The sequence below is a fragment of the Dama dama genome, chromosome 21 (genome assembly GCF_033118175.1).
Source record: "Dama dama isolate Ldn47 chromosome 21, ASM3311817v1, whole genome shotgun sequence".
Classification (NCBI taxonomy): Eukaryota; Metazoa; Chordata; class Mammalia; order Artiodactyla; family Cervidae; genus Dama; species Dama dama.
Window position 1 is genome coordinate 59,779,083 of NC_083701.1, and position 71,163 is coordinate 59,850,245.

General features: G+C 43.7%; 1 protein-coding gene, 1 long non-coding RNA gene and 1 pseudogene across 5 annotated transcripts in view; 2 read left to right on the forward strand and 1 right to left on the reverse strand.

Annotated features, from left to right (window-relative positions):
* Positions 1–1,952: 1,952 nt before the first annotated feature.
* LOC133042222 (large ribosomal subunit protein eL8-like) lies at positions 1,953–2,673 on the reverse strand (annotated as a pseudogene).
* A 15,023-nt stretch (positions 2,674–17,696) lies between these two features.
* AZIN1 (antizyme inhibitor 1) lies at positions 17,697–48,552 on the forward strand. Of its 4 annotated transcripts, XM_061123633.1 has the most exons (15): positions 17,697–18,079; positions 23,294–23,431; positions 27,967–28,205; positions 28,288–28,454; positions 31,200–31,345; positions 36,641–36,838; positions 38,182–38,355; positions 39,389–39,561; positions 41,079–41,213; positions 42,785–42,866; positions 43,224–43,298; positions 43,886–44,048; positions 45,153–45,268; positions 45,789–46,003; positions 46,230–48,552. In XM_061123633.1, exons 6-15 carry the CDS (start codon positions 36,737–36,739, stop codon positions 46,339–46,341), a joined length of 1,347 nt encoding a protein of 448 aa, XP_060979616.1. In that variant the 5' UTR covers positions 17,697–18,079; positions 23,294–23,431; positions 27,967–28,205; positions 28,288–28,454; positions 31,200–31,345; positions 36,641–36,736; the 3' UTR covers positions 46,342–48,552. The 4 variants fall into 4 exon arrangements, with proteins under 4 accessions (XP_060979616.1, XP_060979617.1, XP_060979618.1 ...); XM_061123634.1 differs by lacking the exons at positions 27,967–28,205; positions 28,288–28,454; XM_061123635.1 differs by lacking the exons at positions 27,967–28,205; positions 28,288–28,454; positions 31,200–31,345 and having other exon boundaries at positions 45,156–45,268.
* A 17,214-nt stretch (positions 48,553–65,766) lies between these two features.
* Positions 65,767–71,163, forward strand: part of LOC133042735 (uncharacterized) — a 17,028-nt gene continuing 11,631 nt past the window's right edge. The window contains exons 1-2 of the long non-coding RNA XR_009689565.1: positions 65,767–66,204; positions 66,858–67,095. This is a non-coding gene — a long non-coding RNA (uncharacterized LOC133042735). The remainder of the gene's footprint in view (positions 66,205–66,857; positions 67,096–71,163) is intronic.

The following is a 71,163-nucleotide window of genomic DNA, read 5'->3' on the forward strand; positions in this document are numbered from 1 at the left end:
CCTCATTCTATGTTTCTGTCTCAACCTTTCCTGGAGGTGGGGTTTCCACATGTACAAGTTAAGATATTATTTTCTCTTGTTCTCCTGTCTTACATCAGTCTCATTCTTAGACCAGCCAGAAGAACCTAGAAGGGTAGAGTTAAGCTTTTCCTCCTCCCTGACAGTTTTATAACTCCCAGGGGAGCCAGGGACTTCCCAGGTAAAGAATCTTCCTAGTGGTAAGGAATCTACCTGCCAGTGCAGGAGATGCAAGAGATATGGATTCAGTTCTGGGCCCGGGAAGATCCCCTCGAGGAGGAAATGGCAACCCACTCCAGTATTCTTGCCTGGGAAATCCCATGGACAGAGGAACCTGGTGGGCTTCACTCCATGGAGTCGCAAAGAGCAGGACACAATTGAGCAAGAACATGCACAGGGGAGGCAGAAAACTTTCCCTGAGTAAGCACTGTTTAAAATATGTCTTGAAGTGCTCATTACATTTTTACAGAGTGAGGTGGCAGAGGTCAGGAGGACACATGTGAAGCAGTGGGAAAGGATAATTGGAGGAGTGAAACTACATGTGTGTTCTGAGAGGGTAAAAGCTTTCATGCGGCTGAAGAGCAGGGTGTAGGAGGGAGAAAAAGAAGCCAGCATGAGTTGACAGGTCTTAAGTACATGCCAGACATTTTCAGATATCACCTCATTTAGTCCTTTCAGCAGTCCTTGAGGTGGCGTCTATTGCTGCTATTTTACCAAGGGTACCGAGGCCAAAGACCTTCCCTCCATCTTCATGCAGTGCTGAGGGCGAGGTGGAGAGGATGGCAGAGAGTAGATGAGGAGAGGTTGCCCACCAGGTAACCAGTCCACACTCAACTCGGGAAGCACTGGGATTGAAGTCATGCAAGAATTCTGAGCAAGGAATGGCATGATCGCCTCTGACTTTTAGAAAAACAACACTACTGGTAATGGAAGAATTAGAGTATTTTTTCTCTCCTTCATTCAATTAAAAATAATTAATATATTGAAATTTTCCTGTGGGACAAGACTATATACCAAACCCATGGGAAAAAATGTTTAGGACTAGCCAAATCTCAAGAAATTTACAGTCTCTCTATGTGTGCATATAATATAGCTTATCTATGCCTTTCTCTACATACATATGTAATTAATTTAGTTAGCTAATTGATTTTTGGTTGTGCCATGAGGCTTGCTGGATCTTGGTTCTCCGACCAAGGATTGAAGCAGAGATCTGACAGTGAAAATCCCAAGTTCCAACTGTCAGACCACCAGGGAATTCCCTCTATATATTTTATAACATACACACACACACACATACAGAAAAGTATATAACAGGCGAGTTAAACATTTATATTTTAGTTATCTTTTAGCTCACAAAAACAGTATGATAACATTTTTCTTTTAAAATATTATCTATAAATTCTGGACATGAATCCTTTATTAGATATATAATTTGCAAATATTTCCTACCATTTTGTGAGTTAATTTTTATTCTGTTGATAGTGTCTTTTGATGCTCAAAAGTTTTTAATTTTCAATAAGTCCAGTTTGTCTGGTTTCTTTTTTTTTTTTTTGCTTGTTTCTTTGGTGTCTTATCCAAGAAACCACTGCCAAATCCACTGCCATGAAGATTTTTCCTAATTTTTCAAGTTTTTTTTGTTTGTTTTACATTCAGTTTTTGATCCATTTGACTAATTTTTGTTTGTTTGTTTTGACTGAATGAGAAATTTTATTACTTTTATGTAGCCTTTTCCAGCTTGGCAATGGGCTTTCCTGGTGGCTCAGCGGTAAAGAATCCTCCCGCAATACAGGAGAGGAGGGCTCGATCCCTGGGTTGGGAAGATCCCCTGGAGAAAAAAATGGCAACCCACTCCAGTATCTTTGCCTGGAGAATCCCATGGACAGAGAAGCCTGGTGGGCTACAGTTCCTGGGGTTGCAAAAGAGTTGGATGTGACTTAGTGACAAAACAACACAAAGTCCACTGACTTTGGACCCAGGAAGTTGCCTCCCCAGTAATGGCAGATCTTGTCATATCTGTCATTATAATTGGTCCTGATGGCTTCCACCAGCTTAGCCAGAGTGCCCTTGTCTTCTGAGTTGACTTGTGTGAAGGCAACAGTGCAGGTCTTCCTGTGGAACACACACGCCACCCAGCCTGTCCTTCCCCTCGATGACACAGTAGGGAACCCCCATCTTACAACACAGGGCAGGCAGGAGACCCACCAGTTCAATGGGATCCACGTCACGGGCAAACACCACCAGCTGAGCCTCCTTGCTCTCCTCCAAGGTGGGGACAGAATCAACGCCTGCTCAAAAGACAGGTGGTTCTTAGTGGGGACGTCCCCTTGGCCTGCAGCTTTTGTCTCAGCTCAGGCCATCAACTTCTGCTGCCTCTCTTACTTCATCTCGGGTCTGCACTTGTGGGTCAGCTTAAGGAGATGAGTAGCTGTCTGGCAGTCCAAGACCTGGCTGAATAGGTTAATCACGGGAGGCACTCTCAGCCGCTTATATAAGGTACTGCATGCCACTGCAGGGGAATGTAGCTGGGCCACTTTATGAAGCGGGTGAGGTCCTTTTAGGGCTGGATGTCCAGTCCACTTTCTCAGCCTCCTGATTCTTCATGACAGCAGGGGCCTGGTCTATCTTTTGCACCTCAGCCTTCTTACCCCTCGGCATCTTGAATGGCCAGTGGAGAGCCCTTGAGCTAATTTTTGTCTATGGGGTAAAGTAAGGTCCAACTGCATTCTTTTGCATGTAGATATACAGTTTTCTTAGCACCATGTGTTAAAAAGACTGTCCTTTTCTCATTGAATGGTCTTGGCACCTTTGTTAAAAATCATTCTTTCTGGGCTCTCTATTCTCTTCCACTGGTCTATATGTCTGTCCTATGCCAGTACCACATTGATTACTGCAACTTTGTAGTTAAGTTTTGAAATCCAGAAATGTGAGTCCTTCAATTTTGTTCTTTTTCAAGGCTTTTTTTGGCTATTCTCTTGAGATTCCATATGAATTTTAGGATGGATTTTTCTATTTCTGTCAAAAAAAAAAAGTCATTGAGACTGATAGCAATTCCATTTGAATCTGCAGATTGCTTTGGGTAGTATTTACACAGCATTTTGAATGCACTAAATGTCACGGAATTTATACTTTAAAATGGTTAATTGTATCTTATGTGAATTTGAGCTCAATTTTAAAAAAAGGATTGGGCAATTATGCCTGAAGAGCAGGTATGTGCATGGCATGAAGCATCTGGAAGGTAAAGGAGGTTATGATCAGAGGGAGGAATGTTGGGATTAAAGACCGTAATACTGTATAGTTTAGGGCTGGTGAGGGCCCCTGGAGTTGAGCAGTAAAAATGGCTAAGGTGATCCAAAGCTTATCTGCAAAGACACTGACTTCACAAGGTGATTCAAGATGGCAACTTCAGGAGCTTTCCTGGTGGCTCAGTGGTAAAGAACCCAGCTGCCAATACAGGAGACATGGGTTCCATCCCTGATCTGGAACAATTCCACATGCTGCAGAGCAACTTGAGCCCGTGCACCACAACTATTGAGCCTGTGCTCTAGAGCCCACAGCTACTGTGCCCATGGGCCACAACTACTGAAGCCCTCATTTCCTGGAGCCTGTGCTCCACAAGAGAAGCCATCGCAACAAGAAGCTAAAGAGTAGCCCCCATTCACCACAACTAGAGGAAGCCCACGCAGCAACAAAGATCCAGCACAGCCAAAAAAAAAAAAAAAAGACTGCAACTTACAAGGATACACACCCAGCTAGGGTGGTCATCACGGGAGTGGGGTGGGGACAGCTGGGATTATAGGGGAATTTTATTATGTCAATGGTATCTTTTTAAAGAGAAAGAATACTGAAGGCTTTTTGAAAAGCCATGATACAGGAACTTTAATTCAGGAAAAGAGGACAATGACCTAAGCCCCTTTAAAAAAAAAATCATCGTGGGAGTGGAAGGAAGGTGTTATGTGATAGGGTGTGGGCGGGCCAGCTGGCTTCATCTCTTCTTTATTTTCAGAGTAATGGTCTGGCGAGCCGGGAAATCCCACCTCCCAACCCAGAAGTATGTGAGGCTTGGTAAACCCCTCTCCATTCAAGACTGCGGCAGGGGAGGCGATGTTCTTCTAAGTTCTTATAAGGGTTCAGTCAAGGCAGGAATGGGAGGCAGACTGGGGATGTGGAAGGACCTGTTCACCATGAGGTGGGAGTTCCAGAGAAAACAGAAAAGTGTGAGAAGGAAAGGAGCAGCTGGGGAATGAGTGTGGGAAGGCACCAGGCAGGATGGGAACCAGTGCACAGGATAAGATGGGTGATGGGAGTCATTAACATTTTGGCACTTATGTGGTATGGGAATAGCACAGTGCAATGAAGAATAGTGGCCTTCAAGGCCCAGCAAGACCTGTAATGTTAAGTTTAGTAACAGTGAAAGAGGTCTCCTGGATCCAAACAGGATATTGGACTTCAGCTGGGACAGTAGAATTTGGGTAGACAATAAAACAACAGTACAAAGTCCTAGAGGGAGACACCAGCATAGATAACTCCTGAGGGCCCATAAGCAAACCAGACAGGCTGAAGCTGCAGGTTTGCGTGGGGGATTAGACGCTAGCTCTCAAGGGTGGGGCTAGATTCTGGAGAGCTTTGTAAGCCAGCAGAGGAGTTAAGACATGATTGGTAAGAAACAAAGCTTTGTTATGAGTTTTTACCAGTGGAAGGACATGAAAATAGCATCTAAGGAAGATTAGTACATAAATGGGCTTCCCAGATGGCACAGAGGTGAAGAATCCTCCTGCCAATGCAAGAGACTTGGGTTCAATCCTTGGGTTGGAAAGATTCCCTGGTGTAAGAAATGGCAACCCACTCTAGTATTCTTGCCTGGAAAATCCCATGAACAGAGGATCCTGGTGGGCTACAGTCCATGGGGTCACAAAGAGTCAGACACGACTGAGCACTCACTCACTCAGTATAAGAAATATCTGCACTAAATGGATTGGGGCAGGAAAAACTAGATTTGCCACAGATTTTGCAGCTATCTAAATATGTGGTATAGAACTGGACTAGGGAAGAGAAAAAAAATGATAATTTCAAAATAAAGATGAACAGAACTTGTTTTATGTATGGGAGACATAAAGAAAAGAAGGAACTGAAAGTTTTCAAGCATGGGCAGGGGAGACATGAAAGGAGGATCAGTTTAGTGGGATGGAATGGATGTGATGAATTTAGTTTGGGACCTACATTCATTTGAATCTTACAGCTAAGTGAGACTTTGTAGTTAGCCACGTGGAACAACTAACTTTCATGTTTTACAGATAAGGAAATCTTGAGTTTGAGATAACAGAGGACACCCTAGAAAAGGAGTCCTAGAGGCAGTTGACCATTTATAGCTGCATTTTTAATGACACATCAAAACTAGTGACAACAATGTTGGAGTCATAAGCATAGACCTGTCAAATAATTCTGTAGGAATGAATAAATTATCCAAGGTAGAGGACAGAAAGTGGGAAGAGAAGAGGAGACTAAAGACATAGGGAAGACAGCAGAGAATTGAATCAAGAGGTAGAAGAGAGACAGGAATTTTGGCTTTGCTATTTGTTAGCTATAGGAACTTGACAATTTATTGACCTCTGGGTCTCAGCCTGCAGTCATATCAAGGCTTGACAGAAGGGGGTTGGGAGAGGTGGGGAATCTTCTTCCAAGATCACTCAGGTGGCCTCTTGTCCCTAGCTGTCCTTTGGACAGCAAGGAGATCAAACCAGCCAATCCTAAACGAAATCAACCCTGAATATTCATTGAAAGGACCGTGGCTGAAGCGATACTCACCAACTAAAAAACTTGCCTGCAGTAGTTCAGAAATTTTCTTAAGGTTACAAGTAGTATGCTCTTAGGAAAAACACAAAGGCTATCCTCCCATTTTCAATGCTATTACTCTATTACAAGAAAGCTGAAATTCTAGTTTTGTTTTTCATTGTTGACTTTACTAATTCTGTGAGCTTTGGAGGCCCTCAAGGTTGACACATTCTAGTACCTTCTTGCTTTCCTCACCTACACTTTCAGTATTCTGTATGTGTGGCTGAATGTCAAGTAAGCTGGCTTGGCAGTTTCCCAAAGTGGCAAAAATGACAGAACACTGAGGAGCTTTTCCAAGGGCTTCTTTCCTCATGACTAGAGCTGTCACTGTAGAATACGTAGTCCTGGTTCTTCCTGCAAGTCTGGAGTACTCTCTGGGGCTGTCGGATCACCCAGGCTTTGGTCCAATCCAATCTGACTCCTCAGACCTAAGCAACCAGAGGGCAGAGCAAGCAGTGATCAGAGGCCCTAAGTAATGCCAGCTCATCATATTTGAAGAATACTGATTTTGCTTTTTATGACCATTGTTCTCTAACAACTAAAAGCTTGGTTCATTATTTCACTGTGGTATTAGCCACCAAATGCTGGATCCCAGTGTTTGACAGTCATGTAGCTCTGCTGCCAGTGTGGACAGTGCCTGGGAAGTGAGAGGCATGCCGCCACACAGACCGTCTGTGTTAAGTCATCTCCCACTCAAGGGTTGGCAGCTGGAAATTTGATTTAGGAATCAATGGTGCTGTTAAGCACCATTGTTTTTGTGCACAAAGAACAATGACTGACTTTTTTTTTAAGCATTCTTGATGTTATACTATTATAGTAACCCTCATTTTCCATTCTTTCACTTTCCTTGAAAAGCAAACACTCTTTTCTTGGTAATTAGGCACACAAGTGAAAAAACACACCCCAGTTTTTCTTGGACAGCTTATGTCTACCATTTAACCATTTACCAGCTTATAACTACCATTTAAAATTAAACAAAATAAAACAAACAAAAACGCTCACTATTCAGTTCTCTCAAATTAGACAGGCATTTTCTTTTCTTCCTCCTCTATTGTAGACTACTGATTTTCTTGGAAAAGAGAAGGAATCAATAATGGCTAATTACAGATAAAACACATCCTAATTTTAGTACGAATAAATAAAGCATTATAAAGAAATAGAACTTCTTTATATGTTAATATGTAACCATCATATTTAAAGTTAAAGTAATGCTAAATTTTGCTAGTTTTTAAAAAATACTATTTAATGAGTAGTAATGAATATGTTCACTGTTACTTTGTGATTAAGTAAAGAAAGTGTCTAAGAGGTCCCTCTTCTCCAATATCCTCCCAGGGCAGAATCCTATCTATATCTCTGAGCTAGTCCAGTCACAAGACAGCCTTTTGCTCCATGAGACAACCTAGGGCACTGCCAGTTACTGCGTTGTTAGAAAGTAATCAGAGGTCTATGTTCAAGGCACTGTGCTGAGTGTTCCATCAGATTAAAGGAAAAAGAAAAAAATGCTTGCCATAAAGAAGCTTAATACGCTGTTGGCAAAGTTCAGAAAATAATTACAATAACATAAGACAAGAATCTAAAGGGGCCATCAGTCAGTCAGTCAGTTCAGTTGCTCAGTTGTGTCTGACTCTTTGCGACCCCATGAACCACAGCACACCAGGCCTCCCTGTCCATCACAAACTCCCGGAGTTTACTCAAACTCATGCCCATCGAGTCGGTGATACCATCCAGCCATCTCATCCTCTGTTGTCCCCTTCTCCTCCTGCCCCCAATCCCTCCCAGCATCAGGGTCTTTTCCAATGAGTCAACTCTTCGCACGAGGTGGCCAAAGTATTGGAGTTTCAGCTTCAGCATCAGTCCTTCCAATGAACACCCAGGACTGATCTCCTTTAGGATGGACTGGTTGCATCTCCTTGCAGTCCAAGGGATTTTAGAAAGGCACGAACCAAACCTCTTGGAAACTCAAGGCTAGGAAGGAGGTAGAGCATAACCAAGGGAACCCACTGGACCTAGTTCTGCTGTCTGGACTGACACTGTGGTTTCTCTTGTCCACGTGTAGAGTTGACATATTTATAGACGAGTCAAAGAAGCAATGTGTAGTTGAGCAGCCTGAAGCTGGGCCTTGGGCATTAGACATCTTTGGATATGAAGCTGAACCTTTTCTTTTTTAGCTGGGTCACCTTGAGCAAGTTACATAACCTCACTGTACTTCCGGTGTTTGTTATTTTTTCAATATTTAGTTATTTATTTAGTCTGTGTTGGGTCTCAGTTGCAGCACGTGGGACTTTTGCTGCGGCCTGTTCTCTCTAGTTGCGGCCTGGGGGCTCGATTGCCCCTCGGAATGTGGGACCTTAGTTCCCTGACCAGGGATGGAACCTGCATTCCCTCATTGCAAGGTGTATTCTTAACCACTGGCCCACCAGAGAGGTCCCTCTACTTCTGTTTTTAATTTGTAAAATGGGCATAGTAAGACCTACCTGACAAACATATTGAAGAATTAAATGATAATATAAGGGACTTTAGAATAGTGCCTGGCACCCGGTGTATAAAAAATCATAGCTTTCTGCTTTTATGTTTTTCCAATTTCCCTCTGATTTTCCCCCCATTTTTAAACTATATGTGAATATTAAATCTAATGCTTATACAATGCCTGGCTCAGAACAGATTTATAGAGAACATTAGGTTAATTCCATGGGGACTGTTAAAAACAGAATACCATAAAATGGACAAGAAATAGAACTTTATTTTTCACAGTGCTGAAGGTTGGAAGTCTCAGATCAGGGTGCCAACATGGCTGGCTGATGGCTCTGTTTCAAGGGGCAGACTTCTTGCATCCTCACTTGGCACAAAAGACTTGGGGTCTCTCTGGAGTTCCCCCAAATTATGTCTAACATTTTTATCACTCCTATGAGTATGTTGTTTTCTAGACCTCCTCATCTTTATGGCTGTGCTGTGCTGTATCACTTCAGTCCGACTCTGCAACCCCATGGACTGCAGCCCACCAGGCTCCTCTGTCCATGGGGTTCTCCAGGCAAGAATACTGGAGTGGGTAGCCATGCCCTCCTCCAGGGGATCTTCCTGACCCAGGGATTGAACCGGCATCTCTGATGTCTCCTGCATCGGCAGGTGGGTTTTTTACCACTAGCGACACCTGGGAAGCCTCCATCTTTTTGGTTATCCTCCAAACTATCTAGTTTTCATTCTCCTGTATAATGTGCTAACTAGAACTTTACAACAGTAAAAGTTTCCCTTCCCAAATTTACTGTTTTCTGACCAAAACAGTAAACCAAACTGTTACCTTTCTTTGACCTGTAATTTGTCAATGCATTAATTTATTGAATGTCGCAAATTACCATATTCAAGTGTTTTTAGTTTGGGATTTGTTTTTAGCAATTCCACACATGCCTTATTGGTTCATGGCCAGCTGTGGTCAACTATCTTTTCTAGGTAGTATTTCTTTTTCTTTTTTTAGGTAGTATTTAGATCATCAACAATCAGGTCTCTCCTGTCTTGTACTTATGCAATTGATTTTTGGACTCTAAATGAAGATCTTTTCTTTTCATTCTTTTGTGTAGGCCAGGATTCTTGGTTGCAAGTAAGAGAAAACTAGTTGGAACTAACTTAAGTAAGAAAAACAAATTTTTCTGTTGGTATAGCTGAAGAACGAGAAAAATGGGACAACTAGATTGTTGACTATTCCTTTTTCAAAATGAGCAGTGGCTTCATTTTCTCCTAGGACCTTTGTGCCAGCAGCTCCTGGTTCATATTGTCATGAGATGACAACAGAAGAAATGATTCCCCATCCACTCCTCCTCCTTCCAACCAAGGTCTGAATTAAATATGTACCAATCGTTACTGAGCTGCCTCTACAACCAAGATAGGGTGAGAAGCTATCAACCTGTAAACCAGTTACTGCGTCCCAGGAAGTCAGAGGGTTGAAAAGATAGCAGTGCCCAGTGGAGCTCAGGGTATGGCAAGGAAGACGTTCTCCCAAAGGAATGAGGAATACATTTTCTATAAGCAGTGGAGGTGGTGTAACAGGAGGGAAGAGGGCAGGGCACAACTTTCGAAAGAATGACACAGCCCAAGGACACAGCATAAACTGATTAGAAGCTAATGGGACTAAGATGGCAGACAAGACTAGACCTTGATCTTCAATCAGCAAGTGAAATGACACACCCAGAGGCGCCATGACAGTTCCAAGGCACTGTTAAAAGACCAAGGAGTGGGTGGTGGCCAAAATCCTGGAAATCTCCACCCCTCCCCAAAAATAGTTGGAATAATCCTCCCAGTCATTAGCATATGAAATTACCCAGCCTATAAAAACTAACCACACCACATTTCACGGCCGCACTTGCCCTCTGCAATGGCCCACACTGTCTGGAGTGTGCCTCTCTCTGAATCTAAATAAATCCACTTCTTACCTATCACTTTGTCTCTCACTAAATTCTTTCTGTGATGAGACATCAAGAACCTGAGCTTCAATAGGTCCTGAAACCAGGTACTGTGGATTTTGCCTGAGTTTGAGTGCCAGCCACGTGGGTTCAAGTCCCAGCACAGGGGTTCAAGTCCCAGTCTATGGTAAATGGTTTCAGCAGGGCTTCCCTGGTGGCCCAGTGGTTAGGACACAAGAGCATGGCTTCTAACCCTGATCAGGGAACTAAGATCCTGCAAGCCATTCAGTGCAGCTGAAAGACAAAAAAAATAAAAGCAGTGGCTTAAAATTAAATGACTTAGCTAAGAAGGACCAAGATGAAAGAAGATTTTCAAATTACTACTACCAACAATGAAGGTTGTTACAGATGGTTGAATGACAAAAAAAATTAGTGATTTTTGTGAAATCAAACCATTTATGTTCCCTCTCCCTATTTTAGTAAAGAAGCAACTAATCTCTTTTTGTCTTTATGGCATGAGTTTTTCTCCTTTTCATTAATATTAGGTACAGTGAATTTAAATAGCTATAGATGTTTATCACAGAACTTGCAAAACTGCAAATTAAATGACAAAGGAACAAAATGTAGCCGGCAGTTACCACTATTAACAATCATTTAGGTGCTTATGTGGCAGCACCTAGGCTATTTATTTTTAAAAAAAATAGAGCATATCATAATTCAAATTGGACAAAAATAGATTTCAGAGCTCCTATTTTCTATGACCTGAACCAAAAAGTTTAGGAGATCTGCCAGGCAGTTGTTTTGAGACAGAGAGATAGATACAAGCCTATCTTGCTATGTATTACCCAACAAACAAAACACTTATCAGATAACAAAGTGAAAATGAGATTAATTTTCCAAGGATTTCCTAACTCCCAAAGATTAGAGGAAGATATGAGGGAGCAAACTTATGTGTCAGCCCATTGATTATTTTAGTCATGTGTGTTACATTTAATTTGTAAAACTGGATTACTGCTTTGCCCTTTAATATGGGTTTCAAAACAGTCCTCTTAAATTAACAGTGAATAGTTTGTTATTTCTCAAAATAATAAAAGATGTTAGTGTACAGTTTATGACTTGTTTATCTTAGAAACCACCCAGGATCACCTGGGAGATACACTGACCTGTACCTAATAACATACATAGCCACTGACATGAAAATAGAAAGAAACTCTTTTCTCTTAAACTAGGTTTGTGTCTGGACTCTGTCATCTTTTGCTTTCCAGGCTTACCACTGTATAGTTCAAATTATCCTGTGGACAAAGATACGCATGTGTGTGCTAAGTCGCTTCAGTCCCGTCCAACTCTTTGCGACTCTCTGAACCGTAGCCCGCCAGGCTCCTGTGTCCACGGAATTCTCCAGGCAAGAATACTGGGGTGGGTTGCCATGTCCTCCTCCAGGGGATCCTCCTGACCCAGGGATGGAATCTGTGGCTCCTGCACTGCAGGTGAATTCTTTACTTCTGAGCCACTGGAGAAACTCAAAGGACAAAGACATGGGTGATGTGAAAGACACCAGTGCCGGAGTGCAGGATGCCTGTTTTGATGCCACAAAACCCTACTGACCTGACCCCTACATTTTGTGAGAAAACAAAAACACGACAATAAAGTCTCCTTCCAAAATAAGTGATGCCATATTTGAGGTGAAAATCAACCTAGGTAAAGGAATTACAACTCTTAAGAGATTATAACAACAGATCCTTAGCAAATAAAGGATAGCATATATCAATTCTATTTGAAGAGAGAATGGTATGTAATCTGAACTCTGTCTTCCCAAAGTAATTTACAAAGCAAGTAAATGATTAATTACTCATTTTCCAGTTTAGTTCACTCAGTTCAGTCGCTCAGACATGTCCAACTCTTTGAGACACCATGGTCTGCAGCACACGAGGCTTCCCTGCCCATCACCAACTCCCAGAGCTTGCTCAAACTCATGTCCATTGAGTTGGTGATGCCATCCAACCATCTCATCCTCTGTCATCCCCTTCTCCTCCCACCTTCAATCTTTCCCAGCATCAGGGCCTTTTCCAATGAGTCAGTTCTTTGCATCAGGTGGCCAAAGTATTGGAGTTTCAGCTTCAGCATCAGTCCTTTCAGTGAATATTCAGGACTGATTTCCTTTAGGATTGACTGGTTTGATCTCCTTGCAGTCCAAGGGACTCTCAAGAGTCTTCTCCAACACCACAGTTCAAAAGTATCAATTCTTCGGTGCTCAGCTTTCTTTATAGTCCAACTCTCACATCCATACATGACTACTGGAAAAACCATAGCTTTGACTATTGAATCTTTGTTGGCAGAGTAATGCCTCTGCTTTTTAATATGCTGTCTAGGTTGGTCATAGCTTTTCTTCCAAGGAGCAAGTGTCTTTTAATTTTATGGCTGCAGTCACCATCTGCCATGATTTTGGATTTGTACTAGTCTATAAAAGACACAGTGCCAGATTCTTGATAAGCAAGTTGCTTTTATGGAAGATCATCAGTGTACAAAAAGATGTGGTAATATACATGCTGTTCTTTCGCAACATCCCACCCTCACCTTCTCCCACAGAGTTCAAAAGTCTGTTCTGTATTTCTGTGTCTCTTTTTCTGTTTTGCATATAGGGTTGTCGTTACCATCTTTCTAAATTCCATATATATGTGTTAGTATGCTGTAATGTTCTTTATCTTTCTGGCTTACTTCACTCTGTATAATGGGCTCCAGTTTCATCCATATGGTGAAACAGGTCACCAGCCCAGGTGGGATGCATGAGACAAGTGCTCGGGCCTGGTGCACTGGGAAGACCCAGAGGAATCGGGTGGAGAGGGAGGTGGGAGGGGGATCGGGATGGGGAATACGTGTAAATCTATTGCTGATTCATGTCAATGTATGACAAAACCCACTGAAAAAATAAATAAATTAATTAATTAATTAAAAAAACAAACAAACAAACAAACAAAAAGATGTGGTAGACAACTGAAATACGATGTCTCAAAATGTGAATGTTTTAACTATTCTAAACCTATATATTTTGGTTTTCTATAAAATAAAGTGTACTCATAAGAATGTATCTTAGCAGTTGGTGACAAAAGCTCAGCCTCTCTGTACACTGATGCTGAATCAAATCTCAGAGACAGAGTTTTGGGTGAAGCAGAAAAGTTAGCTTTATTGCTTTGCCAGGTAAAGAGGCACAGTGGGCTCATGCCCTCCAAACTAGGTGTCCCAATTTGGGGAAAATAGTGATGAGTTTTATAGTAATTGTTCAAAAAGGGCATGATCAGCTTGTGGACATTCTTCTGATGGGTTGGTAGTGAGCTAACTAGGAGTCGGCATCATCCACCTTCAAGTCCAACAGGTCTGGGCTGGGGTTTACAGCATATCATCACTGATCCGTAACTTCTGCCTCCTGGAAGGGGTTTCAGTATCTACAAACCAGCTTGAAGAAATTGCTGTGTATATCCATTGATGGGTTTCCCTTGTGGCTCAGCTGGCAAACAACCCACTTGCAATGTGAGGGACCTGGGTTGATCCCTGTGAGATCCCCTGGAGGAGGGAAATGCTACCCACTCCAGTATTCTGGCCTGGAGAATTCCATGGACTGTATAGTCCCTGGGGTTTCGAAGAGTCGGACACCACAGTGACTTTCACTCACTCACTCACTCACTCACTCACTCACTCACATCCATTGATGGGAAAACAGGACCTTGTCCCAAGGCTATTCTTGACTATTTCACCCTGGTCTTGCATCCCCTCCCTTCCTTAATTAACAACAGCTTGAATCTTCCCACTGCACACTAAGGCAAGGTCATGGAGGCTAAATGAAGGCTGTTTTCCATAATCAAAGAAATGAGGGACCCAGAAAGGCTCTGTGCCCAGGTGCTCCACAGGGACCTGCATGGTATCACAATAAAAATTCTTACTAAGCTCTTTTCAAACATTCCCATTAAATTATGATTTCCATGCTCAATTACCATTGGACTGTTTGTCACATTTATATATGTGACTACAAGATATTTCTATTACAGGCTGGTAATTTTAGGGTTACCCATTGTTTTTTGAGTGACTTGTCTTTATCAACGATCTAATTCATTCAGTCTTTTACATCTATTGGCACAAAAGCAAACAAGTTTGAATCAATAAACCAGGATGATCTAAGTGTGAATGGTATTATTTTATCTTAAGGCTCTCTATTTAAAAATAATACTCTCTCTGGCACTACCTGTGATTTGTGTATGAGTAACCTGACTTGGCAAAAAACCCCAAACCTCAAACCCGAAACACAATTAAACATGCTGTTCTCGTTAGGCAGCTATCATTCTGTTAAAGTTACCTACTATGCTGTCTAGTTCATTGCAGGACTGTTTTTAAGGCTCTGTTGTATGCAATAAAAGCTAGTATGATTTAGATTTGAATACACAAATACTAATTGAGCAAGTACATAGTTTGAATAATAAATTGATGAGCTGCTTCACTGTATAAACAATGATGGAGTAGGGTCTAGTCCAGTTGAAAGAGTGGACATTCGCTGACTTCATCTCAGCTTCTCTTGACTCGAACCTCTGCCATGTTCTGTGTCTCTCACTCCACTGAAATTATTCAGTTAAGGTCACGCATAACTTCTTTTCAGGCCCTTATCATTCTCCTTATAATAGCTTTCCAAGTGTTCTCCCTGCCACAAATATACAGTCCCTTTTCTCACCCTCACACTCTCCCCTTTTCTAAAATTCAACTCACCTTTATGATTGAAGTATTTTTGGCTAAGAATCCAAACTTCTTAACATGAGTTTGGAGTTTACCGATGACATGCCATTTTCCCAAATCAGAAGAATCCCTTTCAGGAATATGACATTCCGATCATTCATTCCATCTTGGAACACCCTCCATGAATGGCTTGTCCTCGCACTATTGATTCTTCTCCTACTCCTTGGGCTGGTCCTCTTTCTCTCCTCTCTGGCATTTCTTTAAGTCCTGTGCTTAGATCCCTTTTCCTTTAGACCTTAACATTTCCTTAATTACCATGTCTATAGGAGAGGGTCCCAAATTTACAGCCAAAAGGGCTCCAGATCTATGTTTTCAGGGGCCTTTGGACCATTTTTACATTTTACATTTTTACATTTTACATTTTACAGCTTGGACTATGCTCAAGGAAGGCTCAGTCTTCCCCCAAACTGGGACATTCTCTCTCCATTTGTGATTTCCTAATTCTCCCTGTTGATTAGTTTCATATCCCCAAATCAGATTTCCCTGGTGGCTCAGACAGTAAAGCGTCTGCCTACAATGCGGGAGACCGGGGTTCGGTCCCTGGGTTGGGGAGATCCTCTGGAGAAGGGAATGGCAACCCACTCCAGTATGCTTGCCTGGAAAATCCCATGGATGGAGTAGCCTGGTAGGCTACAGCCCCTGGGGTCTCGACTGAGGAATGTCACTTTCTTTCTTTCCTTTCCTCTCCCTTAACATTCAAAATTATCCCTACTCTTTCTATGCCTTCATCTATGCCTTCCTCTCCTCTATTCCAAATTTCCTGCTTCCCTTAACTATGTAACAGTCGCCTTCATGGTTTCCTCTTTTCCAAATTTTCTATTTTCAATCCCATTGATGCTAGAGAAATCTTTTAAAAATATCATGTCCCCGATTAATGGTTCCCAAATGAAGTTCAAGCTATGATCCCTACGTTTCACCTCACCCTCCTTTTCAATCTCATTTGCAGCGGTACCTATGTTGGAGCCAGAAAGCTAGTTCACAGTGCTTTGAACTGGCCCATTTCTGTGCCTTCTCATGCAGTTCCGTTGCCTGAAATATCTGCTCTCAAATGCACTAATTTCCCTTGTCTGGAGTGTCCGCTCTCAAAATCTGTCTCTACCTTTCCCCAGTAGCCTTTCTCTCACTGAGCTGCGGTTATTTCCCCCTTCCACTAGATTCCACACAGCATTTTATCTGTTTACAATAACTTAGTTATTTGGTGTAGTTGTCTTATTTCCCCTGCTAGACTGTTATCAAGATTTCAAGTGTATTCATTTCTAGCCTTCCTCCCTCCAGCAGGGGGTCTGGTAAACTGCTGTGCTTGTAAATGTTCTGAAACGAAAAGAATTTTTAAGGAATGAAAGAAAAAACCAAGAGACAGCACAGTGAAATATGGAAATATGAAATCAGGAATAGAATCCACAACCCCTGGTTTTTACCTAATACTTTCACCTCAGAGCCTACATTGAGCATTGCTACCTTCTTACCCAAGAAAGCTCTCTTTTCCTTTCATATCTGATTTGTAGCAACCACAGTGCTACAAAGTAAACATATGGTCGGGAAATGCCAGTGGAAAAAAGTCTCAGTCTTTATTGCAAAGATTTTGGAGTGTGTGTCAATATACATTTCATTCGTGCCGTTGCGTCTGAGCTGCAAGGCGTTAGCACGGGAGGAACTCAGGGTTTCTGATGGCGAGCGCGAAGACATTTTAAAAACATGAGAATAAATTAAAAGCCATGTAGGTCGTCCTAGGTTCCCCAGTAAAAATAAGTTTGCTCTGTAGTAGTAAAATTAAAATGACCGCGCAATGAGACGTAGGGAATTAAAGTACTGTGCCCGTCTAACGTCGGTAATGCCCTCTCCAATACAGGTCCTTCATGAATAAAGCCCGGGTCAGCCGGCCTCAATCCTTGTAAAAAATAAAGACGTAAAAGCCACACTCCTTAAAAAAAAAAAAAAAAAATCCTACTGCACCACACTGCAACGTGCGAACACTGGGGACATGCCCACGCGGTCACAAGCCCCTGCAACCACCCGAACACTGGGCCGAGCCGTTCTGGCCCTTAGAAACTCGCTTCCCAAAAAAAAGGAGCGCCGCATCCAGCGGGGGCTGACGCTTCACCCCGGGAGGGCAGTCCCCAGGCGTAGCCTACAGAGCCCGCACAAAGCGGAGAGCTCTCGAGGAGGGGGCGGGGGCGGGAAGCTCCGGGGGTGGCCGCCCTCTTTCACCCTCTTCCAGGCAGAGCAGGTTCCAGGCAATGCAGGCGTCGCGCCAGCTTCGGGCCCGAACAGCGTTCGGCGCCGCGGCCGCCGGGCCCAGCTCCCAAAGCGCCCCGGTCCGCCTCCGGCGTGAGCGCAGGCGCCCGGGCGTCGGGGGCGCGGGCGACGCCGCGCTCTGTCCCGGCCACCTCCTTTCTCCCCCGCCCGCCCAAGTCCGCGCAGCTGGCCCTTCACCGGCCCGGGAAGCGGCGGAGGGCTGGAAGAGGCCAGGGCCGGGGGACTGGGTGCGGAGGAGGACAGGCACCTGCACCGCGAGTCGCCCCGCCCCGCCCCCTTCGGCTAGCCCCACGCCGGCCCTCACTCTCTTCCGCCCGCTTCCCTCCTCTCCGCGCCGCGGTCCCGCGCCGTCCGGCAGGAGCGGCGGCCCGGCCGGCTGTGACGTCACCAAACCCCGCCCCTCGGTATAAAGCCTGGCGTCGCCGGCGCCGCCTTCCCACACTCGCTGGCTCTTCCCTGGGTTGCCGTGTGTTTCGTTTTTTTCTTTTTTTTTCTCCGCCTTCTCTGCCTCTTCTCATCCTTTCTCGCTCTCCAGCTCTGCGGTGTGACGAGGCCGAATCCTCTCTGCACCCAGCCCTCTCGCCTTCCTTCTTCCTCTGCCCGCGCCGTTGTTCCATTTCTCTCCCTCGGCCGCCGCCGCCGCTGTTGCACAGCTGGTGTCGGTGCCGCGCTTTTCCCCCCACGTCGTCCCTGCAGCCTATGGCCCAGGCCGCCTTGGGTATTTCTGCTCAAGGTAACCACATCCCTCTTTAAAAATTCCGCCGAAAAAGAGAAGACGCTTTACCCGACTCTTTGGGCCGTTATCTCACGTGAGTAGCGACCCGAGGGGCGCGGGCGGGGCCGGGGCCGGGGCGCGGGGCGCCGGGGGGTGGGTCGGCCTCGGGCAGCTGTCGGCCGCCTCACGCTGGGCCCCGCCGACCGGCCGGCGTTCCCCCGCAGCGTCCCCGCGGCCGGCCACCTCGAACATGGCGGCTGGCGGCGTGTGTGGCGGCGGCGGCCGGTGGCTCGGCGGCGGCGCGGCGGGCTGGGGCGGCTGGCGCGCCTCCGGTGGCCGCCGAGCCGAGACCCGATCGGCCGCGGTTGGGGCGAGGGGGCGTGTGTGTGTGTGGCTCTGTGTGGACTGGGGGGCGCGCTCGGGGGTCTAGCCGCCGCGGGGCTCGGCGTCGCCTCCCGGCGGCAGGCGGCCCCCACCCCGCTCCCGTGGTGCATTGCTGTTTCCGGGGAGGGGGCCGGGCTGCAGCCCCGAGGGGCCCTGGTGCCGCCGCCCGGCTCAGAGCGGCGCCGCGCCGCGCCTTCGTCTCGGTATCCCGGGCGGGCGGCGCGACCGTCTGCAACCGCCGCGGCCTTAGGCTATGAATGGAGCGGGGCGGGCCCGGCGCCGGCCTCCTGTGACAGCTGCCGGGGGAGGACGGGTGCCTGAGGGTGCGGAGAACGCGGCCCTCCCCTCTCTGCCGGAGGAAAGTTGACGCCGCCAAGGGGCCCGGCGGCGGGGAAGCCCCGGTGTCAGGTAGCGAGCTAGAGGCCTTTGGCCCCTTCTGGAAGCCTCGGGGCTGCCGCCCCGCCCCCTGCGGCGCTGGCGATTGGGCCGAGTCGCCTTCACTCACCCCGGGCCGCCTCCTGGAGCCCAAGGATTAGTCACCATGGCTTCGTTTTCCAGTCCGCGCCACGATTCCTGGGCCGAGAGAGGGAGAGCAGTAGGCTTGGGTGGCTTATCAAGTACTATATTGGCAGTTAACGGTGGTGTTTCAGTACTTCCCTGGTGGCTCAGACGGGTAAAGAATGTGCCTTGCAATGCAGGGAACCCAGGTTCGATCCCTGAGTCGGGAAAATCGCCTGGAAAAGGGTAATGGCAACCCACTCCAGTATTCTTGCCTGGAGAATCCCTATGGACAGAGGAGCCTGCCGGGCTACAGTCCATGGGGTCGCAAAGAGTCGGACACGACTGAGCGGCTAACAATTTCCACCAACGGTGGTGTTTTAACAGCCTTTTACAGTGTGTATCTGGAAAACGTGTGTTTCTTAGGCTAAGCTACTGATTCGGCAACCTGAATAGGTCTGGCGCACTGTTAACGGCCCCATGATATTTCAGCAGATTTAAGTGGATTTTGTGGTTGCATCGTGGACACATTAAGATATTTTGTGTTCTGTCCTGTTTCCATCCTTGAGCCTCTCTTACTTGGATGGGAACATGAAGGCTCAAGGGGGAGAGTCCATATGTGATGAGGAAAGGTTGTTATAGATAAGCCTGGCAGAAATACAGCGAATGATGATAGGGCAGAGCCCTACCAACCTTTTGATTTCTTTTACAAATATAAGAGAGTGCAGATGCTGGTTATGAAGGCAAATAAGCCCTGAAGAGTTAGTGGGAAAGATATAGGCTCCTGATGGTCATAGGTGATAATGGAAGGTACCATAATCAAGTAATCAGTGCCGTCCCTCTTGCCACTCAGGTTTAACATTTTCAAACATACAGAGGCAGTGAAAGAATTGTACCCTCACTTGGATTCAGTAACCGATTAACATTTTGCTTTACTTGTAATTGCTCTATTCATTCATCAATCTTTATTCTGTGTATTTCAAAGTAAGTTGGAGACACCAGAACACTTTACCCCTCCAACTTCAGTATGCACATATCATTAGTTTAACACTGTTTAAATATTTCTTAAAAATTGGGTAAAATTTACATAACAGCAAAATGCACATCTTGAATATACCATTTGACGAGTTTTAACAAAAATACAGCTGTGTAATACAAACCTTTATCAGAGATGAGAAGAGTGTCATCAAACCCAGAAACTTCTCTTTTGCCCCTTCAAGCTCCATCCCTCACTACCCACAAAGGCAGTCACTGTTCTTTTTATTAACCATAGATTAGTTATTATGGGTGGAGAAGGAAATGGCAACCCACTCCAGTACTCTTGCCTGGAGAATCCCAGGGACAGAGGAGCCTAGCGGGCTGCCATCTATGGGGTCGCACAGAGTTGGACACGACTGAAGCGACTTAGCAGCAGCAGTTATTATGGAAGTCTATTCTACAACTTCCATATAAATGAAACTGTATATATTGTGTGAAAGGTTTCTTAAATTCAGATTGTTTTTGATACTCATCCACAGTGCACTCACCAGTAAATGGTTCCTTTTAACTGCTGAATAGTAGTCCATCATATGAATACTTTGCTTGATTTTTTTTCTTTAAACAACTTTATTTTGGAATAATTATAGATTTGCGGAAAAGTTCCAAAGATAATACAGTTATTACTTTATACTTCTCACCTAGTTTACCTTATAAGAGGTGGTACATTTGTCAAAATTAAGAAACTGACTTTGATACATTCAGTTCAGTTCAGTAGCTCAGTTGTGTGCAACACTTTGCAACCCCATGGACTGCAGCACGCCAGGCCTCCGTGTCCATCACCAACTCCTGGAGTTTACTCAAACTCATGTCCATTGAGTCGGTGGTGCCATCCACCGTCTCATCCTCTGTCGTCCCCTTCTCCTCCTGCCCTCAATCTTTCCCAGGATCAGGGTCTTTTCCAATGAGTCAGCTCTTTGCATCAGGTGGCCAAAGTATTGGTGTTTCAGCTTCAACATCAGTCCTTCCAATGAACACTCAGGACTGATCTCCTTTAGGATGGACTGGTTGGATCTCTTTGCAGTCCAAGGGACTCCCAAGAGTCTTCTCCACCACCACAGTTCAAAAGCATCACTCCTTTGGTGCTCAGCTTTCTTTATAGTCCAACTCTCACATCCATACATGACTACTGGAAAAATCATAGCCTTGACTAGATGGACCTTTGTTGGCAAAGTAATGCCTCTGCTTTTTAATACGCTGTCTAGGTTGGTCAAAGCTTTCCTTCCAAGGAGTAAGCATTTTTAATTTCATGGCTGCAGTCACCATCTGCAGTGATTTTGGAGCCCAAAAGAATAAAGTCTGACACAGTTTCCACTGTTTCCCCATCTATTTGCCATGAAGTGATGGGACCGGATGCCTACCACCTAAACTCCAGATTTTCTTTGGATTTCACCAGTTTTTAATGTCCTTTTTGTCTAGGGTCCAGTCTCAGGTGCCACACTGCATTTAGTTGTTGTGTCTTTGACAGTCTAGAGAATTACCAGCCAAATATCCAATAAAATGTCCCCCATTTGGATTTGTTTGATAATTTTTCTCATGATTAGGCTGGGGTTTTGGAGTTTTGGAAAGAATACCAAAGTCATTGATAAAGGCAGTGTGAGGTGAGACATACTGATAACTTGGGATACTAAGTTTCTGGGTAGTTACTGTCAAAGTGATGGGAGGTTTTTGGTGCATTTTATTGGTCAGCTGCTGACTCAGTTAACTCTAGTTCTCTCTGTGCTATTTGCCAAGATAGTAGGGACATAGTAGCAAGGGACATTCTCTTCAATCAACTGAGAGATTTGATTACAGTGGTGTACATGATCCAACTGATATAAACACCACTCTAAATGAGACAAATTTAGTGTTACCTGTATCTTCTTCACCGCCCCCGCCCCCCCCGCATTTTTATTTAACCTCCTCTTAATGGTTAATCTTGACTGTACAAATGAACATTCTGTTTATCATTTAAGTAAATGACCCTGTACCCCCTTTATTTATATTAAAATGTGCCTTTTGAAGTTCAGAACTTTCATTTCCTACTAGTATCTTTTCTGTTAGGTGGAAGTGTTTTAGAGATACTACTGAAGAACATTCATGAATTCCTAAAGTTTAATGTCATTAACATTTCACAGCACTGCTCTTTGCACTGAGCAACAAAATAGCTACTGATACATGGGGGAGGGGATATCTCAGCTAGGATAATTATCCTATTCCGAAGAATAGTTGAAAATAAACTCTTTCTCTGTTTCCAGTGGGGATGGCTTTTAATTTACTTAAATTATGTTGGTTTGGGGAGAATTGGAACCAGAGTATTTCGTTGGAATCTAATGTGATGTTAATAGTCACTGTTGCATGTTGATATGGATTCTTTCCTAATTATCCATAAGTATCATTGAGTATGTGATCAGGATACCCCTAATAGATTGAAAGAACATTTTACTTCCCCTAAGGGTGCCTCTATCCTGGTTGAGATATGAGATATGCTGAAGATGTGTCTAGAGTGCTTCTGAAATCTCAGATTCTTATGATTCCTACATTTCATCATTATTCTGGTTTCATTCTTACCCCCTATCTTCTAGAAATACTGTCAGGTTGTATTACTTTAAAATAGCAATCACTGAAGTACAAATAGAAGTGTAGGTTTAGTTGTTTAGGTTAGAGGTGATAAGTCTGTTCAGTCAAATCTTAATAGGTAAAAACCATTTCTAAAACTTATCATTTTGTAGAGTGTCAAGCATGTTTACATTCATATGTTGTTCCTAGTGATAGTAGAGTGACTTAGATGTAGATAGGTTAGGAATAAGAAGGAGGTAAACCTCTGTTACTTGTCAGATATGTTAGGCAGGTCTCAAAAGTTATTTCACATGTATACATAGTGTATTAGCTAAGTCACAAAATATGCTTTTATTTTTAATATGTAGTAGGATTTTATACTTAAGCAAAGAAAAAATTGGAATTTGGAGAGTAAAAGAAAGGTTCTGGTTAGTTTCAGATTATTAGATACACATATAAAATCTTGCATACATGTTAGGTTAGTGAGAGCACTTGTACATTTAAAAATTTTAGGCCACTTAGAAATTTGGGTTTTAGAGTAAGTAAAAGCAAAAATGGAATTGGGTGAAGCCTAGAAACTGATTGAGGTAGATAGAGCAACTTGGTAAGGTGACCATGACCTCAAATTCTGTCAGTTATGTATTCTTGCAGCTTGGAAATGCTTACTGTATAAAAACAGTATTTGATACCATGATAAACCCTTTGAAAACATCATTTTGTGTAATGTGCTTTAATGAAACACTTCAAACTGAAACTTCTTCCTGAACTTAACCTTTGCATCAACTTAACCTTCTTGAAGCACAACCTAGCATTTTTTAGCATATGACTTATATATTTTTATTTTCTTCTTTAGGGCGAACTTTCTGACCAAGTATACAACTACCCAGAGGGCCTAGGAGAAGTGCTGTATAGAGAACAGTTCGACTTCAACGCTGAGCCACCTTGGGAACCTAGCTGATGATAGGGGGGTTCCATCTCCTAACTTGTCCATGTAAGTATTTTCACATCTGTGCAGAGGGTGAGGAAGGGTCTTGTAAAATAGAAGTAAAGGAGAGTTCTTGCTCAGTCTTTTCAAAACTCTAAATTGTATTTACTACTTACTCCTTCCCCCACTATTTTTGGGCCATACATTGCAGCTTGCGCCATATCTGTTCCCCTGACAAGGGGTTGAACCCAGGCCATGCCAGTGAGAAAGCCTGGAATCATAACCACTAGGCCACCAAGGAATTTCCCTACTTACCCATTTAGTTGATTCAGTTGTGCACATTATTACTATATTTAAGTATATACTGCAGGCTAAATTTCAGGAAATCTTATTAGTCCAGATTTTAATGTAAGTTGGAGAGATGGTTTTTTATTTTTTTAATTAAATGTGGGTGGTAACCTATCACACTATTCAACCATTTAACTTGGTAGATTCAAGTATTTGGGCTTAAGTCAGAAAAGAAAGTTTATTTTTAAATATAGTAAAAGAGTCTACTCTCCATTCCACTCACCAGAGCACTATCCTAGAGCATCCCATTTAAAAGGTGAATCTTAATTCTTGTTTTCTGGTTATGAGCATCTTGCCAGATACAAGGTGATTTCTAGAGTTTATGTTTTTCACAAAATGACTGTATAATACTCATCTGGTGGAAAAACTGGATGTTTCAAAGATAATGCATGCTTAGCTCCCAACATACTGCCTTCCCAAGAGATTTTTAAGGATAGTTTTTGACTTTGCTAACTTGATTTTCTGTATATGGATTTAACTTTGAATTAAACCTCTGTGCAGAATGCAGTTTTATAGTAAAGTGTTTGAATTTGTGCTGCTAAATTTGTGTGGGTCATTAATTAAAATTGTTTTATTATTTGTAGATTTTTTTAGCTGTTGAAATTTGGGTTTAGGTGTTGAGATTTGGGTGTTTTTAAGTGGGCTAGAGAACCTGGAGGGAGTAACATAAGAAAATTTCAAGAAAGAGATCTAATTGGATAGAGTATGTTAAAGGAAACCTTTTCAACCCATTTACTGTTAACCTCAAGTTATACAATTTTAGAATTTTTTATTTCAGTCTTAAAGAGATAGAAAAATGATTTCTTTGAAGTTCTACTGACTTAAAATCCAGATTGGGGGGTTTCCCATACCGGTCTTCTCCTAGCTGTGTGAATTTGAGCAGATTGCTTATTTTTTCAATCACAGCTGAGAAAATTGAACTGGAACAGTTCCTTTAACCCTAAATAGGTTGATTTCTCTTTTTTTGAGTATTTTAATCATGTTTTGTTAATGCAGTGTCGTCTTTGGAACATTCAGTCAGTTCAGTTCAGTCGCTCAGTTGTGTCTGACTCTTTGCGACCCCATGAATCGGAACACGCCAGGCCTTCCTGTCTATCACCAGCTCCCGGAGTTTACCCAAACTCATGTCCATCGAATCGGGGATGCCATCCAGCCATCTCATCCTCTGTCGTCCCCTTCTCCTCCTGCCCCCAATCCCTCCCAGCATCAGGGTCTTTTCCAGTGAGTCAACTCTTCGCGTGAGGTGGCCAAGGTATTGGAGTTTCAGCTTCAGCATCAGTCCTTCCAATGAACACCCAGGACTGATCTCCTTTAGGATGGACTGGTTGAATCTCCTTGCAGTCCAAGGGACTCTCAAGATTAGCATAACCTAGAATAGAATTGCAGACACTGGATTCCACCCAGACCTGAATCAGAAATAGGCATTTTAATCAAGTGGCTTGTATGCTTATTAAAGAGAAGTATGCTGCTGCTGCTACTGATAAGTCGCTTCGGTCGTGTCGGACTCTGTGCGACCCCATAGAAGGCAGCCCACCAGGCTCCACCATCCCTGGGATTCTCCAGGCAAGAACACTGGAGTGGGTTGCCATTTCCTTCTCCAAAAGAGAAGTATAGTTGTCATCAATTCAGTGCCAAGCCAGTTAGTTCTTACATTTTATTAGTCATCTATTCTACTTCCAGCGTATCTGATGTTTTCTCCTAAATTGGCTTGGAGATTTAAAACTTTTCTGGGTGCGGTGTACTTGATTCCATAGTCAGAAGTAGATTCTAAGATGGAAATTTCATAGCAGGCTTCTTGTTTTAAGAAAGACCATATTAAAGGATGACTTCTTTTGTTGCAGGTCTCTTTTAATGAAAACTTAACTTTGCATTATATGTCATATTTCTAGTGGTATTTCCTCTTAGACTTGAGAAACCAATATCAGAGAGCTCATACATTGATAAATGATTCTGCCAGCTTAAGGAAGAGTCTGTAGGGTAATTAATACTGTAGAATTCAGAAAGTCTATAATTTTCTCCTCTTTTGTGTGTGGAGGTGTTGTGTTTATAGGCACAGATAGAAAATGCTAACATTATTCATTCTGCAGGTTATGGCAGCCAGAGTGACTGGCTGATTTATTCTGCCCAGGTACAGTATATATTATGTTAAGTGAAACTTTTAGTTCATGGTACTTTGCTACAGCCACAATCTCTTAATCATACAATTTTAAAATCAAAAGGTTTAAAAAAAATTTTATAGCTTCCTTGGTATGACCTAACCTGATTTGGGAACAAAAAGTTGACCTGAATCTGAGCTGAATCTGAAGCTATTTTTATTTTGACTTACCCCATTTAGTGCTAATATTCCTGAATTTTGCATTCCATAAACATCCTTAGATATCAATAGCAGTTTTGCGATACTAGACATTGAAATCCTGAGATTTTTTCCTGTGGAGCAACAGTACTATTTGAAAAATTTTAAGTCATTCAAAAGACTAACACACTGGCCTTCATGGAGAACAGTTGGTACATAGCACTGCAAAATGTATAGTTAAATAAGCTCTATTTGAACCACATTATACTCCCAATTGGAGAAGGAAATGGCAACCCACTCCAGTACTCTTGCGTGGAAAATCCCATGGACGGAGGAGCCTGGTAGACTACAGTCCATGGGGTCTCGAAGAATCGGACACGACTGAGCGACTTAACTTTCACTTCACTTTCATGCATTGGAGAAGGAAATGGCAACCCACTCCAGTATTCTTGCCTGGAGAATCCCAGGGACAGAGGAGCCTGGTGGGCTGCTGTCTATGGGGTTGCACAGAGTTGGACACAACTGATGCGACTTAGCAGCAGCAAACTCCCAATATTCCGGTAGGATTTCTGTGCAGGTGGTCTGAGCTCTCGGATTGACTTTTAGAGTTAGGTTTTCAAATCAGGTAATCATCTGAATTTTTAGATAGTAATTAAGTATCTAGAAACTTTATAAATTGCTTACATAGTAAAGTTTTTTCTTTTGAATACGTGTGTGGTGTTATGTGTGAGCACTGTAAAGATATCTTAATGCTTATCTAATATCTGATTAATGAAAGGTTCAAATTGTAGAAAAACTTTTGAGCACCTTTTAAATTTCTTAGACTCTATGCTGCAGTGGTTTTTCAGTGGGCTAGATTTTTTAAGTTATTTTAGCTAGAGCTCTGATTATGATTAATAGATCAGCCCAGTGCAAAAATTCTAAAGATTATTTCAGAAAACCAAATTCTCCTAACCAGCTGCTTCTATTAGCAGATCTAATGATGAAGTCAGATTAATTATTAGTGTATTCCTTTTAATGTTTTGTTCCTATTGATAAGAATGGAAAAGGGATTCAATTAATTGATTTATCTAAATGGAGCCTTAAAATTTTAAATATTCATGTTCTCTCTCCTGTTTGTTAATATCTACATGCTTTAAAAGGGGCTGCTTTACTAAGTTGAAATTATTTTAATTGGGGACATAAAATGCTCTTAATGAATTTACTGTGTGTTTTACTGTTGTCAGTAGGAAGGGCAGATTTTTGGCTGTCTATGGAGAATAGTTAGGGTAATTCAAAGATTCTGTGATGCAAGTCGATTGAGAATTTTTATTAATGATTGTTGATAGTCATCAAGAATCACAGTGATGAATAAAGCTATCATTGAAACACACTAGTTTAGGGACTAGTTTTTAAAGTATGTGTATCCCCTTGGCATGCAAAGAGCAGTATCAGTGGTGCCTTTTTGCCTGTGTAAAGTAGCGCCAAAAAAAAAAAGCATTCTGTATAAGCCCAATGGGAATAATAGCCTGTTACTGGATAAAATAGAGTTTGGGGGACATGGTACTCTTATTTTAGGCAAATTTAGACTTTCTTGGGAGGGCCAGATAGAGTAGCAGGCAGTGTAGACCATTCTTGAAGGGGAATAAAATGGTTCTTGGATTTATTACAGAAGATAGTTGAGCTGAGAAAATTAAAGTCACTGCCAACCTGTGTATTCCATTACATTCTCTTTCGTCTTCAGAGTTTTTGAGTTTGGGGTTCTTTGCCCTGAAAAAAAGCATTTTTAAATACTTAATTCTTCTGATTAGGAGTAAATAAGATATTGTGTGAACTGTGTCTTATAAACTATAAAATCTAGGTAAATTGTAGCTGCTTTTAGGCTGGCCAATTGTTCAGACCAGCATAAGGAGCTGTTGCAAGTGAAATGCTCTCACCTACTAGAAAACACAGATTCTTTTGTCCTTCACCTCCATTCCAGGGTCATCTCTGCACACTTAATTAAGCAATTTGTCACAAGCTAACTGAAACAGCGATTTGGCCACCCTTTTTTTCTGATCCAGTGAGTAATGTGAAGAGCACTGTGGCATGAACAGAAAGTGCTTGTACAGCGCGCTGAGTAGCGAAGGGTCAGGCTGGTGAAGTTCAGTCTGCCCAAACCACACCCAGCGCCACGAGGTCCGCACTGCCTGTGTCTAGTGACTTGTAGCAGGAGCCAAGGTGATAAACTCTTTTGGAATGCTCTGCTCTAAAGTTTTCCCACCTTTATTATCTTATGTAAGCATGCATTTCATTTCTCTAGGATTTACTTGGTATGGAGTTTTGACTTTTGTTTGACTTGTTTGACTTACAAGTTTTGTAAACTTGTGAATTGAATTCAGTTGTTCAGATGCTCGATGCAATTGAGTGCACAATCATCACAGAAAATTCTGTTGGACAACATCACTCTAGGATAATTTTACCATGAATGTGAGTAGTATTGTATTAATCTTAAAATATCTATTAATAAGAATCATAGGAATTATACACATCTTTCTCCTTAGATTTGTCTAGTAAAAAGCTGTTCCTCAACTGTAGAGTCTTTTCGGTCTTAAATTCTTGTTGAAGAATTCTCCTGTTGCCCAACATGTTCTTAAAATCACACTCCCTGCTGTCTTCATGTGCTCATCAGACTGAAATTAATATTAGGCTTACATTAAATATATGACTATGGGTTATTTTTTGGCTATATTTCTCTTGCGTGACCTTCATTCCCTAATCAGGGATTGAACCCATGGCCTCTGCAGTAGAAACAGAGTCTTAAACACTGGAAAGCCAGGAAATTCCCTATCTCTTGTTTTTTATTGCAAAGATCCTTCAATGCCCAGTTTGTAAAGAGCTGCTAAATTAGTATAGTCTCTTCTTAGCTCATCATCTGGGTTCAATATGATTGCCATGTAATAATTGACATGACCAAAAGCAGGATGGGATGTCCTAGTATGTTCAGCATGGCTACTAATAGCAAACTAAAACTCAAAGTGAGATTTGCTATCCTGAGTCCTGGAAGGGTTCCTATAGGTCAATAAGAAAAAGTGAAGGAAAACAAAGACCACTGCCCACACACACACAATAGGAAAACAAAAGGTTTAAATACAGTTTTTCTCTAGCAGACTAGCAGTTTCACTCCCAGGTATGTGGCCCTAGACTGATGCTCCCTAAACTGCCAGTCAGTAAGATGGGCTCTTGCGGCAGAATGTCAGGTAGCACGCCACTTGGCTGTTAATTTGTGGACCAGCTAGTTTGCAGATTACAGGGTTTTTTTTTTTTTAATATTTATTTATTTTGTTGTGCCGAGTCTTAGTTGTGGCAGGCCGGATCTTTCAGTTGCAGCGTGTGTCTAGTTCCCTGACCAAGGATTGAACTTGAACGCCCTGCATTGGGAGCACAGTCTTAACCGCTGGATCACCAGAGAAGTCCTGTGGACCATAATTTGAGTAATGCTCCTGTTGGGCACATAAATAATAGCAAGAGATTATATGGTGTTTGTAAACAATATGGCCCACAGGTCCTGTTGTACATCTATAAAGAATAGTGCACAGCAGTGAAAATTAATGGACTTCAGTCCTGTCTGTCTGTGAAGGAATTGAAAGTTGAGCAAAAGAAGTTATAGTAGGAAAACAACAGTGATTCCATTCATGGTTCAAAACCAATAAAGCCAATGTTTTAAGGGCATATAGGGGAATAAAAAGATTAAATAATGGGAATGATGAAATCGAGTCTGAACATGTTTATTCTTGAGGGGATGCAACCACAACTACCCAGTAACCATGTGCAGGGGCTTCTAAGGTATTCAGTCCTCTTTACCTGGTGTGTAATGCAGTAATTATAAATGTACACATGCTTTGTATAATAAAAGTAAGTTTTTCTCTTGGTGAGGTGGCAGTGAGATCTGCCCTTGGGTACTCAAAACAATAGTTCAGTGCATTTGTTTAAAGGGAATTTCCCTGTCCTGCACCAGGAAAACTAGAAAGCTTGGAATTAACATGATTATGTGTTTGGTGCTGTTCATGTTGCATTACAATAGTTATCTGCAGTGTTACTACATTTTAATTACCATAAGGATTTACATAGTTTACTTCCACGCAGGTACACACTTGAAGAAATTTAGTCTTCACATCAAATAGTCAAGACACTTTTTTTTGTTAAGGGAGCCTAATCTTGTCAATTAATCACTTGGAATAGTATATTGCTGTGAAATTCCTTTCTCCTTAAGATGTATTTTAGAACTTACTGTGCAGCATTTTGCATTGAGCAGCCTTTACCTGAACACTTCAAACTTAGCCTGTTGGGCTCATTTCCTTTAGGATTTGTGTATCACCTCCCCCTTTATATATTTCCTGTCCATTCTTGTCTTGTGTTGTGTTTTTTTTTTTTAAGTAATTCTTCAACAGTTACCTTAGTGTTCTTACTCTGAAGTTTTTTTCAACCTTATCACCCGAAAAAGAAACTAAAGGGTATTTATTGCCATTATTGGCTCTCTTCTTACTGTCAGTGAAAGCAACCCCTGTCTTGATTATCCTAAGTACTCAAAATAGGCTGTTACTATCCATCACTTTTTTTTTTAATCCATCACTTATTTTTGATCCAGCATGGAAAATTTTTATATGATCTTAATGATAACACAGATTTATTGGCACTTCTTACCTACCAGTTCTGGTATGTGGCTTCCTGGAGGCCTGCTCCAGACCTCATGTTTTTAGTGCCATTGTCATCTTTCTGCTCTTGTGACCAGTTATTTCTGAAGGTATGCTGTGTGGTAAGTAACATTTTTATGTGGGATGTAGAAGGCAAAGGTGATTTTTGACAGCATTTTTTCTTTTTTTTTTTTTTTGGCACGAGAGATCTTAGTTTCCTGACTAGGGTTGGAACCTATACTCCCTGCAGTCTCAACCAGTGGACCACCAGGAAAGTCCTGCATTGTGTCTAGTTTTAAAGCTGTGAACTGAGTGCTAAGCATCAAATGTCTATGCAAAAATAATAAAAAAAAAGTAGAAATAGCCTTAGGTTTCTCCAGGGTAATAGTAGTAGTGTAAGTTTCAAAATATCTTACGTTCTCATTTTTAAATGAGTAAAATTCCTTTTAGAAAACTGGTGATGTGTTACAGTTGGGTTTCCTGCTTAGATGTCTCTGAAACAGTACTCTCAACTTTTCAGCTCTCCCTGTTCTACTTCCAGGGAGGTCTTCACTTCAGAAATCCGAGACTCATATTCATCCAGCTTGGTGTCAAGTGGGCTGTTGCTGCCAGAATTATCTTGTGATTATTTGAGAGATGTGTCAGTTTCTTCTGAAGTACAATCAACTGTAGAAGCCTTTGTAGCAGGTGTGTAACGAAGCACGTGCCCGGCTGCTGCAGCCACTCCTCTTGGAGCTTCCCTCTCGATGACATGAGGACTCACGGCCTCATGAAGGCTCCAGGGAGCAGTGTGGTTCTTGGGAACCTTTTCTTTCCTTGGCAGCTCTTCCTAAAAAAATGTATTATCAAAAAACACCAATATGAGGGTGTAAATAAGGACTGTTAAATACTTTTTTCTTCCTAGCTATGATATCCAAGAGGAAATTACTTATTATAAATGTAGTATTGTGATTGCAGCAATTGTATTAGTGTAAAATAAGCTGAGCTTTCTTTCACCATATGTTAAGATGTTTATTTGTGAAAATAGCTTACAGGCTCTTGTGAGTAGAGAACATATTTTAGGGTCTGTTGATAACAGTAAATTTGGGAGCTTCTATTAAAATGAATTTGCTCTTAAGTTATAAAGCATTTTAAGGAGAGCCTAAGATTTAAATGGAGTAGATTTCCTTAAGTTTAATGTGAAGATAAATCAATGTCCAGCAACACTTAGACTGTAGTATATAGTGGTCTGTAACTTGCTGAAACGAGTAAATCACCCTATTTCTGATTTATACACCATTTTTGAAAATGGCACAGTGTGTTGGGTTGGATCAAGGTGAGGGAGTTTGGGATCACTTGGGCTTGAGTCTGCTGCTTTTTTTTTCGGCCTTGCACCTGGCTTGCAGGATCAAACCTAGGCATCCTGCAGTGGAAGCACAGAGTCCTAACCACTGGATCACCAGGAAAGTCCTTAAGTCTTCATTCTTAACAGAGATTCCTGGAAACTACCTGTTTTCTGGATTGACTTGGCAGATCTGGCATAGAGTATAAACTCTGCTCACCCCCAACACATAAACACTTATTTTCATTCTAACTCCTTAGAACATGCTGTGTGTCAGATTTTTGGTTTAATGTTATCACCAAGTAACTCTTTGCTTCTTGAAAATATTTCAGTCAAATATTTCTTTACTTCAGTGCCTTGTAAAGCAGAAATGTAACATAAGCCTTTTTGCAGCAGTGAACTTGAAACTGTTTTTGCTTACATGTGAAGAAATTCAAGCGTAGACTTCTGAGGGTATGATTATGAACTGCTTTTTGGGACTGCTTCCGTGAGATTGGGCGTAGGAAAGACTCAAGATCAGCCTACGCTTATCCCCCTACTTAAGCCTTTTCAGTTGTTGGAAATCCTGGGCTTCCAAGTGAATGTTTCATTTGAGCACAGGGTTTGTTGGCTTAAAATTTGTTAGAAACTAGCTTTCCTGAAGGTTTTTGTGTTTTGTGGATTCATTTGAGGAAACAGGGTTTTTTTTGCACTTAGCTTTTAGTTTTTAACTGAGTTTTACATGTGGGTCACTTGTGTATATCAAGGTTTTGGCTCCTTTTAAGGTGTGAAAGAAAGAGGAACCTTTTTTTCCCAACACACTGTAGGGCATTCCTTGCTGTTGCCACCAGAAACCTTAAGTTTCAAAACTCCCATTCTTAGAATCAGTTGTCCTTGATCCATCTGTTTCTCAGCACCTACCATGGGCCAGGAATCTCAAGACCTTGCCAGGGAGCATCTGAGAGGATAAACCAAGATAGAGCTCCACATGTACCATCTTTTAAGGATAGATGTTATTAGATTGGTTTTAGTCAACTGTTAACTGCAGTGCTCAGTATAATTAAGGAAGTAAAAAATACTATGTTGACACCTGTTTTAGTGGTTTCAAGTGTGTTAGTCCCCAAATCCTTTTTGTCAGTCCTGCCAATGTAGCAAATTTTATTTTTCTGTCACAGTCCTTTAGTGAGTCAGATTGGGATTGGTAAACTTCAGAAGTGAGAGTTCTGTTTCAATGATGGGAATACAGCCCCTCTACATGAACTCTTAAGTCTTTCCTTTAGAGCAAGGCATACTTTAACATTTTTATTTGCATTGATAGTACATTTATTTGTCAGCTGTTTTAGTTTGACCTTTACTATTAATATTTAAAATTATTTCACTTCTACAAGAGTCTTTAGTGATAGCAAATAAATGTTTGCCTGAGGTGGACAAAAGGACTTGAAGAGCTTTATCTTTATGATAGTGGTGGTTATACTGGTGTATACACTAGTCAGAATGAGGGTGTACATTACTGCATGTAAACTATTGATAAGATTAAAAAAGGAAAAAACTTCAGGGTTTACCTGAGAATTTAGGCAAGAGATATAGAAGGAATAAGGTTGTTATGTAGAAACTAGTCTTAAGAAAGATTTGAAGACTGTAAGGAGGCATGATAGGATGTTTTGGTACCATGTGTGAATAAAGTGTAGAGTTTATTAACAACTTTGAGAGTTCATATGTCTAAGAAATGGTTAATTGATCTGGGGATGTCATTGTCTCTATCAAAGAGCCTGAGAGTTGTGTTGGATTTATTACACTTGGCAAAGGTTGCATTTTTTATAGATTAAAGGTTTGTGGCAACCTTGTTTTTGGCAATCTGTTGGTGCTGTTTTTCCAAGAGCATTATTTTTTAGTTAAGGTATGTACATTGTTTGGGGTTTTGGTGGGGTTTTTTTTTTTTTTTTTTTTTTTTTGCATACTTAATCGACTACAGGATAGTATAAGCGGAACTTCTATATGAATGGGGAAACCAAAAAATTTATGTGACTCGCTTTAATGAGATACTTTATTATAGTGGTCTGGAACTAAACCTGCAGTTTCTCCAAGGTATGACTGTAATTTTGTCATCGGCATCTCCCTAGCTAGCCTGATTTTTCTGTGCCTCAATAAAATAGAATAATACTGTCATAGTGGTTTTTGAGGGTTAAGAGAATAGTGTACAAAGTTTTTGGCACACTGCTATAAAAAATGTTTGCTTTTAGATTAAGCTAGTTTAGCAGGCAGTGAGATTTGACTGAATTTGTAGATTATGTAGTTTGAAAATAGTTGGAAAAAATCCTTAGGAGAACCCTGGTTCGATTCCTGGGTTGAGAAGATCCCCTGGAGAAGGGAATGGCTACCCACTCCAGTATTCTGGCTTGAAAATCCCATGGACTGTATAGTCAAGTTAGTCCCTGGGGTCACAAAGAGTTGGACACTACTGAGCAACTTTCACTCAGATAACCATAACCTTACTTAATGTACAAAAATTTGTGAAGAATGTTGGCATTCAGCAGATAAGACTGGGATGAGTGGACCTGATGTTTTTGTGACTGTTTAGGATCATAGTGTCAGAGGAAAATTAGCCTTCCTTAAACCCTGTTCAGTTGCTCAGTCGTGTCCGACTCTTTGGGACCCCACGGACTGCAGCACGCCAGCCCTCCCTGTCCGTCACCAACTCCCCAAGTTTACTCAGACTCATGTCCATTGAGTCGGTGATGCCATCCAGCCATCTCTAGCTGAAGGAAATGGAGGTGGTTCTTGTCCTGACTTTAAAAACTACAACTTTACATTTGGTGGCAGTTGCCTGTGATGGTCCATAATTGATAACTCAGGGTTCCCAGGTAAATCCTGCGTAGAGAGTAGAAAATACATAGGAATCTGATGAGCTGAAATACTAGGCTAAAGATCTTGATTAAGTACTTTTCATTATTAATAGGATAAATTATCTTTTTGAATGTATAACCTTTATCGTTCTGTGTTAGTGCGGTTGAATATCCCCCTAAAATTGATGTTTTGATTGGTCTTACATTGCTTAAAAAAAAAATGTATCCTCAAGCCTAAATGTCTACTTTCTGGGCACAGATTTAAATCATTTCTGGTGTGACAATCTTAAGATTTTCTCAGTAAACTTCATGTAGTTGACTCCTTAGAAATACAGCTGTTGCTGTTTTTAAAATGTTGTTTCTGTTTCATGAAATTGACTAATGCTGTGGCTTATTGAGGAATTGTTTTGGTGCAACCAAAAAGCTGATACTTTTGAGAACCATTGAAATGGAATATATTTTTAGGACAAGGGCTCCACTTGAGGTGAACTCTGGCATAGAGCAGGGGGAGGGGAAGAGAAAGGGTGTAATCAAAGAGACAGGAAAAGCTGTGTATGTTGCCAGAATCTGGTCTTAAGTCCATTAAAATTAATGTGGCACCCAGAAATCAGTCCCAGACAAGGAGTGACAGCATCTGTCTCGAGAACATGTTATGTTCATAGACTTTATATTAGAGTAACAGGTGTGTGCGTGTGTCCAACTCTTTGTGACCCCATGGCCTGTAGCTTGCCAGGCTCCTCTGTCCATGGAATTCTCCAGGCAAGAGTACTGGAGTGGATGCCTTTTCCTTCTCCAGGGGATAAGGACCAGTAAATTCAGCAAAGAAGATAAACTTAGGTATGGGCTGCTCCAGAGAACAGTGGGTGATTTGGAGAAAGAGGGAAACTTTATTTGTTTGGGGAAGAGTTGGATTCAGTATGATGCCTTTTTAAAAATCAGAGTTCTTAATAAATAAATGTTTATGATGTATATATAGGTCCCTAACTTATACCTAGTTTCAAATTGCAGTGACATTCTTGCATTTCTGGCAGTTAGCTCTTTCAAGTCAGCACTTAAATGATTTTTTTTTTTTTTTTTACAACAGTTTTTTGAAGTAGTTGACCTTGGATTGCACAGCTATTAAATGACAAAGCCAGGACTAGGTTTTCTGACTTATGTTCCAGAAACATTTTCACCAAATAAGCTTACCTCAGACTTAATTGTTAACTTGATTGAACTAGTTCTGTTGTAGCTTGTGGTGTGGGATCCAGGTAGTCTGTATCAGAGCTACAGATGTCCTCCTGAAGTCGGCCTCCACTTTCACCCATTCCTGTTGCTTACACATCACCTACTCTAGAATTTTACTTAGAAGACGTTTATCTGCAGTTACCTGGTATCACACTGGTCATGTGACTGGCAGTGATTTGAAGTTCAGACTATTTTGATTGCTTAGCTGCAGACATTTAGTTTATTTCGCTAACTTTCTTTACTTAAAATGAGTAAAGTTGTTTGTGTTATATGGAAGAACCACAAAGCAAGATGCATAAAAAAGACTGGCTCTGCAACTCTATGTAAGTAAGGTGATGATGTTGATTTGTAACATATTCTGCATATGTTTCAGCTGCCTTCTCAAGAAATTGTCATATTAAGCTTGTCTTTTTATGTATAAATTCACATTTGCTTTAAAATGGGTGCTAAGGAAAGGATGTTAGTGATCTAGTGTTTCTGAAAATGGTAAGTGATTATGCAGATTCTTCACTAAATTAGGTACCTCTTATTAGCATACTCCAACTGACAGCTCATATATTAAGTTTAACTAATGAAATAATACAGACTTTGAAATAACTTCTATTTTGACAGTTTGTTGCATATTCTAAGGACCCAGACGTAAGGCTTGGTGGCCCGTCTCTTGTTTTTCCTGGTTTATGACTTTCGGCTTTGTGGAATACGGCTGAGATGAAAGGATTTATTGACGATGCAAACTACTCCGTTGGCCTGTTGGATGAAGGAACAAACCTTGGAAATGTTATTGATAACTATGTTTATGAACATACCCTGGTAAGTGTCATATCGGATTTCTTAAAATACAGTGTTTATAATAATTTCTGAAATATGAAGCATCATTACTGCTACTTAAGGTCATTTTTGTTTTGTACTTACTGATACAGTAATTTTTGTTTATTGCCTTCCTGAAAGAATTTGTTTTTGTTGGAGCTAATTTCCTATATTCCCCAAATTTGAAGAAGTGTTTTCAGGTTATTGATGTTCAGTAATAGGATACCCAGAAAGCTTTCTCTTGACCTCTACAGATATGTTTAAGTCTTCTCTCACACCAGCAAAATCCTGCTGCTCCCTTCTGTCATCAGAATCTTTTTTGGGGGGTGAGGAAGAATGACGCTTGTCCTACCATTCGGTCTGTTCTATAGGCAAACCGGTCCACAGTTAGTTCTCTCATGTCACTAGTCTTAGTCACTTTTACAACACTTCTGGGTCAGAACATGAAGGGTGGCAGTCTGTCTTTGGTCAGTACATTCTAATGATGTATATCTTCAAATAATGTGGATTATAGAAAACAGTAATATTTTCATGACATTTCAAACAATATCTGAATGTTGTATGTTTTAAATAAAAGATTATTTGGTCTGCCATCTAACGTTGGGTAATTTATTCTCTGGATGATATGTGTAGTCATCTCTTTACCCCTAGGGTAGCTCCAGCTTCAGACTCTATCACAATCTTTTCCCAGATTCGTAATAAAAATCCATTTACTTGTTCTTTCTTTCTTTCTTCGGCTTGTGGGATCTGAGTTCCCTGACCCAGGGATTGGACCCAGGCCACAGCAGCGAAAACTGAGTCCTAACCATCGGACTTGGATTTATCGGACTTGGCATTTAGTGTACTTCTGTATTTTTAAATTTAGTTTTGTCACCTCTGCAAATACTACCAACTTACCTCCTTAAAAATGGATTTCTTTGTTCCCTTGTTTTAGTGTCTCTAACTGCAGTTCACATTGGGGATATGGCTTTTTGTTTAGCATTCCTTGTTCTTCTCACCTTTTTAGGAAATTAGATCCTGTACTGTTAAAGTAGGTTTAACAGTTAAGGAATGCATGGAACGATATAAGTAATCTTCCCTTCCATTCACCAGAAGTAAAATTGGAGCAGTTCTGAAGTAGAAAGTCACTCTCATTGACACTGTTTTTTAATTTTTTTAATCTAAGAGAATATTTTTTATGTCAGCATAGAACAGCAAACAGTCAAGTTTAAAAAGAAACAAGCCTTAAATGTGGTGGTATGTAAATATTTATCTTGGCTCATTTGTGGAGGAAAAGGGGAGTTCCTTCCTACTTAACACTCTGTTTTCAGTAGTTCTTATGTTTCTTTTTTTCATAACTATAATAGACAGGGAAAAATGCATTTTTTGTGGGAGATCTTGGAAAGATTGTGAAGAAGCACAGTCAGTGGCAGAACATAGTGGCTCAGATAAAGCCATTCTACACGGTGAAGTGCAACTCCACTCCCGCTGTGCTTGAGATTTTGGCAGCTCTTGGAACTGGATTTGCTTGTTCTAGTAAAGTAAGTCATTTTCATTACTTTGTTATTGAACTGCAACATTTTAAAATTGACTAATGTTTGGTGGGGCTTCCCTGTTGGCTCAGTGGTAGCGAAATCCACCTGCCACTGCAGGAGACTCACGTTCGATCCCTGGGTTGGAAAGACACCCTGGAGAAGGAAATGGCATCCTGTTCCTGTGTTCTTGTCTGGGAAATTGCATGGACAGAGGAGCCTGTTGCAAAAAGTCAGACATGACTTAGCAACTAAAAACAACATTTGGTGACCAATAGCAGTAGGAGAACAATTGCAAGGAAGTTTGACCTGTGGATGCATTTTTTAACTCATTTAAATTTGCCATTTAATGCTGGAAATTTACAAACTTTCAAGTATATCAATGAAAGGAACATTATGGTGAGATGAGACTTTATAAGCTTTCTTTATCTTTAATCAGAAACTTTTATTTGTTCCTCATTCTTAGCCTAGAGCTAGTTTGATCAAGTTACTTCTGATGACAGCAAGATAATATCCTAAACTGGGAGATTTCTCTGATGGTAATGACAGGCATACCTCAGAGATGCTGTGGATTGAGTTCCAGACCACTGCAGAAGAGCGAGTCACGTGAATTTTTTTATTTCCCAGTTTGTATAAAAGTTATGTTTATACTATGTTGTGGTCTATTAAGTAGGCAGTAGCATTGTCTAAAATATAATGTACACACCTCAAAAAAATGCTGTTGAAAAAAGTGGTGCCAACAGACTTGCTCAACACAGGGTTGCCACAAATCTTCAGTTTTAAAAATGGAATTATCTGCAGAGCACAATAAAATGAGATATGCCTATATACCTTTTAAAAGCTTTTTAACAGAGTATAATATAGCAAGCATTACCAGAATATGAACTGTGATGTATGTAATCGTAATTTAACCTTACATAATTTGAATTTAACCAGAAAATAAAGGTATATGGCAGTGACTGAAAAGTAATGAAAGCTGCCAATGATTGAAAAGTAATGAAAGCTTACCTTTTAGATGACACTGTTTAAAATCTGTTTTTAGACTGAAATGGCTTTAGTGCAAGAATTGGGTGTATCTCCAGAAAACATTATTTACATAAGTCCATGCAAGCAAGTGTCTCAGATAAAGTATGCAGCAAAAGTTGGAGTTAATATCATGACATGTGACAATGAAGTTGAATTGAAGAAAATTGCACGTAACCACCCGAATGCCAAGTAAGTGTGAAATTAGGTACAGAGGGATATTGTTTTACCTAGGATTTGGGGTTGTCTTTAGTCTGGGAAGAGGGGGAGGCTTTTGTATAGAGCAGTGGTATATGTTGTAAGTATTGTAACTTACTACACGGGAAATACTACTAGCATTTTTATTGGCTACTTCTGATCCTTCACGGGCAACTGGGATGAGATAAGGGCATTTTGGGATATAATTTGTGTATAATGTTTAATTCAAGGAAGAATATCTGGTTGGTAGAATGGTCAAATTAAAGCTATGGCTATATTTTCACAATTATATTAACTATTCTAGTTATTTGTCACATTGGGAACATAATGTGTTTTGCTTAGCTTTTTTCCTTCTAGCTGAGGGTTTAATCTGCCCTTAGCTTCGGTTTCTTAGATGGTTGTCCTTTGTGTCAGTGTCTTAGGAACCTAGTCCTTAAGTCCCTTCTCTTCAAAAATGAGGTTTAATGTCTTTACTTGTACCTTACATGGGTCCTAAGATTTATTTTCTAACTAAAAACTTTACTGTTTAAAAACAAAAATTTGGGACTTCTCTGGTGGTCCAGTGGTTAAGACTGAGCTCCCAATACAGGGGGCTCGATAAGGGTTCGATAAGTTCGCCATGCTTTAGAACAAAAAAACAGAAATTATAAGGCAAAATATTACCATGAACTGGTATATCAAGAGGATTTTATATAGAATATGCTAAAAGTATATTAGCACAAAATTGCTTTTTAATAAGTTATTGTGTGTTATATGTTACCAAAAATGTGTATCATGTCCATATTTCCTTATATTGATAATTTTCTTACTTTAATGGTATTCTTTGAAAGGTATTCTGTAGGTAGAATAATTTTGCTTTTACAAATATCAGTTTTGTATAATTGTTTTTTAAAGTGATTTGTGGTTACTCAGAGATTGCCTGACAGTCTTGATCACTTTGTCATGGTTGTCATGGTTTGGAAGGAAATACCAAATAGATTTGAATCAGTAGTCTAAAAGGCTGCTGTTAAGATACGTCAAAAAAATTTTTTTTCTTGTTACATCTATGTGATTAATTGGAGGAATGGTTCCAAATAAGTGGTATAAGGTTAACTAGCTAGAACTTTTTTAGGAAATTTGAAGCATTTAAAGCACTCATAGTTTTTACTGAAAGACAGTAATGGCATTGCTATTCAATTTAGTCTTTCTAGGTGGATTTATGGACTGATGGACTTCATTTGAAAGTAATGTCGTCTTTCATTACAGAGCCCAACCGACTCTTGCTGCTACAACAGAGTCTTAACTTCCTGCATTTTCCAAATTCCCATCCTTGTAAGCTTCATGCTTTAGTCCCTAATTGCTAGTTTTTTCTCTATACAGGATTGTTTTTCATTAGGTTCACTTGACTCATCCGACGCTGGATTATGGAGCACTGACAACATTATCACCACACTTCCTACAATCTTCAGGCTTCACGTGTGCTGATGATGATGTAAACCAACTCTGCCCCAATCATCTTCCCCTTCTCTTAGGGTCTTACTACATATTGCAACAGAAGATAGTATTGGAGGTGAAGAGGGTAACATGAAGTTTGGCACTACCCTGAAGAACTGTAGGCATCTTTTGGAATGTGCTAAGGAACTTGATGTCCAAATTATTGGAGTTAAGTGAGTAGTTTTAAACTTCATTTTGATAATCTTCGTCTTTCTGTTTACCAGTTTAAGCTTTCTTTTGTATAAATGCTAATAGATTAAATTTCTGATTTACTATACATAGTTTTCTTATTTTAGGAAAATAAATGTTTATCCTTTATACTATTTTGTACTTGTATGTACCTCCCCTTCACCTAGTAAAGAGAGAAAATAGTAAATAACAGTTCGGTTAGTAATTTAAATCACTTGTTTTTAAATTGAATGGAAGGATTTACTAGAATTCTGATGAACACCAAAATGGTTGTTGGACATGTCATTTCAATTTTTCTTTTTCCCATCCCAAGACTTTTTATTTTCCCCTTTTTAATTCCTAAGGGGCACTTCAAAAAATCAGTAGACTATTTTATCCTCTCAGTTTTTATATATGAGGAAACTAAGACCCAGAGAATTAATGATTTGATCATAGTTTCCAAACCATGATCTGAATCAGATTTGGAGCAGTGACCGCCAGATTTTAAAATTGTTCATAAAGATGGATAAAGAATCACCACTGTTAAACTTAATTCTGCCTTAGCTGACAATATTGACAGTATTTGAGAGTTTTCATATTTCAGTTAATTTTATTGTTAACACACAGGAAAATTGATTTGAGGTGTATTCTGTGAATTTTAACATTTTTGTAACCACGGAAAGGACCATATTTTAATTAAATTTTTAAATTTAATTTTATTTAATTTTTGGTCTTGCAGCATGGCTTGTCAAATCTTAGTTTCCTGACAGGGTTCGAATACAGGCCCCCTGCAGTGGAAGGGCAGAGTCCTAACCACTGGACCACCAGGGAATTCCCTTATATTTAAATAGTCTGAATCTTTGATAAGTATCACTATTAATGAGCAGTACTAACAATTATCAGTATTGCTCAACTGAATTAATGTTCACTTTGTATTTATTTCTCAATAGATAATTTTTTTAAAAAAAGATTTGTGTTTGGCTACACTGGGTCTTCATTGCTGCAAGCCGGCTTTCTCTAACTCTGGAGAGCAGAGGTTACTCTGACTTCTCTTGTTGTGGAGCACAAGAGATGCTTGGGCTTTAGTAGTTGCAGCTCAAGGGCTTAGTTGCTCTCTGGCATGTGGGATCTTCCCAGACCAGGGATCAAGCCTGTGTCCCCTGTGTTGGCAAGTGGATTCTTAACCACTGGACCACCAGGGAAGTCCCACAATAGATTTTTATATTTTCAGGTAGAATTGTGCATTCAAAATTGAAGATATTGTCACCCAGTTTTATTGGGTGATTGTTACTTTTAATAAAGTAACAATTTATTGTTACTTTACCACATAAAAAGTATGTCCCTATCTGATAGCTGTGAAGTATAACTGATAACTTATTATTAAAAAAATTATTACCCAAACACTGCCTTTTTTAAAAGGCTGGTATTGTAACTTGGGTAATTAGAGGTTCATGTTTCTAATGCTTTAAATATTGAGTAAAGTTAATGTGAATATTCTGTGTGTGAATGTGGTGAGTTAGAAAAGAAGGGCCTCAAATTCGCTGCAGCTTCAAATTTATTACTCTGTGTCTTTCAGATTTCATGTTTCAAGTGCCTGCAAAGAATCTCAAGTATATGTACATGCTCTATCTGATGCGCGATGTGTGTTTGACATGGCTGTAAGTTTTTCCCTTAAATTATTTTGATATTTAAGCCAAGATGTTATTTAAGGCAAATATTCAGCTTCTAAAGTATTCTGATCGTACTTATTTATGACATGCACATTTTAAAAAATGGGTGTAGAGAGATGCAATAGTTACTTACTTGTATATGTCTAAAGACAGTACAGACAATAGCAGGAAAATATAATGAAATAATCCACTTCTGTTAGTAGAAAGCAAGAAATTTACAAAAGGTCAGAACAGAGATTTTTTTACCTGCCTTAGAGGATTTGTGTGTGTGTGTGATGTCCCTATATGCATTACAATTTGGAAAAGTGTTTAAAGATTCCCCCCCCCCCCCTCCTGCATCTCTAGGGAGAATTTGGCTTCACAATGAACATGTTAGACATTGGTGGAGGCTTCACAGGAACTGAATTTCAATTGGAAGAGGTAAACATTGTTCAGTGTATGGGCATACTGGACTAATCTCTCATTCTTTTCTACTTACATTAGATTTGTAGACTAGAGTTTTTAGAGCAGCAACTAAAGCTGTAACATTGTGTAAAATTTGTAAGCAAATGAATAGGTAATAGAAGACCTTGGAAAAGTTTAAACTCTGTAGCATAATTTTATCATGGAATATGTGTGTTTTCAGTGCTTGATGACAACGATTAATTCATTCATCACTTAAAGAGCTTGAACTGTTTTATCCAGATACACATCAGTTCTCACCTTCCTCCAGTATAGAAACTGATTTGAAATTTTGCTCCTTCATCCCTAGTGACTGAATATAGAAACAATGACTCTTCAATCACCAGGAGCCATTTGCCACTGGAATTATAACTTTTTAAATTAATGCCATTCTGATAGTTAGAAAATCGACTTCGATGACTTGAAAGCCTGCTTTATTTCTAAGCTTCATAGTCTATAGTTCAGCTACTTAATTTTCCTAAAAAATTTAATTGCTGTCAATCTCTTAATGTTGTGAATTATCTAATCCAATATTAAAACCATAATGTGGGTTTTAAAACCCATAGGTTAATCATGTTATCAGCCCTTTGTTGGATGTCTACTTTCCTGAAGGATCTGGCATCAAGATAATTTCTGAACCTGGAAGCTATTTTGTGTCTTCTGCATTTACACTTGCAGTTAATATCGTAGCAAAGAAAGTTGTTGAAAATGATAAGTTTTCCTCTGGAGGTAAGTTACAAAGTTTATAGTTTTCTGTTAGTAAATAATTCTAATTAGTTTGAAGAGTTCATCAGATACTATCACATGTAAATATAATTTCGGACATTTGGTGGGTTATGACGTTATGGGTGTTCTTCATCCACCTGTAGGGAGGAGCTAGGGAGCTTTTCAAAATGCCATAGTTAATGTCCCACTCCATCAGACTCTGCTCAAAGCTGATGTTTAGATAGGCTTATGTTAGATAAATTTCCCCAGGTGATTGATTGATTCCCTTTAAGAACCAGTACAGTCTCATCCCTATCAAAATAAAATAATTTTCATATCTTAAAATTTATTTGTTTTGTTCAATTTTGGTTATTTTTCCAGCATAGATTAGTTTGGACTGCTCTTGAACTTCTTTTAAGTGGGATCTTGTATATTCTTCTGTAAGACAGCTCAGTATAATATTTGATAGAGCATTTCATTTTACATTTATTTATTGCCAATTAATATTCCACTGTTTGAATGCATATACTTTGTCTTCAGTCTCCTGCCATGAATATTTGATTGTTTCCAGTTTTTGGCTATTAAGGGTAGAACTACTTTTACTGCATTATTATACAGTACTGTAAGTATTGTGGGCATTGTTCTTAGGTGAATGATGTAAGAATAGAATTGCTGGGTCAGAGAGTAGGTGTTCACGAAGATTTCAAAATGGTGTTGCTATTTTACTCCTCTGCTGGCAATGTATATATGCAAGTTCTGATTGCTCCCACCTTTGCTAATTTATTTTTTTGGTCAGTTTTAAATTGTATCCACTCAATAGGTGTGTGTTGTGGTATCTCAGTGTAGTTTTAATTTACATTTACTTGGTGAGTAATGATGTAGAGCAGGGTTTTATTTTGTTTTTTTTTTTTAATGTGTTCATTGGTCATCCTCCTTGGTGAAGTGTGTTCAGTATTTTAAGTTAACAGTTTTAAGTTATGTCAGTATATTATCACTGTTTATATTTTGAAAAATGTGAAACCTATGAGTCAATTCTATAAATAGTAATTCAGACTTTGATATGCCTTTTAGCTGTTTTACTGTAAGTTCATCTTTACTTTTCCTGTTTTTGTGTTTTTTTTTCCTCAGTAGGAAAGACCGGAAGTGATGAACCAGCCTTCATGTATTATATGAATGATGGTGTTTATGGTTCTTTTGCAAGTAAACTGTCTGAGGACTTGAATACCATTCCAGAGGTTCACAAGGCAAGTTTTATTACAAATAATATAAAACCTGCTTATTTGGCAGTTTCTGAATGGAGCTGTTATTTTTAGGATGCTTCCCAGTTTAAAAATTGTATTTATTTTTGGATATGCTGGGTCTTCGTTGCTCCACAGGCTTTTCTCTAGTTGTGGCAACCAGGAGCTCCTAGGCTCTAGAGCACAGACTCAATAGTTGTGGTGCACGAACTTAGTTGCCCTGTAGCACATGCTGTCTTCCCAGATCAGGGATTGAACCTGTGTCTCCTGCATTAGCAGGCAGTATTCTTTACCACTGAGTCACCAGGGAAGCCCTCATCCCAATTTCAAAGAAATATTTTAGGATGGGGGAAGATTGCCCCTTTTTCTGAAAGTTTATTTCTCTGAGTCCTGTTAAGTCCTTTGTTCTCTAAATTGCTGCCTTAGATGGAGTTAAGGAGGAGGTGAAAAAACGCTCTTACCCACCTTCAAGTTCATTGCCTGCCTGAGTTAAAAGCTTAACAAAAGTTACTTTTTTGTCCTACAGAAATACAAGGCAGATGAGCCTCTGTTTACAAGCAGCCTTTGGGGTCCATCCTGTGATGAGCTTGATCAAATTGTGGAAAACTGTCTTCTTCCTGAGCTGAATGTGGGAGATTGGCTTATCTTTGATAACATGGGAGCAGATTCTGTCCATGAACCATCTGCTTTCAATGATTTTCAGAGGCCAGCTATTTATTACATGATGTCATACAGTGATTGGTAAGATGGATTTTTATTTTTTTAAAGCAGATTGGATATTTGAGGTGACAGGGTTTGCTAGTTTTAATTCTATGAAGAATGCACAACTTAAAAGTATTAACAGAATGATCTTTTAAGCATAATTGGAAGACCAGTTATTTTATAGTTCTTTTCATTGTCCATTTGTTATGTGGTTTTATGGTCTTTGTGCTTAAATTCAAATGTCTTGATTTTTTTTTCCCCTTAGGTATGAGATGCAAGATGCTGGAATTACTTCAGACACAATGATGAAGAACTTCTTCTTTGTGCCTTCTTGCATTCAGCTGAGCCAAGAAGACAACTTTTCCACTGAAGCTTAAGCAGGCATTAACGCTTCTGTAGATCTGAAGTTGCAGGTTAATAAGCTTGTCTGGTCTACATTCCAGTGTGGAAAAAATTTGAACAATCTTACTCTGTTAATTCTCTTGGAAACAAAAACTACTAGTAATAGCTATTTGGGACCAGACAAAATCAGCTCTATAATTCACTGGGGGTAATTGGGAGATTAAGATAATGTATCCAGATTTAAACCTACCAGTTTGCCCTACCCCTTAAGCGTTTAAAATAAAATATGCAACAAAATGGATGACTTAGTGGAGATGGAAGCCCATTAATTGGGTTCCCCATTAAACCGTTTACATACAAGTACACAGTTTTTATACTAAGGATTCGTGTTAAAAAGTCTTGTAAAGTTAATGTCTTTCACCCAGATATATCAAATGTCAGTGGAAGACCGGTGTGACTTCATTAGATACGTTTAGTGTATTTAGAATGTGTAAATTTGTGCTTTGAACTGTAGTTTAATAAATGTAAAATTGCATCATAGTATTTGTTGTATTTGACCTAATGTAACCCTTGTATGATTGCAATAAAATTTTGTGTAGATTTTACTGTTTTTTCAGGCTAAAATTTTGGGAAAGGGGCTAGCTAGCAAAGGTAGTTTTGAAATAGATGTGTATCTGGGCTGTTTTGAAGGTTATTTTCCTTTATAGCCCATTTAAGTTTAGTTTGGCTTAGTACATTTTTCAGTTATTTAATTAGTAATTTAAGTAAAATGTTTGGTAAATCATTGTGAAGTTCAGATTAATTATGGAGAGTTAATGTGCAGTAAGCATGATGTTTAACAATTTTAACACCAAAAATGTTAATCCTGCATAAGCCAATTGTAATAATTAATAGGTGTTTCTGTATAGATAGAATGCGTAGAGTACCTTAGTAAATCTTTGAATCACAAATCTTTTGGCTGAAATGGAAGATTCTATTAAATACTCTGAATAAACTTTGGGGAGGGAAATGCAGAAAACTCTGCTGCGCACTAAATCTTAAAGAAGGGCTACATCTATATCCAGAAACCTGATGCTCCTTTGCACGGAATATTATTTAAATTCAGAGTTGTGAGGGGGATGGGGTGAAGCACACCTATTTTCAATTTCTCGATTGCAGTGATTTCAAACTTAGGGTTTGTTTTGTTGTTCGCTTAGTTTCCTGTTATTTCCCATCTGTTCAGCAGCTTAGTGTTAATTAGTTTTCATTCTTTTCATACTAAAATTTTATGGTGATTGGGGAAGTGAGTTAGAGTCACTGACAGTTGTTGCCAGGAATTTGCGTTATTCATGGCTAGTATATTAGAAATCCTAGATCTCAGAATCACAATAGTAATAAAGTAAACAACAGGGGTCATTTTTTCCTAACTTACTCTATGTTCAGATGTGGAATTTCTGTCTCCCAAGAGGAAATGTGACTTCACTTTGGTGCCAATGGACAGAAAATTCTGCGTGTGCTACATAGGAGAAGTTCGGAATGCACTTAATAGCTGGTTTTTACACCTTGATTTCAAGGTGAAAAGAAATTGATCATGAATCTAATAAATTTCAATCTCTTAAACCAGTAGGTGCTTAATATTTTTGATTTGATTAATTCCCATTTGAATTTTATGGGTTCTATTAATTGAAAAAGGACTCCAGTCCGTTGTCATCTAATTACCCTTGGAATTTTCCAAGGTATAATGTGGGGTTTTATGCAAAATTCCAAGCTACCATGCAACTTTTTTTAACTGTAATGAGGAGGAGGAATTGTTCCTAACCTTCTTTACATGTTGTGCTTTTTGGTTCAGAAATGCCAAATCTTTTAAGAGATGGTACAACTTTGAGTCCTTGGCTTGACTATACAACTTTGAGCTTCATGGCATGTCAGTTTTGCCGTATTTAAAGGAGAGCTATTCTGTGTATAACAGCTCAGAGTTGCAAGTACCACATGTGAATGATATGGTAACTTTAAAAAATGTTTGTGTTGTATTTGAAGACTGTTCGCCATAAATCTAAAGTTTGATCTTAATGTATTTCAATTTGGTATGCTAAAAAAAGTACTGAATTAATGTAACAATCTTTTTTTAAAAAAAAAATCAATATTGTAAGTTCAGAATTTAACTGAAAATATAAAACCCAAATGATTTCTATATAGTAAATTGAACTGTAAAGGTAACTTGTGTGTGATTCTGAATACACAGATAAAATGTTTTTAATTCCTCCTTACGTTTTAGTTTTGCTTTGGCTTCTGTTGCGAAAGAGTTGAAATTTTACTTACAGCTTTGTGTACATTGACTTGCAAGCATTCTTTCAGTATCTTACTTACGTTATTACATAGTAACAAATTGAATCTGGTAAAATTCTGGGTATTACATATGGAATACTGAAGACTGATAAAATGAATATATATATGTGGTCACAAAGATTTTTCTAGGGTCACATTTTCTAGACACATTAATTCACCAGCTTCCTAACAGTTTTTAGACTTAAATAGTTCTGTATAAATTAAGCTGTATTAATTCCTTCTAAGTTAAGATGGGCAGTGATATCAGTGAATGCAAATTTAGATTTAAAAAGTCATACCTGTTCTCTTTTTGTCCCTTTTTGGGGAGTCACTCTCAATTTCTTCATGGTAGTTAACAGGTAGATAACTTGACCAATAATATAGTGAAGAATGCTTGCTTAATTCGCTTGGAAGGGTGAAAGAAAAAATTTCTTCGTAGTTTTCCATATTCAAGTTGTGAATAAATCCTGCAGATACTTCAATCCCTGCCTCATCCATCCTGAAGTAGGAATAGAAGTATGGTGTACAGTGTTTGCACTTGCATGCTTTTGTGGGAACAAACCTGGTTTACAGTTAAGAAGCCACAACTAGTTGTAATCTAGCTTTTGCCAGAGGCTGATCTACTTAAAGGAATAAGCTCCCAGCTTTTGTATGATGCTTGGAGCAGGTAAGCACCATTTGACTGCTTAATTCCTTGACCTGTATGGCTTCAGTTTCAAAAGCAGTTCCATTTTAATGATCTTCAAATCCCAGTTCTATAGTACTACTCATGCCTGTCAAACCCTTTGCAGTTGATGGCTTAGTGAGAAATTTAGCACTGGGTCAATTATGGGGAATTGGAAAGTTAATCCACAGTTGACTAACAGATGAAGGGATAATGCATTGGCAATAGAAAAGGAGTTGCATAAGAGTGCAAGAGAAGATCCTCTGGTGAACCAGCAGGATTTAATTCTGATTAAATTTAGTCCCAGATTCTAGTTAAAGCTTTTCATAAGCGACGGTGCCAGACTTCATCCTGTGTGCCTGTGCCTACAACTGTCACCACTCAGCTTTTAGCAACAGTATGCAGAGGAAGGGGGGACACAAAATTGAGCTAAAATTTAGAAATTTTTTAATTCTCTGGATTTCACTGATTTCCTCTCATCTATTTTCTGTTTCTTAATTTCTGTGAGATTTTCTCAGCTCCATATTCCAAGTCTATTTTTTAACCTCTGAAATTTTTACAAGCTAATGGCCTCCAAGAAAGTTTCTCATAAGTTCCCCTCCAACCCAGTCCTAGATAGTCTTTTTGTCTCTGTTTTTGGATTGGGCTGTATGTTTTCATCATTAGAGGCATTCTTCAGATGTGTAGTAACCCTTCTGAGTGGGGACTAAAAAGCTAATAGGAAGGTCTCAGCACATGAGTTTGGCTTGTCAACTCAATGTGCTGTGTCCTAGTGGAGCTGTTGGGAAACCTCTTAGGTCACCCTGAGGGCTTTGCCCATTCTCTGAATACTTTTCATATCCCCCTGCTGGAGGAATAATAGGCCATCTGCTAGCATTCTAGAAGACAAGTGGGGTTGAAGGGGTTGGGTTTCTGTATTTAGTGTGCGGTAGGGTACTACCCCTGCCCTCAGCCGTGCTCCATGTCCATTCTTCCAGAGGCCTGTTTGCCCTCTTGAGACAAGGAGTCTTCAGTCTTGAGGAATGAGTGGGCTCTTCTTGCCCAGCTGTGCAGCGCAGGAAAAGGGATCTGGGAATTGAATGCTTAGACTTGCAGACCATCATTTTGCTCCTACCTCCAGATGGATCTGCTGCCAGTTTCTCTGCAACGTTTTGGAATTTGAGGGTGTGTGGTTTTTTTGGTCTCTCAACCTCCTGCCACCTCCCACCCTGCCCCTGGTTTGGGATTCTGTTGCCTGCAGCTGCTAAATAATTAACTAATCTGTGCACTTTGCAACTTCATCTTCTCATGTCTCCATCCTTGTTTTTGCCTTAGTTCAGGAAGAAACATGTTTGATGTCACCATTGTAAACATGTCTCAATATATTCTATATGCATAGACATAGTCAAATTAAGAGACCTTTTAAATTTAGGGAGATTATCTGCTCATGGAGCTAAATTTGGGGGGTGGCTTAAAGTTCCATACTAATTTCTGCATTTATCTAAAATTCTTTTAAGCTTACTGGGTTGCTTTTAATTTACAATTTGTGCAACATATAGTCACACACTAAGCTTTTATTGCCCAACCAGTCTTAACACACTTAGGGAATTACCTTGTGACTGCTCAGCAATGCCTCTCAGCTTTAGTTACTTCTATGACTTAAACTTACGCTCTTAATAGTCTCTCTTACTGTTCTCAACAGGGATAAAGAAAGCAAGGGCGTTTTTGAAGTTTGGCTTCCTTCTATGATTCTACAAGAATACACGTAAAAAGTTTGCTGGGAGAGGGAGGAGAACTTCAGTGGTGTCCAAAAGAAAAGCATCATATTGAAATGTTTCTTAAAAATTGGCTTAGCTAACATTACCTTCATGTTCTCCCAGTTGGAACTGGGTTTAGAGTATTTTAGATTGGTGTCGGGGAGGGGGGTGTAAAACTTCATTGGAGAACATATGAAAAGTTCACATTGTGGAAAATACTGCCCAAGTGACAGAATGCTACCATCCCCTCCCTTTTATATACAGTCAGTTTTGCTAGAACTTGGCATGTGCTTGCCTAAAAATCTTTACACTGTCGCACCATGGGCTGATGAGTAATACGAGGTTGGGAGCACTCACGCTGTTAGTGAAGCAGTGCAATATGATGGTAACCAATTTTAAATGGGTGTACAGTTGTATGCATGTTAAATACACAGATACTACAACCACTGTATCACTTTACCTTGAAAAAGACATATGTTTTGTGGACATGGAAGGGTTGCAGCTTGTGGGTTGTGAAGGGGTTGGAGTGTGTGAGTCGCTCGGTCATGTCCAACTCCTTGCAACCCCATGGGCTGTAGCCTCTGTCCATGGGATTCTCCAGACAAGAAGACTGGAGTGGGTTGCCATTCCCTTCTCCAGGGGGTCTTTCCAACCCAGGGATTGAACCAGCGTCTCTCATGTCTCCTGCATTGGCAGGAGGGTTCTTTACCACTAGCGCTACCTGGGAAGTGGTGGGAGGGGTTATCTGAAATTGGAAGGTTGTACCACCAGAAGCAAAGGGAAACTGAAGAGCCTCTTGATGAAAGTGAAAGAGGAGAGTGAAAAAGATGGCTTAAAACTCAACATTCAAAAAACGATAAGATATGGCATCTGGTCCCATCACTTCATGGCAAATAGATAGGGAAACAATGGAAACCAGGACAGACTTTATTTTCTCGGGCTCCAAAATTACTGCAGATGGTGACTGCAGACATGAAATTAAAACATGCTTGCTTCTTGAAAGAAAAGCTATGACAAACGTAGACAGCATATTAACAAGCAGAGACATTACTTTGCAGGCAAAGGTCCATAGCAGTCAAAGCTATGGTTTTTCCAGTTGTCATGTATGGATGTGAGAGTTGGACCATAAAGAAAGATGAGCGCTGAAGAATTGATGCTTTTGAACTGTGGTGTTGTAAAGACTCTTGAGAGTCCCTTGGACTGCAAGGAGATCAAACCAGTCACTCCTAAAGGAGATCAGTCCTGGGTGTTCATTGGAAGGACTGATGCTAAAGCTGAAGCTCCAACACTTTGGCCACCTGATGGGAAGAACTGACTCATTGGAAAAGACCCTGATGCTGGGAAAGATTGAAGGCAGGAGGAGAGGATGAGACAGAGGATGAGATGGTTGGATGGCATCACTGATTCGATGGACATGAGTTTGAGCAAGCTCCGGAATTGGTGATGGACAGGGAAGCCTGGCATGCGGCATCCATGGGGTCGCAAAGAGTTGGGCATAACTGAGCAACTGCACTGAACTGAACTGAATCACCAGTTGATGGGTGGGTGTAGCTTGTTACACCCTTGGTGAACTGAGGTAGCCGGTCCATATGTGAGGAGTATGTATTTTGCATATTTATATTTTAAGAACCACAAAGTTCATGTTACCTTAACATTGATCCCCAGTGAATCAATCACCAAGGAACAAGCAGTTTCAAAACTGACTTCCTGCACGCTGTTTGGAATACATTTGAAGAGTGTATCAATAATAAATGATTACACTCGAGTCCTCACTATTGCAAGCCCACTCAAATGACAGCAGTTTGATGGCAATTAAGCAAAAACACAGGACACAGCAGAATTAAAAGCCTTCCTAAGCCATGTAGTCGAGGGCCAGCATCTCCGCAGCCTCATGATACTTCTATGTGCCACACACATAAGGGGTTCAAAGGGCCCTAGAAATGGTTTCCTCTAATTTCTTCATTTCACATTTGCAGAAATGGGGACCCAGAAAGGTTAAGGGGTTGGCCCCCCAATTTTACAGCGAGGCTGTATCAGAGCAGGGATTTGAACCTAAGACTGGATAAACCTGTGTCATTGTCTTAGGTTGGGTTTCCTGGACACACCTGGAGACAGAGCTGCGTGCAGGTTGGTTGGAAGTGCTCCTAGGAGATGGGAAGCAGGAGTGGGCAGAGGGAGAGGGCAATCCGTCCTGTAGTGCCAACGGAGGCCTCAGCTGATCTTATGTGGGGCTCTGGAGCTGGGATGGCCCTTCACAACTGGACCAAATGGAGAACCGGGGGCTGGGACCTGGTATCGCAGTATTAGCCAGTCATTGGCTACAAGCTGCACGATAGGAAGAGATGGAACCCTGGGCAAGCAGTTCCCCTCAGAGGTGAACAAAGTCGTGAGCCAATTCCCAGTGAGGAAGGCAGCCCTGAGCCTTCAGCAGGCTGGTAGCTGGGGGATGGGTCCACCGGCCCTCAGAGCTTCCTGGCAGTTTCTGCTGTACTCAGTCATTGGTTAATCATGTTCAGTGTTCATTTAAGAAGGTCAGAACCACAAATTCTGCCAAGTTGTGTATCAGGGACTTCCCTGGTGGGCCCATGGTTAAGATTCCAGGCTTCCAGGGGGCTGGGTTCGACCCCTGGTCAGGGAACTAAGATCCCACATTGCGGTGTGGTGCAGCCAAAAAAAAAGAGAAAAGTGTATCTGTTTATTAGGGCCGCTGTAACAAAGTACCACAAACTAGGGGGGCTTAACCAATAGAGATGTATTGTCTCACAGTTCTGGAAGTCCCAGATCAAGGTAGTTCCTTCTGACAGCTGTGAGGAAAGAAAGGGCCTCTTCTAAGTCTTTCTCCTTGGCGTGTAGACCGCTGTCTTCATGTGGATATGGCCTTCTCCCTGTATGTGTGAGTCTGTCTCCACACTTCCCTTTTTTATAGGGACACGAGGCATACTGGATTAGGGTACTCCCTAATGACTTCAGATGAAATTTCATCATGTCTGTAATGACCCTATTTCCAAAGAAGTTCACATCCCTTGGTCCTGGGGATTAGGCATTCAACATGTGAATTTAGGGGGACACAACCTATAAAAACAGATATGTATTGTAGCTATTTGGAACCGAGCACTAGCTTGACCCTTGACCCCTGGCTTGATTGCCCCATGGGCAACCCCCTGCCCACCCCATCCCCCTACAGTAGCTGCTTCCTTCTGCCCCCTCCCTTTTCTCACTTAGCACATTTTCAAACTTTCCTGCTTTCTTATCTTCCCTTTTCCCTACAAGGTTAAGGGATTTGGGTGGTTTTTTTTTTTTTTCCCTTATTATTATAAAATTCTTATAAACTAAAAAAAAAAAAATTCTGACCAAAAAACACCTGAAAACTCTCCAGCAGAAACCAGTGCTTTTACTTTTCTGAGGCACTGCCCTCTAGATACCAATGTGCATTTCAAATCCCCACCCCTCTTCTCCTTCTGGGAAAAGTTTGACCATCTTGGACACTGCCCAGCATTTCACTTCTGCCACTGCCAATCATCTTGAACTTTTTATCTCGAACAGTACAGAGAACAGGCCTCAGGTCCTGCCGGGGCACCATGACTCTGGAGGGGAACATCCGGGGAGACTGTCTGGGGTTGGTTCACCCCTCAGGTGAGACTTCAGGGGCACCTGCAATGCCTAGAAAGGGTAGATTCAAAGAGATGTGGAGAGTTTGCCACTCTCCAGATGGTTCTCTTGGGGAGGTGAGTCTGAGGTCAGGCCTGGCTCAGAGGACAACTGGAGGTGTGAGAGCATGTCTAAGAAGTAGCTTCTTCAACCCGAATGAGCCTCTTCCCCGCTTTTATTTAATGGCCCCATCAGGTGGCACGCGGGATCTTAGTTCCCTGACCAGGGATCGAACCCACGCCCCACACAGCATGACCCAGAAAATCCGCAGCACCAAACTACCTCAAGGTTGTGGCAGGGCCCAGAGGCAGCCAGAGACCTGCATCTGGAGCCTTGCCTCCTCTCTTTGACCTGGACTATTTCATGGTTTCTACTAGTTGATCTGCTACCAGCATCTCCCCCTTGAGCCACCATCCTTACGACTGCAGAGTGAGCTTCTGAAACTGGTCTGATTAAATCACTCATCTGCTTTACAGTCGCCTCCACAGTCCCATCTGGGACCTGTGCTCTCTAGCCCCCATCAGTCTTCAAACAGAAAGTGCTATCTTGCCACACATCCCGTGAGATCCCACAGTGCTTCTCAGCATGGCTCCTTCACACCGTGCCTAGGGGTGAGTATAACTTTATTATTCATCCGTTCATTTGCTTGTTCATTCTCCAACAAATATCTTTTGATATTTTGAGGCCAGGAACTATTCTAGCATTGGGGTAGCAGTAAACAAAATATCCCCAAACCCTAGCCCAGGTGGTACTTTCAATCCAGGAGGCGTCCTAGAGCCTTTCAACTCATGTCGGGGTTCTGAGAGTGAGGCCAGCCCCCACTCAATCTTCAGGCCTGCTACAGTAAGTGGTCTGATCCTCCAGGGTACCCCATATCCCTCATCCAGCATGCTGGGCTGGGCAGGAGTCCACAACCATGTAATATTCGCACAACCCTGACTACACGTACCAAGCAACCGCAGGTGGTTCAGTGCCGCACAGCTCCCCAACTCTCTGCCGCTTCCTCCTCCAGCCTGTGACCTTGCAACAGAGCTGCTTTTCCGCTTACTGCCTGACTCAGAGTTCATGAAGCCGCAGTCGAGCCTAGTGGTTAAGAACATGGACTTGAGGCGTCCGAACTCCATTTCTACCACTTACTAGCTGTGTGACCCTGGACGAGTTATTTAACCTCTCTGATCCTCAGTTACCTCTTCCATGTATTGATGTAAAACAAATTGCACTCACACTCTGAGCTTCATGTCTTCACCTATAAAAAATATAAGATTCAGTGAGCTTTTACCTTTAAAGTAAAAGATGCTTGCTCCTTGGAAGGAAAGTTATGACCAACCTAGACAGCATGTTAAAAAGTAGAGACATTACTTTGCCAACAAATGTCTGTCTAGTCAAGGCTATGGTTTTTCCAGTAGTCATGTATGGATGTGAGAGTTGGACTATAAAGAAAGCTGAGCGCCGAAGAATTGGTGCTTTTGAACTGCGGTGTTGGAGAAGACTGTTGAGAGTCCCTTGGACTGCAAGGAGATCCAACCAGTCCATCTTAAAGGAGATCAGTCCTGAATATTCATTGGAAGGACTGATGTTGAAGCTGAAACTCCCAATACTTTGGCCACCTGATGCGAAGAGCTGACTCATTGGAAAAGATCCTGATGCTGGGAAAGATTGAAGGTGGGAGGAGAAGGGGATGACAGAGGATGAGATGGTTGGATGGCATCACCGACTCAATGGACATGAGTTTGAGTAAACTCCAGGACTTGGTGATGGACAGGGAGGCCTGGCATGCTGCTGTCCATGGGGTCTCAAAGAGTCGGACACGACTAAGCGACTGAACTGAACTGAGCTTTTACCTTTAAAGTACTGAGAAAAGTGCTCAGCATGTGGTAAAGTTTAAGCATGTGTTTGCCATTGTGCCTCCTGGGTTCCTGCTTGTTGAATCTCCCTGGGGCTCAAAATCCTCTCCTGATGACTCCTGGATAAGATGTTCTGGTAATGGAGATTGCGTGGAATTACTGATGACGCCACCTTCTTTCAAAAATTCTTTGAAATATCCTTCACATAAAATAGAAACTAGAGGGACTTCCCTGGCAGTCCAGTGGTTAAGAATCCACCTGTCAAGGCAGGGGACTCGGATTCAATCCCTGATCGGGGAAGATTCCATGTGCCACAGGGCAACCGAGTCTATGTGCCACAACTATTGAGCCCACGCTCTCGAGCCCGTCTCTGCAACGAGAAGCCTATGCACTACAACTAGAGAGTAGCCCCCTCTTGCTGCAACTAGATAAAGCCCATGCACAGCAATGGAGACCCCGAGCAGCCAAAAAATTAAGCGATAATATGGCAAAAAACTGGGAAACAACTTTAAATAATTAAACAACTTTAGATAAAGCAGAGGTAAGGTTAATCCAAAAGTGATCACAACTTTTGGTCCTGCTAAGGTCTGACTCCACTTTGTCTCTTAGGTTCCTAGCAGTCAGCCGTTAAAAGGGAAACACTTTAAATTCAAATTTTAGAACTGTTAACAAAATTCAAAGCATCCACAGGATATGGGTGAGGTTTTCTTTTCACAGTGTAGAGCACAACGCCAGGGGCCATTAAGCGCAAAATGTTTTTTTCTAGCAAGGGCCCAGATGCAGGTGGCCGGCCTTCCCGGTTGGTGGGAACCAAGCAGGCATCTCACGCAGCTGCCACTCAAGGAGGGCTCAGGGGTTGGGCGGCAATGGCCGCTATTCCCACTAGATGGCGCTCGTGGATCATCATTGCTCGCAGCACCTCGACGTTGCAGCAAGCAATTGCTTTTCCGTTTTCTTAGCTGATTTCACGTGGCTATTAAGTTCGTCTGTTCTATCATGTTTCTGAACGTCACACAAGCCTCCACCTCTCTGTCCTTTACACTGTCACAATGGGTTTTGAGGTTGGAGGGGTGGGAGGCAGGAGGAAAAGAGGATTCTCCCTCACTTTCCCTCCCCACCTCCATCCACCCATCCTTATTAGCATGAGCTTTTGCCACCACAGATCCCAAACAAAGTACAGGTTTGCAGTTACCATGACAACTGCTGGAGCTGCGCCCACTAACAAGTTACTATGACAACTCTTAGACCAAGGGGGAACCCTTGTTCCTGGGTGTGAGACAATACAACCAAAGGCTGGAACATCTGGATGCTCAAGAAATGTGGTTCTTAACATTTTGAATGCGGCTTTTTCCTTCAAGTTGGGGGTGTCAGGCCCACCAATGACATGCCTATGTCACACAAAGCCAAGTTTACTTAGTCGGATGCATCCAAGAAGCACACACACCAGGCAAGCCATTGGAACCTCTCGGTCTTTGAGGTCAGGGTGGGCTTTTTGTAGGACCAAGTGGTTGAGGTCAGCTAGAAAAACAGGGAATGATTAGGGCTGGTAGGTGAGGACATAGGGGACTGTTGATTGGTTCAGGTTCAAAGAAGGAATCTATTTTTCTTTGGTGAGCATTCCCTGTGTGGCTATGGCTTTGCTAGATCCATGGGTCAGTTGTTAGGACTTAAAGTTAAGATCTTGAAGGCAGTTGGTTCGCTGGTTTCTCAGTCTGCCATCTTCCAATAGCGCTTGAGGACATGGGGGTATCTTTTTCATATTCCCAGAGCGTGGCATATACCAGAAGCTCTTTGCAGGGTGGGTGAAGGAACTCACAAACACCCCCCTCCTTTTTGTGCTTCCGGTTCTTCTTCCTGGGCTTGTCCCAGGATGGGTGAGCAGACAGGAAGTGGATTCACGGAACACACGAATTCACTGAAACACTTATTTTATGCCAGGCACCGGTCGAGGTGCTGGGAACACCGTGATGGGCAAACCAAACAGGACTTTGTCCTGACGTAATCAACAAATACACATAAGACTACACAAAAGAGCCTCAGCTTTGAGGGAGCAGCACTGATGCTAAAGAGCATATGATGAACATGGCTTGGTCAGATTTCCTGGTGAAATGATAGTTGCAGTGAGATGTGAACAAAGAGTGAACCTGCCTCTTTACATAGGTAAAGAGATGGAGGGAGAATGTTCCAGACAAGGGTAATGGCAAGTACCAAAGTCCAGGAGATGGAAATTCACGGGCTAAGGAAGAAGGCCAGTTTCCCTGGAGAGACTCAGAGCACAAGCTTGGTGCAGGACAGGGCCAGCCCAAGTAGGGCTCTGCAGGCCTTTTTATGGATTTCTATTTTTATCCTAAGAAATAGGGAGGTGGCATTACTGTTTTTATAGCTAGGGGTGGGGTGTGTTTTAGAGACATCAAATGATTTGGCAGAAATCCTAAGTGAGGCCATGAATCTTGGAGCTGCTCCTGGGGGTGTGCGTAAAGTAACTGACTGTGTTTCAAAGGGATTTGTCTGGCTTCATTCTGGAGAAAGGACCTGAGGGAGGGCAAGAATTGACAGTGGCAGCTTGATGAGGCTCTGGCATTGGGACCAGAGGGTGGCGGTGCAGTGGAGGGCTGTTTCAGAGGTAGAAGGGCACAGGGCTGGATAAGGATGGGGGAGATGGAAGAGACACTACGTCTCCAGCTTGTGTGACTGGATGATGGGTTTGGTCACTGACACGTGGGTCCCCAGAGAAGAGGACCAGGCTTTGAGGGGAGGTTTGTGAGTGTGGTCTTGGACATGTGGCATTTGAGGCAACTCTGGGGTGGGGATAACAGTAGGAGGCTGGGTCTTCAGTCTGGAGCTCAGAGAGAGGCCCAGCCCAGAGGCCGCATAGGGTCTGCGTAGGTGATAACAGCACAACCAGAGACTGTTAACTGATGAATGTCTCGGTCCCCATGCCCTTCTGGGGACATTCCTGTTGTGACCTTTTGGTCATAGTAGTGCTTTAGGTGGGTGGGGGAGTTTGTGGGGAATTTGGCTCTCTTCCAAACTCCCCAGGCAGGGTTCACTGGGATGAATGTGGCCCTGAAAGTGAATCTAGGAAGAAACAAAGGCACCCACACAAGTGGTGACATCCGTTGCTTTGAAGGTGGCAGCCTGGAGAAGGAGGTGTGACCACACCCAAAAGTCTAACCCAATCATATCTTACCCTTCCACATAGCGCCCCATGTTCACTCACATCGTATCAGCTGGCCTGTCAGTTACCTGAGGTTACTGAGGTAACTAGTGGTAAAGAACCTGCCTGCCAATGCAGGAGTCATAAGAGACGTGGGTTCGATCCCTGGGTTGGGAAGATCCCCAGGAGGAGGGCATGGCAACCTACTCCAGTATTCTTGCCTGGAGAATCCCATGGACAGAGGTGCTGGTTGGCCTACAGTCCATGGTGTGACGAGTCGGATATGACTGAAGTGACTGAGCGCACTCGCGCGCACGCACACACACACACACACACACACACACACACACACTGAGCATGCAGTGTGTAAGAGACTGAAACACATGAGAAAACACAAGCTCACAGCAGAGACTCACATCTCCAAATCCTTGTGTCCAAGACTTTAGTGCAGTCTCTTCAAATTCAAAATGTTCTGGAAACTCAGTTTTTTGTTTAGTTTGGTGTAAACTCATTTGGCCTCATAACCTGACGGAAGGGGCGTGAAGATGTTTATAGTTTTTATTTACCCTTTTTGCTGTAGGAATGTGGTGTGTTTGATTACAGGGTGTTGTTCCAGAGCCCACAGCTAGTGGTGGAGGTGGTGCAGTTACTTTATATGTATTCTGTGAAAAATCTAAATTCCAAACACATTCCTTCAGATTCTAGAAGGGGGCTAGTGGACCATTTTATCATCAATCTTTTACTACTCAGGGGAGCGTACAAGAAAACGTAAGCATGCTAAAAATGAAGATCCTGAAAGTGTGAAAAACATAATTTCATGTTGGTAGAAACAACTCTTGGTTTTTGAGCACCCAGAACACTGCTAAACAATTTCTTACACACTGAGGCGGGTACAGTGAATAACACAAACCCTATATGTTCACAAAGCTGACAAACTGTATTTTTAAAATTATATGAAGGATGTGCACACAGATTAGCAGATAGGAAGCTCGAAAGGGCAGACAGTAAAATTGTAAGAGCGTTTCTTGATCCAGGCAATGTGAGTAATTTTTTTTTCTTCTCCACGTTTCCAAAATTTCCTCCAGTGCTCAGGACTCGTTTTTGAATTAGTTGTTTTTTTTTTTTTTTTAAGAGAATCAGTTCAGTTCAGTTGCTCAGTCGTGTCCGACTCTTTGCGACCCCATGGACAGCAGCACGCCAGGCCTCCCAGTCCATCACCAAGTCCTGGAGTTTACTCAAACTCATGTCCATTGAGTCAGTTATGCCATCCAACCATCTCATCTCCTGTCGTCCCCTTCTCCTCCTGCCCTCAATCTTCCCAGTATCAGGGTCTTTTCAAATGAGTCAGCTCTTTGCATCAGGTGGCCAAAGTACTGGAGTTTCAGCTTCAACATCAGTCCCTCCAATGAATATTCAAGACTGATCTCCTTTAGGATGGACTGGTTGAATCTCCTTGCAGTCCAAGGGACTCTCAAGAGTCTTCTCCAACACCACAGTTCAAAAGCACCAATTCTTAGGCGCTCAGCTTTCTTTATAGTCCATTCTCTTTAAGAGAATGGTGATCTTTAATTAACCAGCAATATCAATGAACTAGACCAGATCCGCCTTCTCTCTCCGCAGTCGCCGCGCCATAGCTGTAGATTCGGGCAGGAGACTCGCTGCAGTTCTGTAGCTACAGCAGCAGAGGGCGCCGCGACGGCGAAACTCCGGGCGGGGCCGCGGCCGCGCTTTCCTCCCCAGCAACACCGGCCCGCGCGCCGCTCGGGAGGCGCGGTCTCCCGGCTTCCCCCGCCGGGCCTCTACCTCGCCCCGCCTCCCGCCCGCCTCCCGCCCCAGCCGGGCGGCGGCCTCGCTGCGGCGACCTCGCCCGCGCCTCGCCCCCAGGGCCGGGCCGGGCCGACCCTGGCGCGGCGGGCCAGGCCGGGCCGGGCTCCTGGAAACACCCGCCCGCGCCGCGGGGGAGGGCGGAGGGGGCCCCGCGCGCCCCAGCCGTCGGACCCCTCCGCCCCCGGCGCCGCCCTGCCCCCGCCCCCGCCCCTCCGCGGGGTCGGCCGGGCTGTGGGCTGACTCGTACTTTGGAGCCGGATGGGGAGACGTGACCGCCGAGACCCGGGCTGCGCCGGGAACAGGCGCGGGGGCGGGAGGCCGGGTTTCTGGGCACCTGGCGGCCGGGGCGGGGAGCGGCCGAGCCCTCCCCGCGCGCCGGGTTCCCAGGGGAGGGGGAAGGGACGTGCGCTCCTCCCGGCGCCCGCGGCCCCCGCCCTGCGCCTCGGCGCGTGTGTGCGCGCGCGCGCCGCCTCCGTTCCCGCGGCTAGTCTGCCCCGCCGCGCCCCGGGCCGCCCCGCCGCGGGGAGAGTCTGGCCCCGGAGGGTGGCCAGGTCACCAGTCGGGTCCGCCGTAGGTGGTCAGGCCACCCTCAGGGACCGGGGAAGGAATTTATGCTGTCAGCTCCCAGCCAGCATCGAATCCCAGCCTCGGCCCTGCTCAGCTTCCTCATCTGTAAAATAGGAAAAGTCGATATCCACCTCCCTCCCAGTAGGCTCACATCGAGACCAATCAACACTGGTTACCCTCCATAGTTTTCTTCTCGATGATGAAGATTCAAAGAGCGAAGAGTGCATAAGCATTTCAATGACCCACTTTCTCCTTGGGTTAAATGCCTCAGCTCTCGGTCTTCAAGTGTGGCTTTTCCAGGACTCTGATTGCGAACAACCCTCGATATGAAAAACTCAAAAAATCCCAGGATCTTAGAATCGAAAGGCGGGGAGGAGTTGCCCCACTGCATTTAACTGCCCGTCTTTCAGATTACAGTCCCAGCTCTCTGCCACTTGCTGTCTGTTGCTGCTTCACCAAGTGGTTGAGTGTCACTCGGCCTCGGTTTTCTCAGCTGTCAAATGGGAACACAACACTGCTTGGTGGTGACAGGGTCGGGTACTCAGGATTAATCTCCCACTTTCACAGACTCATGTGGCCTTTTGGCAAAGTTGCCCTTTGTCAGGAAATTCTTCCTGGAGCTGTAGATCCTCCCCAGGCTCAAGGCTATATATCTGCTTCTCAGTCCCGGCAGAGGACGGTTGGTCACCCCCTTGTTAATGGATGTCATTTCCCTTGGAGGAGATGGGCCACTGCCAAGCTCCTCAACCTGACCTTCCTTTACCCTTGACCTTAGCTACGGTTTCAAGGTCCTCCCCCAATCCTGGGGAGGTGGAGGTGGACAGATGCTGAGAAAGCTGAGAGGCCCAGATACGGAAATTTTCCCTCAATGTGTGAGTTCCTCGCAAAACAGGAAGAAAAGAATGCCTACTGAAAACTAGCCCCATGCTGGGGTGATTTATCCCAAGGCTCTCAAGAACCTTGGAGGTGGGAATCATCACCTCCTTTTTGCCCATAAGAAAGCAGAGGACCTGCTGCCAGGCATTGCCAGTCTGTCCTTAGCTGGATCTTCCTCCACCTCTGAGGACCAGTGAGTGTTGCAGGAGGTAGTGCCTCCTCCACCTAGGGCCCCTTCCAGCTGCTGTGTGGAGCTGTCTGCAGGAAATGGCTACAGTTCCTATCACTGCCTGGTCCTCCCACCGGTGACGTTCCCCCCGTGGTTATCACTGGCTTGAAAGGTCAGTTGGCTCTTAGGAAACAAACAGAAGCCTCACCCTCCCTTCCTGTTGGAAACTTTGGCCTCAGCTGCAGAGTGGATGCTTGGGAAACACATTTCAACTCCAGCCCTGGGGAGTCCAACTGCTCCTGGACATCTTTGTCTGGGTGGCTCTCAGGGCTTGTTGGACTTGGGAAGTCTGCAGGCCTGGGGGCCCCTGCTCTGAGTCTGGGCCCTCTCAATGGTGACCATCTGCATCAGCGGTTCTCACCCCTGGCTCCCCAGTAAAAGAATGCTGATACCTGGGCCACACCTCAGACCAGTGAAATCACCTGGCGAGAAGGGGGCCCATGCTTCAACATTTGTGTGTTCTAAAGCATCCCCAGGTAATTTCAGCGTGCTGTCCGGCTTGAGAAATCCTGAGGGAAATCAATACAGAGTGTGATCAAAGCACAGAATAGGAAAGTATTTGAACAAAGGAGGATTTGCATTAGAGACCAGCTAATAAAAGCCATCCAAGGCAGGACAGCTCCTGCAGCTGTGGCTGACAAATTCTTGGAAAGAATCCATCCGTCTGGGAACTGGCATGACTCGGTGCCCCCGGGGTGGGGGGGGGGGGTGCGCAGAGGGCGGGACCCCGCGGCTCCGGGTCCCCTCTGGGCCACGGGGCCTGCTTCCCAGATCCACCTCTGCACTGCCAGGCCTCGGTGCTCTGGGAGCGTCTGTTCTTCCAGTCCAACTGGATGGCTTGCTGTTCCCAGAACTCGCCCGCTGTCTCCCCCTCCAGGTTTTGGTTCCAGGCATTTGTTTCCGTCTGGAATGTCCTTTCTCCCATCTGTTCAAATCATTTCTCTTCAAGGTCCCTGCCCTCATGCCAGCTCCACCAGGAAGCCTCCCCGGAGGCTTCTGTAAGCGCCCGTCTCCCGGCCCCCCACCCTACCTCCCCCAGCCCCACTTCCTGGGGTGTCACTGCGAGGGTGTGCCCAGGGTCGTCTCCCCGGCCAGGCTGTGCATGCAGGAAGGGCGGGGGCTGTCGGCACGGGGACCCTCTGTGGCTTCTTCCTGCCCCGCCTGTCCCTGGGGGTGGGGGCGCCTTGCCTGGAGGGGCTGCACGCGTTTCCTGCATGCGACAGCAGTTGTCCCTGTTCCCAGGCAGGGTGGACAGTCACACAGACCAACCCTCTCCGCTCAGGCCCCTTGCTGCTAGTTCCGTGGCCCGGCCGCTCTGTTTCCTGAGCGCCAGGGGGGCCTTGTGGTTAGCCGGCAGCGACAGGAAAGGGCCGAAGCCAGGCCTTGACCCAGCACGTGGTGTCCCCGGCCCCGGAGCCGCTTCCTCGGGGGAGGGGCGGGTCGAGAGAGCGGGGCGGGAGACGGGGGCGTGGAGGCCTGCGTGCTGGTGCGGTCTCTTCCCACAGACACCCCCGCCCTCCCTCCACGAAGTCTTAAAGAGGGTAGGGGGGTGGAACCCCGCCACTTCGGGGGGCCGTCGGGGGCCAGCACTGGTGCCACGGAACCGCCTGCTCCTGCAGCCCACCCTCCCCGGGGTCTCGCGCTGCACGGCCAGAGCGCGGAAGGCGAGGGGGTCCCGGAGGCGGCCCGCCCAGTGCCGGCGGTGGGGGCCTTGTTCCTTCCTGCGGTGGCCCGCCGCCGGCCCGCGCCGCAGGTGACCCCGGCAGCTTGCCAGTGGTCCCCGCTCCCCTCGGCCGCGCCCACTCTAAAGCCTCCCCTGCCGCAGACGCCTCCTTGGGGTTTTCCGGCTCCGAGCGCCTCAGATGACCTCGCCGGCCGCCGGTCCGGGCCGCTCCCTCCTCCCGCCCCCCACCTCCCTCCTCCCGCCTCCCGCCTCCCGGGCTGCGCGGCAGGGCTTTCTGATGAGTCAGCGGGAGCCCGGGAGCCTCCAGCCGCGCCGGGGCATCTGCTCCGGTGACGCACCGTGACTCACGGGCGCCCGGGCAGCCGCAGTCCCCGAGCGCGCAGCGCCGAGTCGGGACGCCGAGCGCAGGCCCCCCACCCCCACCTCCACCGGCCCCTGGTGGACCCCGCTCCGCGCTCCGCGCCGGGCATCGGGCTCCTCCCGCCTCCAGCGCCATCCCCACCCCACCCCCGGCTCCCGCCCGCCACCGGCGCCCTCCTCCCCGCGCCCCTCCGTTCCTGGCCCCAGTCCAAGCTGACATCAGACGCTGGCCGCCCGGCCACCCTCTGAGTCAACAGTTTCCGAAGCCGAGCCCGCTGCCAGGGGCGGGGAGAAAGCGCTGCCTCCGGGGGAGGCGGAGGGGGGCCGACTGGGTCCGGCAGCCGCGGGAGGGCGGAGGTGGGTGGGGACCAGCGGAGGTTTCTTTACAAGAAGTCACGGGGGGAGGGGGGTGCGGGGGGCGGTTAGGGGGAACCGAGAGGGTGAAAACCACCCTGCCGAGCGGCCGGGGCGGAGAGGAAACCTGCGCCCAGAGCCACGTGCTGGAGCCGGCGCGGGCTGGGTGGCTCGCGGAGGATGGGGGCGGGGGAGGCCGCTGCTGGGAAAGGCCCCAGGCCACGTTTCTGGGGGAGGAGAAGCGCCGCGGGTGGACACGCTCGGCCGCAGGCCCGCCGGGGACCTTCGTGTCTGGAGAAGGCGGCCCAAGATCCCTCTGATGGGAGCAGCTCTGGCCGAGCCTCGGAGGGTCGGCCATGCCTGCTCGGGAATGGCCTTGCAGAAATGCCCTGGCCTAACCTAGTTGCCTCCTCTGACCGCGGTGGGATGGGGTTAGGGCTGAAGTGTCCTCCATCTCACACCCCCCCCCACCACCACCACCTCAAAGAGGATATCTGTCCAAGTATCGAAGAATTTGAGAGGCTGAGTAAACAGGGTGGGTGGCCGTCCAGTGAAGGTGAGGGGAGTGGTAGGAAGAAGAAAGGAAACACAAAAAGAAGGAAGGAAAATCCTAACCCTGCCAAGGACCTAACCGCAGTCCTTGCAAAGGTGAGTTTCCTGTTACCTGAGGTACTAGGCCAAAATCCTGAGGAGAGAAAATGGATTAGCTGCAGGAAGGAAGGTGGAGTCGGCTTTTTTTGCTCTGTGTAAGAGGCTGGAGTCTCTGAAGGCGATGGTCTGCCACTGTCCGGGTTCAGCAACCACTTTGAGAGGCTGCCTCCTGTGGTTCTAGGATGTGAAAGTGAAAGTCGCTCAGCAGCGGTGTCCCACTCTTTGCGACCCCATGGACTATACAGTCTGTGGAATTCTCCAGGCCAGGAAACTGGAGTGGGGAGCTGTTCCCTTCTCCAGGGGATCTTCCCAACCCAGGGATCAAACCCAGGTCTCCTGCATGGCGGGCGGATTCTTTACCATGTGAGCCACAAGGGTTCTAGGTTGCTCAAAGACAAAAGACCTTTTAAAGAGCACCCACTTGCACCTAGAAGTTCCCTGACCCTTTGCCCTGCCCTTGTCAGACAGGAAGGAATGGAGAGGAGCCAGGAAGACAGAAAGGCAGCAGACCTCCACAGGCGCCTGGGTTTCCTCCCCGCCCAGTCCATCTCATCTCACCCCACCCTACACAACTGCCGTGGGTGGGGGGCTTCCAGCTGGAATTCATTCTCAGTCTCTTTCCGGGATTTGACTTGTCCTTCTTTCCAAAGCCACAGCTCAGCAACTGATGCCAGCCCCGGGAGGGGGTGCCCAGGTCTCATCTTGCAGGCAGGAGCACAACAGCTGGGTGCTCAGAACCCGTCCGGATCTGCGCAGAGCTGTTTGTCAGTGCGGCCTCCCAGGACCACGTGAGCTGCCTCTCACCCCATGTGACCCTCCTTCAGACCCCGGCAGAGCAGAGCTCCCGGCCCCCTTCCCCTCGTGCACAGCCTTCTCCCAAGTGTGCAGGTGGGTGGCTCATTTCTGCCGGGTCAAAACCACATTGAGCCAGACTCCTGGGAAGTTCTGTCCTCCAGACCTCTGTAGAAGAGGTAAAAATGACAGCTCTTGGGAAACCAGGGGGTCTCATTTGTTGAGGTGGGACAAGATGCAGAGGCCCTGTGGCATCCAAGAGCAGAAGGACTGGCTGGGGATCCTCATGGGCGCTGTTAGTTAGGAGCAGAAGGTCCTGGGCACTGGGTGGTTGCCCTTCGGGGGACCCTTTGGTGGGCTGGACCACTGGGGGATTTATCCTGGGAGCTGAGGCCAGGTGCAGCAGGGCGCTCTGGCTGGATGCTGAAGCCCCAAACACTGCAACCCCCACCTTCCACTTTTTTTTTTTCATGCTGAGAACGCCCTTGGTAGGGGCTGCCTCCTCCACTGTTTCAGGTTCTCCTTTCTCATGTGTGTGGCAGAGAGGCAGCTATCACGACCTCTGTCAGTCTCTTTTCTCCCACTCCCTGATCTGCGTGCCTGTGGCCCTTGGCACCTGCGCTGTCACCCTTCCCACGCTCTGCTTGGCCTGAGAGAGAGAGGTTTTGCTGTCTTCAGCTTCCCTCTCTACCCAGAGGCCTGCTGGGAAGGCTCAGAGTTTCATCTTTGCAACTCCCTCCTGGTGGAACGCATGAGGAAGTGAATTAGCTGTCAGTTCCGTCCTCTTCTGCCCCATGCTCGGCCTGGCAGCCTCCTTCGTGTCTGAGGGTGCTTCCTGTTTGCTGTGTCTGCTGCCTTCACGAGCGCCGCATCCTGGGTTTTGACCCACCCTGCCCTTTGCCTCCAGAGAAGGCAATAGCAACCCACTCCAGTACTCTCACCTGGAGAATCCCATGGATTCTGGTAGGCTACAGTCCATGGGGTCGCTAAGAGTCAGACATGACTGAGCGACTTCACTTTCACTTTTCACTTTCATGCATTGGAGAAGGAAATGGCAACCCACTCCAGTGTTCTTGCCTGGAGAATCCCAGGGACGGGGGAGCCTGTTGGGCTGCGTCGTGGGGGTCGAAAAGTCAGACACGACTGATGCAACTTAGCAGCAGCAGCAGCAGCCCTTTGCCTCACGATTCAGCTCAGCCTTTGTGACCCTGGCTTGTTCACCTTATGGACCTCTGGAAGCTGCTCAGCAGGAAGAGCCTTAGAACCTTAGAACCTTCCCTATGGGCTTCTCTTGGTGGTTCAGGTGGTAAGGAGTCTGCCTGCAATGCAGGAGACCCGGGTTCTATCGCTGGGCCGGGAAGATCCACTGGAGGAGGGAGTGGCAACCCACTCCAGTACTCTTGCCTAGAGAATCCCAGGGACAGAGGAGCCTGGCAGGCTACAGTCCATGGGGTCACAATGAGTCAGACACGACTGGGTGGCTAACACTGTCTCTGGGCAGAGGGTGGATGGGACCTAAGTGTACCTCACTAAAGCCAACCTGCCCATTGACTGTACATGTGCACCCAGGAACGCGGGTGGCCCTAGCTGAGGCTACCGTGTCGTGTAAATTTCGCAATCCTACAACAGATAAACTAGGGCCTACCTTCCTTCACAAAACGTTTTCCAAGCATGTCGTTGAATATGAGATTCCTCGTACGCATTTGGACGGCTCGTTTTCCTCGCAACTTTTGGGGAATGGATATATTGAAAGAGATACGAAATTAGACGAATTGGCAGAGATCAGTCTGTTTTCAGGGAGTCATGTAACCAAGTTCTGTATCACTGCACATGCCAGAGAAGTTGGAGAGGAAACCGAGCCAAACTAGAAACATCTGCCTCAAAGGGTTTGGCGTAAGTCCTCAAAACATCTGGCACCGCATGGTAGCATTTGTCACTCCACTGAAAAGCTAACCTTCTGCAGTTGTCCTCGACCAGAGGAGCAGAGGGCCAGGGACCCTGTGTGAGAGCATGTGGTTCTAGCTCTGGGTTTTTTGTATCTGAGCTCGACTACCTTGGGCCACCTGCTGATCTGTCTGTGCCCAGGTTTCTTCTCCTGTAAAATAGAGATCCTTATACCCGCTTCTTAGTGTGAGGCGAGCAGAAGTAACGCAACTTAGATTGGAAGTAGGCCTTCCTACTGTCAGGTAGCTTTCGCTTAACAATGACCACTGTTTGCCAATTAGGACCAATTAGCTTTCACCGATGTTTGCCAATTAGGAAATTAGGAACGGGGCGGAAACCCCCAGGAAAGTCCCGCGCGCGCGAAAGTATTGACCAATGAAATTGCTTTGCAAACGTGTAACCAATCCGCTTCTCACCCTATAAATTTGTGTAACAGCTTGGGCTGGGGCTCTCTGACTCGCACCACTGCGTTGGTTGCAGGCGGAGAGTCCTGGCTCGAGTCAGTAATAAACTTCCCTTCCTGCGAGTTGCATTGTCTTGGAGGCCTTCTCTCTTCCCGCTCGGGGATTCGGACATCGGGCATAACACTTAGGGCTCTTTGGAGGACCAGAGGAAGTAATTGACAGCCCCATGGGTGCCCAGTGTACACCTGAAACTATCACAACGTTATAAATCAACTGTACTCCAATAAAAATTAAATGGTTTTTAGCTGTTGAGGGGTAACAGCTTCCTTAAGTGTATAATCTTCTCCATTGGGGTTCTTTAGGTCTGGGTTCTGTACAGGGTCAAGGAAGTCAAATTGAGAGAATGTTGAGCTATTTTTCAGAAGCCACTGGAGCAAGAAGACCAACATTTCTAGGAGAGGTAAGGAATTTAAGAGCAGCACAATGGTGCCAGCCAATGGTGGATTTCAGGCCTGAGAGAAACCTGATAATGAATCATTCTGAAGCCTAGTCAGTGACAAAGATGACTTTTGCCCAGACATTGGCATGTTTGAGCCTTTAATGCAGGAGGTGTTGAAAGAACCTAATAAATGCTTATTCATTGAGTCAAATCCAAGAGTTTGAAAAAAAGTGCAAAATTTATATTCTGGGTTCCCCTGTGGCAGGTGAGATGTGACCCTGAGGGAAAACACTAAATCAGACGCTGCTCCAGTGGGTGATGGGTCCCAGAGCCTCACGCCGGGCCCTGGACTGTTGCTTCTGTGAATGGGAGCAGATCACGTTCCCAGGAAGGACAGATTGACGGGCTGCATTGGGCACCATTGGGAGAGGGAGTAGGAACTGTCCTTCGCACCTCACCTCATCTCTTTCTGGGCTGCCCTGGTGGCTCAGACAGTAAAGAATCTGCCTGCAATGCAGATAGACACAGTTTCAATCCCTGGGTCAGGAAGATCCCCCTGGAGAAGGACATGGCAACCCAGTCCAGTATTCTTGCCTGGAGAATCCCAGGGACAGAGGAGCCTAGCAGGCTACCGTGCATGGGGTTGCAGAGTCGGACAGGACTGAGTGACTAACACTTTCACTTTCAGCTCTTTCTGACCCATCTGACACCAGTCCAGAGACTGTATAGTATATTCTCCTAGGACCCCATAACCAAGGAACCACAAACTGGGTGTCTTAAAACAACAGAAATGTATTTGCTCAGAATTCTAGAGGCTGGAGTTATCAGCAGAGCCTTGCTCCCTCTGAGACTCTGGGTAGAATCCTTCCTTGTCTCTTCCAAGGAAGGGCCCTCACATGAGTCCAGGGCCCAGCATGAGGCTCTGGGACCCATCACCCACTAGAGCAGGGTCTTATTTAGTATTTTCCCTCAGGGTCACATCTCACCTGGCACAAGGGTACCCAGCATATAAACTCTGCACTTTTTCTTCAAACTCTTGGATTTGACTCAATGAATAAGTATTCATTAGGCTCTTTCAACACCTCCTGCAATCCTTGGCATTACTTGGCCTGCAGCTACATCACTCCGATCTCTGCCTCTGTTAGCACATGGCATTCTGTCTGCGTCTTCACATGGCCGTCTCTTTATTAAACCCCAGTCACACTGAATAAGGGCCCACCCTAATAGCCTCTTCTTTGGTTTTTTAAAAAATATTTATTTCTATTTATTTGTGCATGCTAAGTCACTTCAGTTGTGTCCAACTCTGTGCGACCCTATGGACTGTAGCCCGCCAGGCTCCTCTGTCCATGGGATTCTTCAGGCAAGAATACTGGAGTG

Coding starts and splice junctions, on each gene's coding strand:
- AZIN1 (XM_061123633.1), top strand. CDS start 36,737: ATGAAAGGATTTATTGACGATGCAAACTACTCCGTTGGCCTGTTGGAT. Junction 38,356..39,388: donor GATTTGCTTGTTCTAGTAAA/GTAAGTCATTTT, acceptor ATCTGTTTTTAG/ACTGAAATGGCTTTAGTGCA. Junction 39,562..41,078: donor CGTAACCACCCGAATGCCAA/GTAAGTGTGAAA, acceptor CCCTTCTCTTAG/GGTCTTACTACATATTGCAA.